The sequence below is a fragment of the Cibotium barometz genome, chromosome 12 (genome assembly GCF_041138505.1).
Source record: "Cibotium barometz isolate CiBa-2024 chromosome 12, ASM4113850v1, whole genome shotgun sequence".
Taxonomy (NCBI): Eukaryota; Viridiplantae; Streptophyta; class Polypodiopsida; order Cyatheales; family Cibotiaceae; genus Cibotium; species Cibotium barometz.
In genome coordinates, this window is record NC_141057.1 from 12,195,234 (window position 1) to 12,267,322 (window position 72,089).

Consider the following 72,089-nt stretch of genomic DNA (forward strand, 5'->3'; position numbering starts at 1 on the left):
AGAGCGAATGCATGTGAGAGGATATATGCGTCTATATGAGAGATTCACACATAGACACACACACACACACACATGCACACAAATACACACATGCATACACAAATACACATACATGCACACACACACACACACTTGCACACACATAAATGCATGCACACATGTACGTAGTCGCACACTTACATACACACATACATATGTATGCACATATGCATACAAGCAAAAACTTCGTGCCGCAACAATGTGCAGTATGATAAGTTGTGAATTAAACACACAACACACAAATGAATTAAATTTATATTTGTTGAAAAAACGATTTAAAAAATGACTTAGATGCTTTACTACAAAAGGGCCCGTCTTCATAAAAGGGCAGTCTATAAACACAACTCCAGACTCACGCTAGTAGAACTTCAAAACGCTAACTTAGGGTTGTTCTTATGGTTAGCAGTTAATTGAAGGCTTAATCTTGCGCGAAGCGCACGGGGAATAAGGGTTTCGAAGCTTGTCTGCAGGGGAATTAGTGTTTCTGAGCGTCTCAACGCCATAGGTTTTGGGCGTTTTGAGCTCTCCGCGATAAATTTTACTGCCAAATCAGGTAAATTCAGTTCCTTTTAGGGTTCAGTTTCTTTCAGTCTGTCGCAATAGTTCTCATGCAAGCAATAATTGCTGTTTCTTGCAGCGGTATACACCCTACGCTTCGGTGGAGAAGGGCTTTCAGAATGCCCTTGCATACAGACGACACCAAAACCATGGCCGACTCACCAGACAGTGCCCTTGGCAAACGAAAGAATCCAGAAAATGTGAATGGTTCTTGCACAGAGCCCTCCACGCCATCAGAGCCTAAGCGCATCAACAGTGCCCGCTCTTGCGTCCACGAAGTTGCAGTCCCGCCCGGGTATGTCTGCACTCAGGATGTGAAAGCCCATGGAACCATAGACAATCCAGTCTACAGAGGTCCTGGGGCAAAAACCTATCCATTTACCTTGGATCCATTCCAGGAAGTCTCCGTTGCATGCCTTGAGCGAAATGAATCGGTCCTGGTCTCAGCCCACACATCAGCAGGCAAAACTGCTGTGGCTGAGTACGCGATAGCAATGTCCTTTCGTGACCACCAGCGGGTTATCTACACGTCTCCACTCAAGGCTCTCAGCAATCAAAAGTACAGGGAACTTAGTCAGGAGTTCAGTGATGTTGGTCTCATGACGGGGGATGTTTCCATAGCTCCTAATGCGAGCTGTATAGTGATGACCACCGAAATTCTCAGAGGAATGCTTTACAGAGGCTCAGAGGTTTTGAAAGAAGTTGCATGGGTCATCTTTGATGAGATTCATTACATGAGAGACAGAGAAAGAGGCGTTGTTTGGGAAGAAAGTATCATCTTTCTGCCCCCAGCCATCAAAATGGTCTTCCTGTCTGCTACAATGTCCAATGCTACCGAGTTTGCAGAGTGGATCTGCGGCTTGCACAAGCAGCCGTGCCATGTTGTCTACACTGATTTTAGACCGACTCCTTTGCAACATTATGCTTTCCCTGTAGGAGGCTCTGGATTGTACTTGATTGTAGATGAGAAGGGGCAGTTTAGAGAAGATAGTTTCAACAAACTGGTCACATCGTTCGAAAAGGAATCTCTTCAGGAAGACGGTCTCTCCTCGCCAGTTGGGGGTGGGCGTGGAATGGGCAGAGGCGCTAGAGGTGGAAGAGGAGCAAAGGGAAGGGGTGCTGCTGGCGGTGGTGCTAATGGAGGGATGGATATCTATAAAATCGTGAAGGTGGGTTGTTTCTTGAGGCTTTCAAAGCATGACATTCTGCATAACCAGGCTGTCTTTATTTTGTTGGCTAAAGGTGCTTATCTTCGCTAATATCATTTTCAGAATGTTTCTGGATTGACTATTCTGTTGTATGTGGGTTCTTAGTCATTCATTTTGCTTACACCCACACACATGCGCGCCTGTGCTCCCACGCCCGCCCTCTTGCAGGCAGGCAGGTACATACATACTTACATACATGCATGCATGCATGCACATACATACATACATACATACATAAAAACATGCATAGGTAGGTAGGCATGTAAGCATGCATGGATGGATGGATGTGGAGAGAGAGAAGAAGAAAGAAAGAAAGTTATATTTATGTCTACAAAAAGACCAAAGGGTTTATGAGACCAAAGACCAAAAAATGAAGTAACCATATAATGGAAAAATAATCTAGCTAAAGGAACAAAAAGAGTCATATAAATGACAATGTTACAAATTAGTCTTGTAGTGGCTGAAGCATGCGGTGGGAGAAAAAAACTGCCCAAGTAGGAGGAAGGAAGGACTCAACATTCAAGTATAAGCCCTCTATTCACTGGTAAAGATAGATCAATGTGTAGCCTCTACATCTGTGACTTCATACAAGCTTCAAGCAACTCTCCTTCCACCTATGTGCGCTCCTTGTGGGGGTGAAGGCCACGGTATCCTCTAATGGAGGGGAAAGAGCCATTAGGTATCTTGATGGAATCCTGAAGGAAAACTCAAACTGTTCCACTCCAAAAACGAAAATCTACTAAGATCAGGTCACCCCCAAAGGACCACACCCTATAAAGTATGATGGCGAAGGATTAACCCAATAGCACAAAATATCCTATAGAAGTAAATCAAGCTTCCCCATTGGCAAATGCGGTTTGGTGGGGCAAGGAAGCACAAAATATCTTATAGAAGTAAACCAAGCTTCCCCATTGGCCTATGCTAGAAAACATAATGCTTGCCAATGTGTGCTTTGCCCCTGTGTTTGCTCCTTTTTACCCACAGATGCCTGAGAGGTGAAAGAAGGTGCCGCAATGAACAAGCGCTCCCATCGTGACCACAACTACCAAGCCCAAATGCCTATCTCAATCTCAAACGGCCATCTAATGGTCATGCTACTCCCTGGCCATCCTGGCCATGGATAGGAAGAAAAGGATTTCTTTTGCTACAAGGGCATAATAAAATACATGCTGATTTTGGAAGCAAAAGGGAAAAATATTTTAAAAAAAACTTTGAGATTTGTGCTTGAATCCCTTACCGTGACTTCCTCACCCTTTTTCAATTCATATTAGGATATACTCTATCACTTATAAAAACAAGGCAACTTGCAAAAAGTGTATATTGAACGGTGCCTCACTATCATTTACAGTCACCCTATGAGAGCCACCATCTCTCACTTACATGTGATTACAAAGTTTATTTCTAACAAGTGTCCCAAAAGGCTGCATCATACATACTAGAGTATCAAAGAGCCAGCACTTGGTGCAAGGTTCTTGGAAATGTGCTTGGAAACACGGGATAGGGAGGCGTGCCCCCTTGCAAGTCGGTCAGTGGTAGCTGTGGTCATGCAGAAAAAAGGGCCTGTAAAAGTGACTCTAGATACACATACTTTTGCACAATCTCCACTGGGGCATCTCTGTATATGAAAGAAAATAGTGAGGCAATTGCTTAAGATGTGTTGAAGACCATAACCTTGGTTTTGCCCAAATTGACCGTAAGGTCTCCCTCCTTGTCCAATGCATTTAAGTGTTTTCGTAAACCCTCGGCTCAATCTGAGATCAAGACAATGTCGCCAACATATAGCAATATGGGCACTACTGTCTGAGCCAATGGTGAACCTCTACCTCCGAAACTATCCACAAATACTGCGATCTCATCAATGTATAGGCCAAAGAGTGTAGGTGAGAGTGGGTAGCCTTGCTTAACCCCAATAGTGCTACGTATATCTCCCGAGGTCCCATCGAGTGCACGTACTCGGCCGAGCACTATCTCATATAGTGCCATCACAACCCATATCATCTCATGTGAGAACTGGAGCTCCTGCAAGCCTCCTATCAGACGGGATCGAGGGATGGAGTCAAAGGCTTTGCGGAAATCCACAAAGCAGCAATAAACATGTCTCTTTGAGGACCTCGCCTCCTCTATGATAGACTGTAAAGTAAAGTTATGGTCCAGTGTGGAGAAGTTTCTCTTGAAACCTGCTTGGCTTGATGCTCTATTTCCCATCGTCTTTGCCATAGAGCTCATCATGTCCTCTAGAACCGCCCCATAGATTTTGGCCGTTGTGTGACCAATCATGATAGTCCTATAGTTACTTGGGTCCGTGGGGTCTCCTGCTTTGTGGATGGGGACAATGGTGTTGGTAGTCCAGGAGGGTGGGAAGCCTTCATAGAATGCTCTGTTAAAAAGACTGGCACGAACGGGAGCCAATATGTGGTGCCCGTTGGGCAAAATGTTCTGCACGTAGATCCTCATGATCTTATGCTCTCCCATTATGCAACTTTTTAAGAGCCCTAGTGACATTGGGGGAATCAAAGAGACAAGATGTAGGCCGAGGGATGTGTGACATTTGTGGCATAGGCTGGTTTGGCACGTCATACAGCTGTCGTGCATAGGCTTCCCAAAGGCTAAGATCTGTGATAGGTGTAGGTGCTCTTTTTTCTTGAAGAATGCGCCAAGCTTTTGAGTTGTCCTTGCTCAAAAAGAGTTGGTATAACTCTTGTTCTCGTTTGGCGAGAAATGTCCGTTTCTTTTGGTGAGTGAATGTACGAAAGATGCGTTGCATCTTATGTGCTGAAATCAGTCCATGTTCCCTCTCGCGTAAGAGGCGAAGCTTGGTGGTTTTGGATTCTTCATCATACCATCCGTTCTGGGGTTGGGATCCCATTGGCAAACTTGCTGTGGAGCATGTGGTGTAGGGGAAACTGGTGTGGGCGGAGTCATGGATGATGGAGGAAAGTTGGGATGTAATGGTGGAGATACGGAGGGATAAGTGGAGAGCTGAAATGTGGCGGGAGAGGTGGTCCTCATAGATGTGGTCAAGATCATGATGGAAATGAATCCGGGTGAAGGTGGTGACAGGGGGTGTGGGTGTGGGCGTTAAGGTGGGGCATGAGACCGTGAAAGAAAGTAATGCATGGTCAGCTAGTATGGGGGGGGGAGGGATGGTGAAGTCTGGGATGTGTAGTATAAGAGCGAGAGACCCCGTGAGGTAATCTACCATTCTCGTGCCTCCCCCATGCGGAAAAAATGTAAGATGGACAGCCCATTATATATAACCAGCTCAATGGCTCATGCATAGCCCCCATCTCCTAGAAGTGTCTACCATATGATGTTGCATTCCCCATATCTTGGTTGGCTCTTTGGAGGCCCATCTCAGTGAGGATATGAGAGAGAGAGAGAGAGAGAGAGAGAGAGAGAGAGAGAGAGAGAGAGAGAGAGAGAGAGAGAGAGAGATTTTATTAACGTCTTCCAAAAGACCGAACTCGGCCTATGAGACAAATCAGTGTACCTGTGTGAGGTATCCTCTGTCATCCCAACAAAATGGAAAAGTAATGAACCAAAAAGCTGAATCTGGGTGTGCAATAAGTACAATGAGTGGGGGAGGGGATGGAGCTCTACTACTAGGAGAATGCAAAGCTATATGCATGGGGTATACAGTCATGATATGCAACCTAGCTAGCTCCATCCTGTACCATACTGGGGGTATAAAATGGTATACATCAATGAAGGGGGTGCCCACAGCTCCCTGAAGAACATGCCTGGGTCTGCTCTGAAGCGAGCCAGTCGCTCCGCACCCTCTCTGTGAAACTGAGCTCTGATCTCTGTCATCTCTCTCTCTGGTATAGGCGTGGTGTCCGAAAGCCAGGTGTCCTCTGTCTACTGTGGGCTCTGAGTGTGCTCTCTGGAGAGTAATTCCTTGCTGTGTAGGGGCTGGGAGGAGGGGGATGGATTTGTGAAAAAATGTAGTAATCTGTGCCTGTTGTCCCTGAAACGAGACCCAAGCAGGGGTCACCCCTTCCTGGACTCACTTCTCCAGTTAGCACTTTAATATACACTCTTAAAAGACAATAGCACAAGACAAAGTAGCAATAAAAAGTAATTAACAACTCTGAGCATAGATAGATGACACCACACTGAGGCCGGAACGGCCGGCCCCCCCCCAAGGATTGTTATTATTACTTGGGAGAATTTGTTACAAGTACACGGGCCCAAGGCCAGATTTCCAATAAGCAATGCACGATGAAAAAAAACAAAGTATCAAACCCAAACATGTTTGTTGATGCCGAGTCTGCAGTCACCAAGGGCTGCCCCGTCCATAGCACCTTCCAGAGTCACACTCTGCGTGCAATCCACCCGTCCCTGGCACTACGGATCACGCCGTGCCAGTCCTAGCGATGGGGCACCCTCACGGAGTTGACTCGGTGAATGGAAGAGGAGTCCAGACATAGGAGAGCAGGAGAATTCCTCATTCTTCGCGATGAAAATCTTCTGGAGCCACCGTACAGCCAGTAGGAAGAGTGAAACAACCTGGGCCACTTGTAGGAAATGCGTGTCCTAAATCCACGCGGATAACCCCACTGGTTTGACCTGCTGCTGCTGTACCTGCTGTACGACCAGAATCAGCAAATAATGATGGTACTGTACCTGCTGTACCTGTTGTACGACCAGAATCAGCAAATAATGATGGTACTGTACCTGCTGTACCTGTTGTACCTGCTGTACGACCAGAATCAGCAAATAATGATGGTACTGTACCTGCTGTACCTGCTGCACCTGCTGTACGACCAGAATCAGCAAATAATGATGGTACTGTACCTGCTGTACCTGCTGTAAGACCAGAATCAGCAAATAATGATGGTACTGTACCTGCTGTACCTGCTATACCTGCTGTACGACCAGAATCAGCAAATAATGAGTGCTCCAGCCTGTTTTCTCTAAATCCCAGCAAGCAGTTGTGTTTTCTTCCTCCAAAATGCAAGGGAGAGGGCTGGAAGTGAGGCGCCTTCCTCCCATGCAAAGGATTGGGTGTGGTAGGTGGGGTAGGTGGCCAACCCCCACCCCACATGCTATAAAAGGGTGCCCAGGCCAAAAGAAGGTGCCCACACTTATAAAGTGTCCACCTACTTTTAATGAAGTATGAAACCTGTAAGTTATAAGACTTATAACTTAAAACTCTTATTAAAATAAGGATTTCCCACCTGTTCACACGCCACAAAACCTGTCACAAGACAAGGCATTCCACGGCTCACGGGAGGGCGTCCCCGACCCCTGAGCTAGACACACATGTCAAGCATGCAAACGAAACCAGTTCACGCGAAAACATTTCAAAGGCAGGCAAACATGAGTGCACAATGCAACATTGTTAAAGGATAATCTCCGTTCATGTACTTGCACAATACTTGACATTTCTGGGCACAAACAGGCCCACCGGAAAGTCAATTCCAGGTACACACACAGTGTACAATCCACCCGTCCCTGGCACTACGAATCACGCCGTGCCAGTCCTAGCGGTGGTAATCCAGAAACATACACCGTGTGCAATCCACCCTTCCCTGGCACTACGAATCACGCCGTGCCAGTCCTAGCGATGGAGCACCACTACGGAGTATGCTCATCCAGAGCCCAAAGCTCACACAAGAAGATAAGAGGACCATTAGATAGCTCAATGGTGACATCTCCCCGTCTTCTAAACAGTTGTCCGCAACTGAAAAGCTTCCAAATAGTCATGGAGAAGCTGCGGATAATCTTGGAAGTAGTCCTCATCAACCCACTTAGCATCAATGGGGAGATAGTTCTTGAACTTCACCAAATAGCGTCTTACAAGCTTGCCTGCAGATAGCTTACGCTCTTTATGAAACACAATCTGCTCTGGTTGCAAAATCTCTTCCAACTCATCCACTTCTGGTGGATCCTCAATGATAGGAAGACTTGGTTCCGGACCCACATACTTTCGTAAGAGGCTAACATGGAAAGCATTATGTATCTTCCAATGGGATGGCAATGCTAAACGAAAAGCAACTTCATTGATCTGCTCAATGACCTTGAAAGGCCCATAATACCTGGATGAGAGCTTGGGAAACATCCCCTCCTTACCAGATCTCTTATGGAGTCTAGCTTTTTCGAATTTCAGCAATACCCAATCATTTACCTTGACATCCAAATGCTTTCTATGCTTGTCTGCAGCCTTCTTATGCTTCTCTTGAGAACGGGCTATGGCTGTCCGTACCTGTGCAAAGGCAACATCCAAGCCCCTGACAAAGTCATCAGCAGCAAAAATCTCATCCTTAGTACGTAGGATGGGAGGCAATACCACTTTGCCATAAACTATCTCAAAGGGAGCCTTCCCAGTAGAAGCATGCACCGTGTTATTGTATGCAAACTCCACAAGTGGCAAATACTTTTTCCACAAAGTCTTTTGATCAGCTACATAGCATTTGAGAAGGTCCAATACGGCTGAATTTGCTGCTTCACTTTGACCATTGGTTTGAGGATGAAAAGCGGATGAAAAATTCAGCTTTGTGCCCATATTGTCAAAAAGTGCTCTCCAGAAGAGACTGGTAGTTCGAGGATCACGGTCACCCACAATAGATTTAGGCATACCATGATGCTTGAATACCTGTGATAAGAAAACTTTTGCCATATGATCTGCCTTGATCGTTTTCTTGACCGGCAAGAAATGAGCTTGCTTGCTAAACCGGTCAACGATAGTCCATATAGCATCATTACCTTGCTGAGTGCGAGGCAAATCCATGATGAAATCCATAGCTATACTCTCCCATGGCTGCGAGGGAATAGGCAATGGTAGAAGCAATCCAGGAGACTTCTGACGATCAAACTTGACCTTTTGGCAAATGAGGCAAGCACGTACATAAGCCTCAATGTCCTTCCTCATCCCTGGCCAAAAGAAGTAGCGTTCAACCATATGAGTAGTAGGTAGAATACCTCTATGTCCTGCATACGGTGGAGCATGGCATTCTTCCAACACTTTTTGCCTCAAATCTGTGAGCACACAAAGGCAATTATCTTTAAGGAGATACCCATCTTTGATCACATATGATGCATGAGTATGACCAGCCACCAAATCAGCCCATAAATCTGAAAAATCAGCATCTATATGGTACTTATTTTGCATAGACGACAAGTCTCCATGAGAGGCAATTGAGATAGAAGCTACATACGGCCTTCGAGACAATGCATCGGCCACCACATTCTTCTTTCCCGGTGTATGCACAATCTGAAAATGAAACATAGAGAGGAAATTTGCCATCCGCATATGCTTCTCTGAGAGCTTAGTTTGTGTGAGAAAATACCGTAAGCTTTGGTTGTCGGTCTTCACCATAAACTCTGCACCCAGAAGATAGTGCTTCCAAATGGTCAATGCATGAATCACTGCCAATAGCTCCTTCTCATAGATCCCCAAAGAAAGCTCCGTATCACGCAAACGGCGGCTCTCAAATGCCACGGGGTGTCCTTCCTGGTTCAGGGCAGCACCTAAACAATCTCCACATGCATCACATTCCACAAAGAATGGCTTGTGCAAGTCAGGAATGATCAACACGGGCCCAGATATGATTGCATCCTTTAGTGAATAGAAAGCTTTGCTTTCCAATGAAGTCCACTGAAAGGGGACTTTCTTCTTTGTCAACTGATGAAGAGGGGCAGCAATCAAAGCAAAATGCCATATGAACCGTCTATAGTATGAGCATAACCCAAGAAAACTACGAACCTCATGCACTGACTTGAGTTCAGGCCAATTCTTGATAGCCTCAATCTTGGCGGGATCCATTCGTATGCCATCTTGAGAAACAATATGCCCAAGATAATGAATTTCGGAGAGGAAGAACTCACTCTTCTTAGCATTGATGTGAAGTCTATGCTTTCGGAGTTCTTCAAAGACTATGGCCAAATGCTTTCTGTGCTCTTCTTCACTCTTGGAATAAACCAAGATGTCATCGAAGAAAACTCCAGTGAACGATCGATGATCTCTAAAAATCCTGTCCATCATACGGTTAAAAGTGGCAGGAGCATTTGTAAGACCGAAAGGCATAACAAGATACTCGTACAAACCAAATGCTGTCCTGAAAGCGGTCTTATGCACATCCTCTGGTACTACCCGTACTTGATGATATCCACTCTTCAAATCAATTCGGCTGAAATATGCCGAGCCATCCAATCTATCCAAAATATCATCAATACGAGGAATAGGAAACCTATTCTTGATGGTTAGTTTATTTAGAGCCCGATAATCCACACACATACGATAAGAGAGATCCTTCTTCTGCACTAGAAGTACGGGAGAGCAATACGGTGAAGAGCTAGGGCGGATCAAACCTTTTTGCATGAGCTCATTGACTTGCTTCATGATCTCCTCCTGCTGTGATGCACTCACACGGTATGCCGGCCTATTTGGTGGAGAACTGCCAGGCACAAGGTCTATATGATGATCCTCCGGCCGTGGTGGTGGTAGCTCCCCTGGAAGTGAATCTGTAAAGCAATCTGCATATTGTTTCGAAAATTCCAGCCTATCACATGTGAGAGAATCAAGAGAATGATCAACATGGTCTATTCTATCACGAACAAAAATCATGTACGAGCAAAGACCCTTTCTCATGGCTTTATTTATTTGAATGTGGGATACAATAGGGATAGAATTCCCTTCCACACCGGCATCAATAACATGCTCTTTGCCCCTATGCATAAATGTGATCCGGTTGGTCTTGTAAGCCTTGCGAGGATCAAGACGGGAGTGCCAAGGCTTTCCAAGCAATACATCACACCCATTTAATGGTGCAATGAGGAAGTTCTCATGGTCCAAATATCCCTGAATATGCATGCGAAGCTTGCCAATAAGGGGTGTGACCTTGACTTTCTTGCCAACAAATGCACTTCCGGCCTCAATCTCCGGTCCCATGTCATCCACACTAATGCCCAATGCTGTAGCCATTTCCAATGATATGAAGTTGTCCGTGGCACAATCATCAAACATAAATAATGCGGGTTGATCTTTGAGCTGTCCCCATGCCTTGCATACCATCCTATCCAAAGCATCATGGGCTGTCCCCCCTTGTACATCGGGCACCATATGCACATTAACCTTGGTTTCCTTTGCATCCTCTTTGCCTGCTTTCTTTGGGCATTGCCGGACCATGTGATCTTTACTACCACAAGAAAAGCACTTACCGTCACGTATATATTGCACCCTTTGTTCCGGAGTAAGTCCATAGTTAGGCCTTTTGTTGGGACGCTTCTTCTCTGAGGTACTTTCAGCTTTTGGAGCTCCCTTAACTTCATTGGAGTCCCTTTTAGGTGGCTGTCCACCCTTATGCAGATTTGGGACAGCCTTGTCCTTCCCCTTTTGAGCATGTCCATCTCTATCATTTTGCTTCAGCTTTTGCTCCAATTGTTCGGTGGCCAAAGCAGCTGAAATGAGCTGTTGTAGAGTGTGGTTTGGGTACAACTCCAAGCCCGATTGATAAACCGGTTGGAGTCCCGATTCAAACTTTCTCTTGCGTTCCTCATCATTTACCTGCATAATAGGGGAAACTTCGAAGAGTGTTTTCCAAAACTTGGATACATAAGCATGAACTGACTCACCTTCATTCTGCTTAACCCAATCCCACTTCTTGCGGATGTTCTTCTTGGCATTAGGGGGTAAGAATTGGACATAGAATCTAGTTTTGAATTCAGCCCAAGTGTCCACGGGAGTGCCTGAGAGCTTTTCGGCAAGCCACCAATGAGCGGCCGTGCCCTTCAAGAACATGCTAGAATGCCTCACCTTGGACTTTTCTGAAAAATCCTCATCACTAAAAGCAATGTCAAATTGGGAAACAAATGACATAACCTTGGAAGCATCAAACTCACCATGATATGTCTCGAACTTGACGGATTTGTCCCCGGCTTTGAATTCCTTTTGCTTATGAACATGATGCTCATAATCCCCATGCGTCCTCTTGATTCCACGTTCATGTGGATCAGCCCTGGCATCCATAGATGCTCCTGCATACTTAGGTGGCATACGTGGACGTGAACCATGTGCTGTACCTGCATGCATGTGTGTAGCCCCACCACTTTCTCTTGCAGCATAAGCATGATCCGGAGAGGATGTGGAGATGGGAGCATGAAGAAATGGCTCTTCATGGGAGAGTTCAACAGGTAAAGTAGTAGTACGGGGATGTCGGTGCTCTCTAAGCCCATGAGAAACCTGCAATGATGAAGAATGAGGCTTGTAACGATCATCTCTAGAAGTAATGTTACCTTCATAGGCATGGCTATGCCTCCCATATAAGGTAGAATCACGTCGGGATGTAATGGAAGGCTCCTCTTTGTGGACAGCAGATTTCAGCTTTGGAGAGGCTATCCCAGGCATGTCCACCAATGGAGATCTCTTTATAACAAGCTCCCCATCCTGGCCCTGCAATACATCACCCTTTTCCACTAAGAATGAAAGAGCTAGCTCACGAGGTTTCAGCCCTGATCCACGAGCCAAAGCTTCAAAGTCTTGAAAGACGGTTGCCTCCTTTTTCTTTGCATCTAGCACTTGTTGAATGTGTGGGTCCTCACGTAGGCTGGCCAATTCCATCTCCCTGGCATGGAGAAGCTCTCGCATACGCTGAATTTCAGCATTGATGGCACTTGGCTCTTGCTCTTGCTCCTGCATTTTCTCCTTGCCACGGGACGGCTGTCCCAACCATACATGATCACGGGCATAAGGCATCCGTCCACTTGCTTGAGTTCCACTGGAGTGCCCCTTTGAATTTGGCACTTCCTTGCTACTTGCTTGGCTAGCCATAATAAGAGTAAAGTCACTAATGGAGAGTGGTCAGGAAGCCTTTGGATCGTCTCCCCATGTAGAAAAAGGAAGATCCGTGCTCTGATACCACTGAAACGAGACCCAAGCAGGGGTCACCCCTTCCTGGACTCACTTCTCCAGTTAGCACTTTAATATACACTCTTAAAAGACAATAGCACAAGACAAAGTAGCAATAAAAAGTAATTAACAACTCTGAGCATAGATAGATGACACCACACTGAGGCCGGAACGGCCGGCCCCCCCCCCAAGGATTGTTATTATTACTTGGGAGAATTTGTTACAAGTACACGGGCCCAAGGCCAGATTTCCAATAAGCAATGCACGATGAAAAAAAACAAAGTATCAAACCCAAACATGTTTGTTGATGCCGAGTCTGCAGTCACCAAGGGCTGCCCCGTCCATAGCACCTTCCAGAGTCACACTCTGCGTGCAATCCACCCGTCCCTGGCACTACGGATCACGCCGTGCCAGTCCTAGCGATGGGGCACCCTCACGGAGTTGACTCGGTGAATGGAAGAGGAGTCCAGACATAGGAGAGCAGGAGAATTCCTCATTCTTCGCGATGAAAATCTTCTGGAGCCACCGTACAGCCAGTAGGAAGAGTGAAACAACCTGGGCCACTTGTAGGAAATGCGTATGTCCTAAATCCACGCGGATAACCCCACTGGTTTGACCTGCTGTACCTGCTGTACGACCAAAATCAGCAAATAATGATGGTACTGTACCTGCTGTACCTGCTGTACGACCAGAATCAGCAAATAATGATGGTACTGTACCTGCTGCACCTGCTGTACGACCAGAATCAGCAAATAATGATGGTAATGTACCTGCTGTACCTGCTATACGACCAGAATCAGCAAATAATGATGGTACTGTACCTGCTGTACCTGCTGTACGACCAGAATCAGCAAATAATGAGTGCTCCAGCCTGTTTTCTCTAAATCCCAGCAAGCAGTTGTGTTTTCTTCCTCCAAAATGCAAGGGAGAGGGCTGGAAGTGAGGCGCCTTCCTCCCATGCAAAGGATTGGGTGTGGTAGGTGGGGTAGGTGGCCAACCCCCACCCCACATGCTATAAAAGGGTGCCCAGGCCAAAAGAAGGTGCCCACACTTATAAAGTGTCCACCTACTTTTAATGAAGTATGAAACCTGTAAGTTATAAGACTTATAACTTAAAACTCTTATTAAAATAAGGATTTCCCACCTGTTCACACGCCACAAAACCTGTCACAAGACAAGGCATTCCACGGCTCACGGGAGGGCGTCCCCGACCCCTGAGCTAGACACACATGTCAAGCATGCAAACGAAACCAGTTCACGCGAAAACATTTCAAAGGCAGGCAAACATGAGTGCACAATGCAACATTGTTAAAGGATAATCTCCGTTCATGTACTTGCACAATACTTGACATTTCCGGGCACAAACAGGCCCACCGGAAAGTCAATTCCAGGTACACACACAGTGTACAATCCACCCGTCCCTGGCACTACGAATCACGCCGTGCCAGTCCTAGCGGTGGTAATCCAGAAACATACACCGTGTGCAATCCACCCTTCCCTGGCACTACGAATCACGCCGTGCCAGTCCTAGCGATGGAGCACCACTACGGAGTATGCTCATCCAGAGCCCAAAGCTCACACAAGAAGATAAGAGGACCATTAGATAGCTCAATGGTGACAGCCCCCCCACCGGAGCTGTCTGAGCCTGTAATGATGTCTCTCTGAGACGCTGTATGTCTAGAATGAATCTCCCCAATATGCGCTGGTCTGCTGCCTCAAAGATCTGGTATAGGGAATGTGGCTCTCTGAATGAAATGGGATCTCTCTCTCTGATGGCTGTATATGCTCTGGATCTACATACATAATGCTACTCACTCTCCACCTCTTATCTGCACAATCTGCATACCCTCTCCTCTCGGGGGATCCGTGCTGCTCTGCCACTCTCGATCTCCAATCGATGTGATGAAACTCTAAGCTGACCAATAGCCACTTGGGAGCCGTGTGGTAAAAAGCCCTCCATGTATCTAGGCCTCTCTATAAATACATCATCAGTGATACTCATGAAGTGATCTCTGTAGTATAGCATCTTCGGTGGAAGAGGCTGTGTAGGCGATATCCATGTCTCTCGTGTATAGAGCTGCCATAGGTCCTGTCTCAATACTCTGTTCCTCTCACTATGAGAGAGACGGATATGTGGTGCATCCCTGTCATACTGGAATGGTGGTAGATGATCCATGTCTAGGCCATGCTGTGAGAACCAATGTGTGACCTGTGCATACCATGATCCTTTGTCTCCTGCCTCAGCCAGCTGTCTAGATGCCTCAAAAGCTCTGTATGGCAATGTGTCTTGTGGCATCTTTCTGAATCTGTCTAGCAGGCATAGTCTGGAATATGGCCTCTACCATCATAGGAGGTGCAGCAAACTCTGCTCGGATAATGTCATGAGCTACTGACGGTTTGCTGCGTATCATGTGTGCCATCATGAGGGCTGTGGTCTCTCTATCTGTGTCCACCAATGGGTAGCAAGGCGTGGCGCCCATATCGCTACTCCAAATGTGTCAAATAGCCACCCCTTCGTCTGGGGCTCCTGAAAATGCGCCTGGTGGCACTGTCTCTCTAGCATAGCCAATGCTGCATATCCCCGTGTCAATCTAGCTCTGGCTGCTGAACCCATGGTGAAGCACGTGGCTGCTGCAGAGAAGGTAACCCCTAGGTACATGTATGATGTCACCACCTCCACCTAGCATCCTGCTGTGCGAGAGTGAATGTCCGATGTATGAAAGACTATAACCTTGATTTTCCCAAGGTTCACAGTAAGACCCCTGTGTGGAGAAATCATCGAGTGCATGTAGATGCTGGTGTAGACCTCTTGGAGACTCAGACACTAATACGATATCATCAACATAAAGCATAATATGTACTGAGGTACCTGCTAGATCAACTCCATCTCTGCCTCCCCGTGTAATGAAGTCAGCCACCTCATCAATGTATAACCCAAATAGCGTGGGGGAAAGTGGGCATCCTTGCTTCACACCAATGGTGCTAGCAATAGTCTTGGACATACCTCCTGGGCATTTGACTCGCCCAAAAACGTGCTCATATAATGCATAGATGCCCCATGTCATATCTACTGGTATGCCAAGAGACTGCAGGCGCTGAAAGAGCCTCTCTCGTGGTACTGTGTCAAATGCCTTGCAGAAATCCACAAAGCAGGAATAGAGCTTTCTCTTCCTCACTCTGGCCTGATCAATCATACATCTCAAAGTGAATACATGGTCAGTGGTAGAGAAAGCTCTCCTGAATCCTGCCTGCCCTGATGAGCGTAAACCAGCTCGCTCAGCATATAAGCTAAGCTCTTGCTTCAACACTGCACCATAGAGTTTGGCCAACATGTGGCCAACCATAACCGTCCTGTAGTTGCTCGGATCGAGCATATCCCCTATTTTGTGGATCGGCACAATGGTGTGCATCGTCCACTCCGCAGGCAAACCCTCTGCTAGTGCCCTGTTAAACAGCGAAAGAATCTACTGCATATATGAGATGCTCACCCTGTAGGCCCATATGGTCGGCGGCCCGTCCATGCTGTAGGCGGCGGATAGCTTCCTTTACCATCGAGTGGGTAAAGAAGCTAGCTGTGGTAGGTCGAGGCTCCTGTGGCTGAGGTATAGGTGGTTGCTGTGGGGCGTGGTATAGGCCCTCTGCATATGTGTGCCATGTGTGTGGGTTTGCAATAGGTGTCGGTGTCCGGGGCTCTCTGAAGTGCCGCCATGAGATAGGGCTATCTCTACTCATGAAGAAATGGAAGATCTCTAGCTCCTGCATCTCTGCAAAGGCCTGCCTTTTGCGGCGAGTAAGTCTCCTCATCTCTCTCCTCGACTCCTGCTCTGTGATGGCTCCCAAGGCTCTCTATATGCGGAGCCGTGAGTATAGGGCTCTGCACTCGTCATCATACCATCTGTTCTGGGGCATAGTCCCAGATCTCACAGGCTCTCCTGAGTGGACACGATGTGGGAAGCTCTGTAATGTAGCCGTGTGTAAGAGTGATGGCAGCTGGCCTGTAATGGTATCCATAGGTGCCAGGGGATCCATGAGTAGGAGCCCATCCTCTACTCTGCCAGTGTATATGTCTGCCATGTCATGTGTGAAGTAGATGGTAGTGTGTGGCGTCGGTATGTGGGGGCTGGTGATACTGGTGATCCGGCTAGTGAAAATGCCAAGTATGTATGATCTGCCCCAATAGGACGAGGTGGAATGGAGAATGAGGTGACAAGCTGTGTTGCCTCCAAAGACCCCATAATGTAGTCTACCACTGTGCCTCCGGTCCGTGTATGACCCCCATGTGGGAAGCATGTCAGCCCTCCTAATCCCGGCCACTGTAGCATCCCGTTATAAATAACGAGACGATGCCTGGCTCCCAACTCTAGTAAGTGGTCCCCATAATGTCCTCTGTCTGGTCCAGTGTCCTTTGATGCCCGACTAGCCCCTATCTCCTCTGGATCCACAGGGTGGAGGATCTCCATGTCATCATAGTCATACACCTCACACTGTCTGCTCTGTGTGGGCATTGAAGTCACCCGTAAGAAATACTTCCCCTAGTGTAGAATAATGCATAATCTCCTCTGACAGACAAGTGTATGGCGAGGCTCTTGTCTCCTCTTCCTGTGGCATGTCCTTTGTAATGACATAGGAGGATCCTGATGGAGGAAAGTAACATAGGGCTATGTATATAACCCTGTCCTGTGAGAGCTGTAAGCTGATCCACATGTATCTGGCCTCTGGATCTTGTGCTACCACTCTCAGTCTCCCCTGTAGCTCTCGTCTGAATAGAACTGCTACTCCCCCCGACCCTCTCGAGGTACCCTGGCGTGTGGTCCTCCTGTATGCCGACTCCCACTGGAATCCTTCTACTCGAGGTAGCCCCCTCTCTGGGCTCTGATGTGTCTGTCAGAAGTATGATGTCTCTCCCCACCATAACATGCTCCAGTCGTCCAGGCTGCACCCATAGTGAATCATTACAGTTCCATACTGCCATGTGTATCTCTGTCAGTGGCCTGGTTTGTGTCCCATAGGCCCCAAACCGCTAATCCATGGGCTGGCCATCAATGATGACCCGACCATCTTGATAGAAGGCCTTCATGCCTTCTCTCCTCGCGTGTAAGACTCGTGGCATGCAAGCTCCCCTATGCTCTAGCTGCATCCTCGTGAGATCATCATCTAAGAAAATAGGAGCTCCCTCTAAGCCTTGTAGTATGACCCTCTTCCTCATGAAGGTGACCCTCTCCGTCTCTCCTGCAAACTGTAGGATGAGGGCTCGTTTGCGTGTTGAGTCTTTCCCGACTCTCCATGCTTTGGTGAAGGGGAGAGGGTCCTCTTCCTTGTAGCCTAGCTTCATGCATAGAAGCTGTCCATCTTTCTCGGGAGTGGAGTTGGGTGTCTCGGCTATACCTGTGACTCGAATGTTGAGGCGGCGGGCATGCCTCATCTTCTCCTCCTCAATGGTGGTGTGAATGATTTGATGTTCTTCCCTTTGAGTCTCCTCCCTCACTTCTTTACGGATGTTCTTCTTCACCACCTCAACCCATCCTGATTGCTTGGCTTCGAGTTTTCCCTCCATGTCCTTTGTGATCTCCTTGGAGATCTCTTCTTTGATGGCCGTGAGAGTGTTGTCATTGATCTCCCCTTCTTCGTTCTCGGTGTTCTTGACGGCTACTAGTTCCACTTTCAATGCACTCACCTCCTCCTTGAGTGCTGTGTTCTCTTGTTCAAGGTCCGTGACCCGTGCTTCGAGGGCCATGATGTGCCGGTGGAGTTTGTTCTCCACCTCATTGAGGTTGGATGGAATCGGATGTCTTCTTGTTCTCCTTGATTATTGCCTTCATTGTCGTCTCGAGGGCCTTGAGTTTCTCTTGGAGACTCGGGGCCATTCCTCGAGATTACTCTGCAGCCCTTCCCACAGGCAGGGAGGAGAGAGAGAGAGAGAGAGAGAGAGAGAGAGAGAGAGAGAGAGAGAGAGTGTTATGTTGCTGCCTTGGGGGCCTGAGCAAGGGTGCGTGGGCAAAAGGGGGGCATAGGACCTAGTGGACAGGCAAACGGGCCAGCATAGCGCCAGTGGGGCATCGAGGCGGAAGGGCTAGTGGGCGGCAGTAGCGAACAGAGAGGGCGGCGATGCACAGAGGAGGCGCGAAGCGAACAGGGAACAGAAGCGGGGAGCAGCGAAGAGAGAAAGAGAGAGAAAGAAAGAAAGAAAGATATATTAACGTCTACGAGAGGCCAAAGTCGGCCTATGAGACAAAAAATAATACAACTGTGTTCTTCCGGTCATCGGAAGAAAAGAAAAAGTGTGCATGTGTCTGGATACAACTGTGTGAGAGAGAGAGAGAGAGAGCAAAGTGGAAAGGTACGTAAGGTACGGTACGAATCAAGTACGTAAGATACACATTCAAGTACGGGTTGAGATTTTGAGGTACGTTAAATACGTAAGGTATGTAAAAACATAAAAAATATACTATATAGTGTATATATATATAGAAAAATGAATGAAAAATTGCAAACTTTAAATTTGAAAAACAATTCATTTTTGAACAACACCACAATTATCAAAATGAGAGTTATCAGTAAACAAAAGCATAAATAGGTTTCATGAAATGGAATCACTCAAACGTTCAGTACCCATGGCTCAAATGCCACGGGTTACATACTACAAGCAATCAATCAAAATTTCAAAGTTGAAAGACAGTTTACTATCTAGAGATTCCAAAAAATAATAGTTCTAGTCACTAGTGTCACTAGCACTGCACATTGCAGAGCGCTCAATGATCAATCCACTTCATCACCATCAGATGATGATGAAGATGAAGAGTCAAGATCTCCATCTGTCAACATGTTTCCTTTGCTATCATACTCTGGTGCAATGGTGGTGACCACAGCAGCTAGCAACGCATCATCATCATCTCGCTGTGAAGTTAGTAGTACCAAAAGTATGTGCATATCGTGCACACATAAGTTAAACAAGAAAGTGCATGTATCCTCACCTGCTTGGGTGTCCCCAACGTGTGGAGAGGGCTAAAAGCGGCGACGGTGGCCGGTTAAGGCCCAAAATGTTTTTAAAAACTGCCACGTATGGCCAATGAGGTGATAGCTCAAGTGGTGAAGGTGTTTGCCTAGGACCAAGAGGTCTTGGGTTCAAACCCCCCCTTAGTGCTTCCTTGGCGGCATTGCCTACGGGTGGATAAATAAGCGCCTACGGGCGGTAAAAAATTGGTAACTATGGGAGGATCTTGGGCCAAAGGCCAGTTGGGAAAAAAAATAAAATAAATTTTGCCACGTACGGATCCGTACCATATGGTACAGTACTGTACCATACACTAAAATGTACCTTATCATAAGGTATGTACGTACGGATGCAAGAGAGAGAGAGAGAGAGAGAGAGAGAGAGAGAGAGAGAGAGAGATTACAGGTTTCAAGGGTGTCTTTTTTTGTTTTGTGATTTTGAGGCTAACTATGCTCATGTTTGCCCTTATTTCAGATGATCAAGGAAAGGAAATTCCAGCCTGTCATTGTATTTAGCTTCAGTCGACGTGAATGTGAACAGTATGCCACATCTATGCCCAAAATGGATTTCAACTCCGAAGAGGAGAAAGGTGTGGTCAATGATGTGTTTACAAATGCGATACAATGTCTTAGTGAGGAGGATAGAGAGCTGCTTCCAATCAAATCGATTCTACCTCTTCTGGAAAGAGGAATAGCAATGCATCATTCGGGTCTCCTCCCCATTGTGAAAGAGGTGGTGGAGATTTTGTTTCAAGAAGGCTTGATCAAAGCACTATTTGCTACAGAAACGGTGGGGTCTTCTGGAATAGTGGTACTCTTCAATATTTTGTTTGTTATGAATATGAGATCGAATTGTCTGAGAAAATTATGCATGTACTGCAGTTTGCTATGGGCTTGAACATGCCTGCCAAGACTGTGGTATTCACTGCTGTTCGAAAATGGGATGGGGATAGTCATCGCTGGATGTCCTCGGGAGAGTATATTCAGGTTCAGCAGGCTTGGAATGTAGATTGCTTATGGATGTTTTGATCAGACTACGTAGTTTTGTCATGTTTGTAAAATTCTTGTGTTTTTTGCAGATGAGCGGAAGGGCTGGGCGTCGTGGTAAGGACGAACGGGGCATATCTATAATAATGATTGATGAACAGGTATTTATGACTTGTAGCATTGACAGCTTTTTCGAGGGAAACAGTCTAGGTTGTGATATAATGTATAAAAGGAGTATTCACGTTGGCAAGTGTTCTAGAAGTTGAAGCTGGATCTCGAACAAACAATTTGGTGTAACTATGCTTGATCCTGAAGGAGTGCTAAACCACTTCATATTTCACCACTCCAGTGAGAACTTTGGTCATTTGTGGGAAAATCGTCTGAGTTGATAGAAGCTGGACCCTAGGTACACGGATGTACAGGCCTGACATCTTGACAACATATGAATGAGGACGAGTGGGGCATATCTATAAAAATGATTGATGAACATGTATACGACGAGCGGGATATATTTATATAATGATTGATGAACAGGTTGCAGTATTGGCATCTTTTTCAATGAAAACAATCAACAACCTAGGTTGGGCAAGTGTTTGGTCACTAGTTTATGATGAAATGTATAAAACTATTCACATTGCAAGTGTTCTAGAAGTTGAAGCTGGATCTCGAACAAACAATTTGGCATGAGTATACTTGATCCCTGTGCTAAACCACCTCATATTTCACCACTCCAGTGAGAACTTTGGTCAGATGTGGGAAAATGGTTTGAGTTGATATAAGCCGGGCCCTAGGCACACGGTTAAGGTTCTCATGTTTCAAGACATCCTTGCCTCGGATGAAAGCAAACATACATGCTACTGGGGGTAACACAGAGCTACTTCCTGGAAGTGTAGGCAGTGTCAAAAAAGTGGAAGGTGCTGAAAGCATCAGCTTATCCATGTAAATTGGAATGAACGCATGAGTGTGTGCTCTGAATGCTATGGATGGAATTGAGACGGAATTTAAGGGATTAACTTGGACTGACCATCTGATATATGATGAGCAAATTCGACTTTACCTTGGGTTGACTAAGAGTTTGAAGAGCAGAAGGCGCAAAATGCATCAGCTCAACCAAGGAAAACGAGTGAAAGCTCGAGTCCTTACACCGAACACTATGGGTGGAAGCGAGACAGGAATTGAAGGATTAACTTGGACTGACTTTCTGAAATTTGACGAGCAGGGGGTTTACTAAGAGTATCAAAGTTGGAGGGAAGGGGTAGAGTGGGAGGACCCCACACAAAGCTCTAGACATGATTCAAGCAACTTATGAGAAAGAGTGTGTATCAATATAGGCAAGAATTCTTCAAGTTGATTGCTTGAGTCCCTCACTTGATTTGGAAAATGAAGAGCTGAGAATCCAATACGAAAACAAGTGTAAAAATCAAGAAAAAGAAAAGCAAGAGTATTTTTTTATTTTTTTTGTTGGAAAAACTCTATAAAAACATGCTTGGGTCACTTTTAAGAGGTTCTAGAGTTATCCAGTAGCCAAACACTTTGGGCATTGGAGTGGTGGTGCTTGGGCGAGGTACATAGATTGCTGGTTGAAGTGTTTATAAAGCCTTCGAAGTAATAGTTTAAATATTTAGACTTTGTAACTTGCTAACTAACATGGTTAGTGAACATGTTCTCAAGTTATGGGATATGGGAGCATTCAAGGAGTTTGTACTTAGCTGAACTTGTGTTCAGCAGATCATCATGAATCTGATAGTTAAACAGAGTGGGTAAATCAAACTCTAGGGTATATGCTTCATGCTTATGCTTCTAGAAGATAGGTTGAGTAGGAGGATTCCAGTGGCATAATATGTGTGTAATAGCGCAAAGCAGCATCCTTCGAGTTGAGTCCATTATGGATGTCAACCTAGAACTCTAGGGTATATGCTTCATGCTTATGCTTCTAGAAGATAGGTTGAGTAGGAGGATTCCAGTGGCATAATATGTGTGTAATAGCGCAAAGCAGCATCCTTCGAGTTGAGTCCATTATGGATGTCAACCTAGAACTCTTGTTCATTGGTTTATGTAACATTTAGGTGGTGTGGCTTTTGATTTTTTGAAAGAGCTTCAAGAATGTTTTAATCTGCTTAAGAAAATCTGTGTAACTGGAAGGGCAGATCTCAGATCTAGGAGCACTTGACCATTAACTTAATGGTTGGTATGATGATGAGTGCCGCACCACATGTGATCGTCTCAACCAAGAGGTAGCGACTTGTCAAATCCTCGAGCGTGATGCTCAAAGGATTATCTGCTCTCTCACTCGCCCGCAAGAAACGAGCATATGTGATAAAACAATACTTGGAGATATACTAACACTTCTTGAGCGGCAACTCTGAGGAGGCCTGGCATAGGTTGAGGGAATGATGCCCGCCCCAAAGGGGTTGACTTCTGGCCCCTGACATAACTTCTACTGATGACTATGATGATGAATGAGTGAATGACTGAGTGAGTGTATTACTTGAATGATGTGTGATGCTTATAAAGTTATATATATGTTGAGAGGGACTTGTCGGCCAGCTTAGGCTGTTGTCGGCCTGTTGCTGGATAAAGAATTTAGGAAATATCTTCTAAAATGTTGCGCTTATATTTAATGTTGCCCAAACCTGCTGCCATGCATGTTGTCACCTAGCCGCCTGCCTACTTGGATCCCTGTTGGCTGCCGACAGGACTCCAATGCTCTCCATGGTGATGGTGGTGGTGATGATGATGATGATGGTACTCTGCTGATTCTGATACTAATGCTGATGATACTGATGGTACTACTGCTGATGGTAATGTTGCTACTATTGATGATGCCCTAAATGCTGTCCTAATCAGGGATTGATGATGTTCATGTTGAGGTTTAGCCATGGCACGGGCGTGCACGTGACAAAGCATGTCATCTACTTACAAGACGACTATGAGAATATTGGCACCAATTTTCTTCACATACAAGGTGCTTTCAGCTAGACTATTCACATAACGCTAGGTGGTCAAATGAGCATGTATCTTATCATACCAAGCTCTTGGAGCTTGCTTCAAACCATACAATGCTCTGTAACTTGCATAGTTTAGGTTCCTTATCAAGAACCTCAAAACCAATGGGCTGATTTACATATACTTCCTCTTGCAATCCCCATCCAAAGATACAATCTTGATGTCCAATTGATGCACACTTTCCATCTTTTATGTGCAGCCAATACAGTCACTGAACTGATCGTAGTCATCTTGGAAGTAGGAGCAAAAGTCTCCTCATAATCTATTCCCTTTTTCTGAGAATAGCCTTTGGCCACAAGTCTTGCTTTGTACCTGTCAATGGTACCATCAGATTTTCTTTTGACTTTATACACCCACTTTGTTCCAATGACAGTCTTGCCCTCCGGCAAGTCCACAAGATCCCATATATTATTCTTCATGATACAAGAAATCTCTTCTTGGATGGCTTGCACCCAATGCTCATTCTCCTGTGCTTCTTCATAAGAAGAAGGCTCTTTTGAATCAAAGAGACCCCCCATAGCAAATGCAGACTCCCCATGCTGTATATTCAATGCATGGTTGGAATTCTTCGTATTAGTGGAGCTGAAATTTTCCTAACTTGCAAGGTTTTCAACAACCATCTAGGCACAGATTTGGCTCCTTATATGGCTGTTTGCTCTTCCCTAACATCATCTTCAACTTCTTCCATAGAAGGGGGCTGATTTGCTAGCTATTTCATATGTCTTACATCTTGTTCAACTTGAGGCATATTATCACCAGCCTGGATATTTCCCAGTGAAAGGTGGTGGTTGTGGCTATAGAAACTTCAGGTGGAAGTATTCTTTTGTTAGGCTGTGGTTCAATACTACAGATTGGCACTACATATGCTATCATGGATGAGTATCGTGGTCGTACTAGGTTTATACAGTTGCGGACAACTATTTATAAGGCGGAGGGAATGCCACCAATTGGTCCACCCTCATGTTTTTGACAGTGTCCATTGAGCCCGGACTTATTACACAAAGGATGTGAATGGGGGATTTTTCCAAGTTATGATGGGTTGCCAGACACTTTGGAACTCATATGGATCGTGGATTTGCTCATACATGGCTCTTACAGAGGATATGTGGATTTCAAACAAGACCTGGAAGAACTATGATTGGTCAAAAACTGATGTCCTAGGAGGGGTTGTCCTTTGTGGAGCGTGCACATGAGAGTACAGGGCCTGCTCTCCCTGTTTCTTCTCCCGCTTTTGGGCTGGTTGTTAGCAGCGTTGCACCTGTTTATCTTGTCTGCTGGGCGCCTGCTGGTTGTGCAAACAGCCGTACATAGCAACAGCTATTTTTCTCTCTTGCACTGGCCGTATAGGAGCTGGCTGTGCAGTCGCTTGCTTTCTACTTGCCGACAGAAGCTGGCCGTATAGCGGTTACTTCCCTTTGCTACTGCTGGCCACCTTCTAGATTGGCTGCCATACAAAGGACCAGACTCCTAAAATTTAGGAGAGTTGCTATTTTTGGCCCAACTTTGATGGAAATTCTGTTCGCGTCATTACATTTGTAATTGAGCAGATACCAAAGTGCCTATGACAGAATGTCTACTAGTTCGGATATTTTTAGAGGTAAAGATTATGGGAGAACCCATCTCTTAGATTGGGACATGTGGCAAGAAAGTGGATCAAAGTGAGACAAGTGGCCTCACACTTGTTAGAAAGTGGATCAAAGTGAGACAAGTGGCCTCACACTTGTCACTTCAGTTATTGTGTGGCTCTCCACTTGTCATTCTCTTGCCATTTTAGCTCATGGGAGGCCCAAATCTATAAATTGGAGTCCTTTCTCTTCATTAAGAGAGACTCTCTTGCTGCACACTAGCCTCTACCACTGCTACAAGTTGCCCTAATGATGGGTACTCTCTTTCTCTCTCTCTTGAAGGCTGCCCATGAAGAATGCCGGCTGTTGGAGACTGTTTTGGAGGCTTCCATCGCGAAGAAATACTTAAGGCATGGTTATTTAATCATTTTATTATGATTTCTAGCCATTGTACTTGTTGTACCAGTCCTTGTACTTTTTGTACTTGTTGTACTAGCCATTGTATTGGCTGTACCAACCCTTGTACCTGTTGTACCAGCCAATGATCTGGTTGTACCAACCTTTGTACCGACTGTACCAGACATTGTACTTGCTATACTAGCCACTGTGTACCAACCATTGTAGCTACTGTACCAACCATTGTACCTACTGTACCAGTATTTATACTTGTTGTATCTATTGTACCAACCATTGTACCGATTGTGCCAGCCACTGTACTTGTTGTACCGGCTGAATGGAGAGTTGTACTTGCTGTACCAGCTCTATTGCATGAAGATCCGTGGTTTTTGGGGAAGAATCAGTATCCACACGGAGGTATATGGATTATATTATTGGCTCGGCATTTTTACAGCCTGTGTTCCGGCTTGGTAGCCTCGTGTTGGGCTGTGTTATGGCATTTGTATATGGATAATCCGTCATCTCTCGTGGAGAGAGTAAGGCCCTCAAAGCTTGTACATGATATTATTCTCCTTGGGTAATAAAATACTCCAAGGGGGGGGGTCGGCCAATTCCGGCCTCTATGCGGTGTCACATGTGCAAGCTCCATTTTCAACATTTGTGGATGTTTTGTCCAGCTTTTATGTTTTATGCAAAGTGATGGATATGTGTTAAGGCTGTGGCCTGCTTTCCACATCGGCATGGTGCTAGTACAGTGGACTATGTTATGGCTCAGCCCAGTCTCATTCCCTCTTTTCAGGATTTTATGTTAGGCACTAGGCCGGTTGGAGTAGCAGTGGATCATGCTATCTTGTCCTTCACTCTCACATTTCAGTTCAGCACAGCTCCATTGGGACAGGTCTCCACACACACTCGTTATACCTTTACGAGGGAGACTGACATCGTGTACACGGATGAGATACACAGGCGCTTATGTGCCGAGGAGCTGGGATGGCCATTAGATGAGCTCACTCAGATATTGATAGAGATGCTTCATGTTGCAGCATCAGAGGCATATCCCCATAGTCAGCCTACACGGAGACGATCTGGGAACATGCCCCAGAACGGCTGGTATGATGAGAAGTGCAGAGAGATGAGGATCAGATTACAGAGAGAGGTGCTCATGGGTGTTACCACTCACAAACAGTCACGGATTACCTTCCGGCGCCTAGTGCGACGGAAGAAGAGGGCTTATCTTGCTCAATTAGAGAGGGATTTGTATCAGTTATTTATGAGTCAGGACTTAGGCGAGGCATGGAGACTATTCCATGAGCATTCACCATCACCAGCCATTACCTCCACAGAGATTTGGGGTGAGTATGCAGCATCCTTGTACCCAGCACCAGTACAACCACCCTTGCCAGACCCATCGGAGCCATGCCCAGAGACATGTGCTTTCTTTATTGCTAAGATGGTAAGGAAAGCTATTGACAGGATGAGGACTAGGAGAGCATATGATCATGATGGTTTGGTAGTAGAGCACTTTATTCTTGCCAGAGATATGCTTGCAGAGCTTATTGCTATGATGTTTAACCGAGCCATGTGTGAGGGGTTTTCCTGAGACTTGGAATATGTCCACGATTGTGCCTATCTTCAAGTCAGGGGATCCCATGCTTCCTGGAAATTATCGTACCATCATGATTGGTCACACATTGGCTAGATTATATGCATCTATTCTTGAGCAGGAGTTGAGTAGATGGGCATAGAGCGAGGGCATACGTGCATCAGGGCAAGCAGGGTTCAGGAGAGGTTTCTCCACTCTTGACCATATCTTGACACTCAGAGCTATTATTGAGGAGGGCAGATTATATGGCAGGAGGATTTATTGTTGCTTTGTGGATTTCTGCAAAGCTTTTGACACAGTATCGAGAGCCAAACTGATGCGCAGACTACAGGAGATGGGAATGCCCACATAGCTGATTTGGGGAATCATGGCTTTATACAGGACAGTTGTGGGGCAGGTACGTACTACTCAGGGTATATCTGAGATGGTTCACTCCACTATTGGGATGAAACAGGGCTGCCCCCTTTCTCCCACCTTATTTGGGATGTATGTGGATGAGGTTTCGGACTATGTAGAGCGGGAGGGTGACAGAGGAGCACAGCTAGCAGGGACATGGATTCCGCTGTTATTGTATGCTGATGATATTGTGTTGATCTTAGATTCTCCAGAGAGGATACAACGTCATTTGGATGCATTGCACACGTTTGCACAGGACAGTGGATTGTTTGTTAATCTTGGTAAAACCAAGGTGATGGTGTTTAACACCATAGCACAGTGGGTTAGGAGGTCAGCACCCACCTTTACATATGGTCAGGAGGTAGTGGAGTATACCGATGCATATACTTACCTTGGTAATGTTTTTAGTGACCCACTATTTTCCTTGAGGAGAGCAGCGGAGACCAGATTGACCAGAGCTTATGCAGCATTGGGGAGACTGGAGAGGATGTGTTTGCACGTTCAGTTTCAGGAACCTCGAACAAAGCTCTGGCTCTTTGACACTTTGGTCACTTCAGCCATGCTGTATGGAGTGGAGATATGGGGTCCCTCAGTGGATCACCACAGCCGAGCTGGTAGCACTGATGGATGGAGATGTATGGAGAGGCCCTTGGTTTCTATGATTTCCCGGATGATTAGGGCCAAGGCCTCCGTACCACATGATAAAATCCGTGCAGAGATGGCTGCCCCCCCCATTGGTAGTAGAGGCACTCACTCGATCAGTCTCCTTTATACATAGCACTTGGGCTCTCCCTAGAGAGAGAGATGAGCTACGAGGGTGTTTTCACTGCCTGTTCAGAGAGGGTTTCGGACCACTTTCCAGAGTCATGAGATACCAGGATCAGAGATGCCTCGGATTATGCTTGCTGGAGCTGCGTAGACATAGAGAGGGTCTCTTGAGAGGGAGGGGATCAGAGAGGGAGAGACACCTACAGAGGCAGATTACAGACTTCTTTCGACTAGAGATTGAGCAGTCAGGTCAGCAGGCATTGCAGCTAGTCCCAGAGTATAGCCACACCAAAGGTACACTGATTGATCGGGCTATAGAGCTGGGGCGGTCCAGGCGCCCCAAGATGAGAGGCCCATCTCGACACCAGCGGAGACTACAGCAGAGGATCAGGACCATACTAGCACGGTAGGATATCCGCCATCGACCAATGAGAGACATCTTTGGATAGTGATGTATATGATGCTTACCCTTGTTGCTGGAGTTTTCCTTCCCAGATGTTATCCATTAGGAGCTCCTAGTACCTTACTTTTTCTCATAGTGGTTGTTTCAGTTTCAGTTAGTTGTTTAGTTGTTTTAGCTTTTCTTACACAGACATTGTATCAGATCCACCAATTGTTGTAACCTTTTTGGTCTCATAGGTCATTTTGGCCTTTTGAAGACGTTAATATATCATTTCATTTCATTTCATCTCTCTCTCTCTCTCTCTCTCTCTCTCTCTCTCTCTCTCTCTCTCTCTCTTTCTCTCTCATTTTTGCGTTTTTTTGCTTTGCACTTGCTCTAGGTGTTTTCAGATCTTGTCTTCATCTCCGCTGCATATTCTGACAAGAAACATGTTGGGGGGGGGGGGCGGTGTTTGTGTTAGAAAGAATAGCTCCATCTTGGCATTGCAGCTTGTGAATATCATCTCTCCACTTGTGGGGGCCGGCAATCTCATAGAAATTCTTAGTGACACTATCTCCGGCGTGGGTTCAAAAGGAAGCTCTGGAATGGTATCTATACTCCACCCTCCTCTCCCTTATGGATTTGAGCTTTGTACGGCGGCAGCCAGTTGACTCTCAATCCTTGGAGAATTCTCTTGAAGTCGTTGGAGGAAGCAAGACCTCAGCGAATGCTCCTCTCTTGCTCACGGAATCCCGCCAATTTGGTATTTACTGCCTCTTGCAATAAATTGTTGGTCTTGCCAAGGCCCGCATACAAGGTGCCTGTGGGCAGAACTTGAGAGAAAATCTAGTCCCTCCCATTTGTGCTCTATCCTGCTGTAGAACTTAGGGTCATGTATGAGGCTGTCCGGAATCCTAGTGCTCAAGTGCTTGTCCTGCCTCTAGGGGTCCTCCAAGGACAAAATAACTGGAGCAGGATAAGAGAAAGTAGTGCCCGCCAAGATACCAATCATGCCCCCATGACCGCAAGCCCACGCATCCACATTGAATCTATCAAGTCAAGAAAGATTGGGGACGGTGCTCCTCCTGTCAGATTGCAAGAAGCATAGACTCTCAAGGTTGCATCCAAACTTTGGTAAGTGCCAAGGGTCTTGTGCCAAGATCTACTCCTCCCAAGCAGAGTACTCTGAGCTAGAAACTGTGGCCATGCCTTCTCCAAGTCTATCCTCTGTTGACTCTATCATGTTAAAGTCCCCACCCATGCACCAAAAGTTGACTTGAGGAAGGGATTGATGAACTGTACACCAGAAGGTGGCTTTGCCTGCAGCGATGTTTGGGGCATAAACATTGAGGAAGCCCACATAGGCCTTGCCAATCCTAAAGGTAACCCACTAAGCCTGCCTGGTGTCTATGACGCATGAGCCAACTACTGCTGGCAAGAGCTGCCCACTGCCACAAATATAAACTCCCCTTGCGTTCCGGAGGGGCCAAAAGAGGGAGACCAGAAATTGTGACTCTTGCTTGGTAAAATCTTCCCATAGTGATGGGTACACCCCTCGGAAAGATGGTGTTACATGCACTGAGCTTGATTGTGATAACACACAACAGGGCCTTCTTTATACCCTTATGTGGTGAGCATCTTTAGCATCAACTTTAGAGAGTAGAGAGAGAAGAGAATGAGAATGTAGAAGACGACACAATATGGGGTCCCAATACCCACTGAAGGGCCTCCCCCTGCAAGCAAGCAGGAGTATTTGCTTTTATTATTCTTTCAAGAAATGCTTTACAATGCTGAGTACAAGTGATACAAGGATGAGGAAGACCGTACGTCGGCTGAGTATCCACCTAGTCTGAGGCTGATCTACCACTGCTGGTCATGATTAGTCAGCTTGCAGAATATCTCCACGATTGCGTTAATGAGTGGTAGGCCTGCTAAGATTGCCCACGACTGCATAATGTCCAGTTGGCCTAGTCGGTTGCTGGTTGGCTGGTCACCTAAGCCACAAGGGCTGGCCGACTGCATGGCCAAAGCCAAAAGGGCTAGCCGACTACAAGGCAAAGGCATAGATGCCCTTTGCAAGGCTAGCCCAAGTGGGCTGCCTTGGGGTTGGCCTTAGGGCTGGCCCCCTTCTAATGCAATGGTCCTAGACATGCCTACACATCTAATGCTAAGGTTGACAACTACATGCTTTTGGATGATGCTTTCTCCAAGTGGGTTAAGAGGACTGACATCTGATTGACTTCTAAGGCTCAGAGACTGACCTACGTAGCTCGCGCCTGACTGTCCCTGGACTGAGGACTCACAATGGGGTCACGGTGTACGACAAATAATGCCAGTGTGTTACTGTGTACCCCAGTGCAGGGTGCACGTGATAGATGGTGCTCCTGGAGGAAAAGAATATCAATGGGTCTCCCTACTGTTGCTTTATGGAGCTTTCCTCTAAGGACGCAGCGCCTTTGAAAACAATGAGGCCCCCCCAAACCCTGAATGTTCCATGAGGCAATCCGCATATCAATCTCTGTGGGAGGTGGAGCTATCGGAATTGACCTCCACTCGAAGAGTCTTGGGTGTAAGTTTCGACGGGGAGTAGTCACAATCAGTCCTAGGATGAAGGTGCGCCAGGTGGGCGCGGATCGTGTCCTCCATGTGTCGCCACTCTGTCCAAGCTCGAGAGTAAGCATACTCGAACTCCACCTGTTGCAATGGAGGTACCTGTAGGAGGGGTACTGCAAATGAGATATGAGCACAAAGAGCAACACCTCCATGCTGGAGGACACCACCTCCCCGTCCTGATCTCTATGACTTGAGCTTCCCAGCTCCATTTTGAGTCAAGTGCTATGGATGGGTAAACACGTCGGTGATGCACAGATCATGTAGATGATGTGAAAGCTCCACTGCTTGCCCCTGGATGGCGGTAGACATCGACTCCGAATTCCAATCGGGCCCCAGGGCTGCACTCAGGGGAAAGGAGAAGATCATTGTGCCACTCTCTGGCGTGGATGGCCTGGAGTGATGGAACACCACACAGATTCGAATGGGAGCCACAGTCTCCTCGAAAATATCAGTTCCTTCCACAGGGAGACATCGGAAGAAACTGTAATCCACAAGCTGCTCTAGGACCCTAGGAGGGGCACCTGGTGACTGTGGCGGGAGAGCCGTCACCGGGGAGTCTACCGACTCCGAGAAGCGATGAATCAAGCGGTAGATTGGACTCGTTAGCTGCTTCTGCTCTGGGTCAAGTGCAGCTGAAGGGCGGCGAGAATGCTTAGGAGAGGCGGAGGGAGGGGGAGTGCAGGCTCTGAAGAGGACGGGGTAGGGGGGTTGCTGTGGGGAGAGTCGGAGACGAGGGTTGGGGATGTGGAGGGGGTGGGGGAGGCGGCGGAGGGGGACGAGGAATCTTGGAAGAGGGAGAGGGAAGTGGCGAGGAGGAATCCTCCAGAGGGGGCGGTGTGGGGAGGGGCTTGCCGAAGCTCGGTGGGACCAACTGGCCTCACTGGAATTTGAGAACTTGAAGAGAAATCTTGGCGGGGTGATGGCCTCCAAACCGGAGGGGTCGGAGGAGGGATCCTTGAAGTGACTTGGTGGGGGGGGGCGCCGCGAGGGGGGGGGGGGGGGGGACATCATCGTCAGGTGGTTGCTGCGATAAATGTTTGAAACAGTTCTCTGACAGAACCGTATCCTCCTATGCTCTGCCAGCTTGGCGCGCACGGTGGCGCCACTTAGCTTTGGAAGTCCGCTTACGGCTTTGGTGCGGGCCAACGGTCTGCCATTCCTTAGCAACAGTGTCGTCCATGGCTGGATCCTGGTGCTCTGTTGCCTGAGGGCTTGTATCCCTCCCAGCTCCCTGAGGAGGATTTGAGCTGGGACCCGGGGGGGGACCGCTGGAGGCGGTCCTGGACTGGCGACGAGGCGAGATGTTCCATTTGCCTGCATATGAAGCATCAAAGTACTCTAGTCTCTCTAGAGTGGGGTCTCCCCGGAGGCAAGGAAGAGATATGACGTGCGGCACTGTCTCCAGAGAGGCTACATAGATGCGAAGAGATGGAATCCCGGCTGCCCGAGTGAGGGCTGAAGTGGCAGTGGGGGGGGATTCCATGACTCTCCCTAATCACCGAGAGACGAAGAAGGTATTCCTTCCTAAGGCCTGGGAAGTAGACTGTCAAGGGAAAGCCAGAAACGCCAGCCAGTAGGTCGGATGCTGGGTGTAATCCACAGTTAAGCCATGAAACCTCTCATATGTGCACCATGCCAAATCTAAACTAAATTCCTCATTGTAACCCCCTATGAAATATAACGGGTCAATAAAATGTTGTTCCACGTACATGTATAGATAGTTCGTCAAATTAGTGGATTTAAAAATGGGATTAAAATAGACAAGGATAAACAAACAAAGTTAAACCTTGAACAATGAAGGGCCCCTAAAATCCACCTGTATAGCAGGCCGTTGGGAGACGGGGCCCCTCGAGGATTAGGGATTTTCACCCCTAATTGCTGATTAGGAGCTTTCACTCCTTTAAGCTGTTGCCTCCAGCATGAGGGTGTGAGACTCACATGTCTCAACATAAAGTTGCATTTTGATTCATTGTTCATGGTTTGATTTTTAATTTATATGTATTTAAACTAAAGAAATGTGAACTCTTATATGTATACATTTTGATCTCTATTAGGGCATGGGGCTGTTACTTGAAAGAAGCATGGAACTTGCCCAAGTAAAAAAGTGATCCAAAGTAATAGCTGTTGCATAAAATGCTGGTAGCTAGAAGTGAGACGGAAATTATAATCTACTATGAGGCTGTGGACTTAACATCTAACATTTGATGAGAAAAGGAAGGGGCAATGGCCTTTGAAGCTTTTTGATCGAGTCATGTTCATACGATGTTTTGTACGAAAATATCAAATCCAATCTACATGTGAATTATTGCCTAGTTTCTTATGACCTATTGTTCAACTTGAGGCTTTGACAAATCGAAATTATGATGAGCCCAACTCTATGCTTCATTGAAGGGGTAGATGGCTGAGAATGCAAACCATGGCCTAGTATTGACTTCTTTGAAAAGCTTAGTTTGTTGATTATGGATAAATGCACTCATTTAGCAGCCCCCATACCAATAGAACTGGAGCTATTGAGACATGGCTCCTAGGAGTGCCCTATTCTTGCACTAGCGTCTCTGAAAACTTGCCTAAGCCTCAACTTGCATTGCTTGATCGCTAATTCAAAGTACACAAATCTAACCATAGAGATTTAATCTACAAACCTAAAGTGGGGGTATTCAAGGATATTTGGTTGAAGTGCAAAGGTGCTTTATGGTCTGAACTTGGACCTTGGCTGGCCATTTTGCTCATATCTAAACCTGTCATGGTAACTTTATGGTCTGAACTTGGGACCTTTGCTGGCCACTTTGCTCGTATCTAAACCTATAAAAGGAACAATCTTCAATGACGATTGATATGCTGATGTGCCGAATAAATTATTTGGGGATATGATGCTCTTGCATGTGTTAGGAGAACTGAGTATCACAGGTCTTTTGTGTGTGCTCAATATGTATTGTTGCATTCTCTTTTATGTGTTTGGGGTTAGTGCTAGACCGTAGGTGAACACCAAGCAGTTTGGTCCATGTTTTCATGAGCCACGGTTGGGCCAGCTCATTATCAAGTGGTAGGAATAAAAGCTTCTAGAGCATACGAACTGGTTTCTAGAGGAATAGCAAAGTTAAAGATTTTATCTTTTCAAATAGATGCAAGGTTGTTTTAGTGTAGCAGTTTTCTTTGGTAATGCTTATTATGTTAAATGTCTATTGGGATGCAGATGGATATGAATACTTGTAAAGAGCTGGTTTTAGGGAAGCCTGCTCCATTAGTCAGCACATTCAGGCTAAGCTACTACACATTGTTGAATCTGATGAGTCGTGCAGAAGGCCAGTTTGATGCGGAGTATGTGATAAAAAATTCTTTTCACCAATTTCAGCACGATAAGGTATTCTTTCAGTTTGGAGTTTATTTGAAGCAATTTTAATGTTTTAAGATAAACTTCAGTGCCAGAGTTCCTCCCAGAAACTTGCTGATATGGGATGCAGGCTTTACCGGAGGTAGAAGACAAGGTCTCAAAACTTGAGCAAGAAGCAGCTACCCTTGATGCAGTAGGAGAGGTAGGCATTGTTCATACCATGTAGTTTGATGTTGATGTTGTGGCTACATTGTTTCCAGTAATGCTGTTACATGGAACAAAGTTGAAATGCTTTGATGACAACAGGACTCCATAGCAGAATACCACAGGTTAAGGCTTCGGATTGTGCAGCTGGAGAAGCAGATGATGTCTGAGATTCTGAGACCAGAGCGCATATTAATCTTCTTAGCTCCTGGCAGGCTGGTATACAATGCTTTGCATACTTACATTACATTGGAGAGAGAGAGAGAGAGAAAGAAAGAAAGAAAGAAAATTATATTAACGTCTTCGAAAGACTACTAGGGTTACAAAGTATCCATGGGTTACAATGATCTTGGTAAATAACATAAATGAAAAAGAACCTAAATCTAACTGCATACAAGTAAGTAGCGGCTAACTGAGGTATGGCCTGTACAACTAGAGAGACTGAGGCTCATGGGGTGGTGGCATCCTGGGGAGTGACCTAGCCTCCTCAACAACTATGTAGAGAGTGGAGACCTAGCTGCCTCAACAACTATGTAGAGCTCCTCAATATCCACCTGTCGTGGGAAAGTATTGCGGTGTCTCTGGAGTATCTGAGACTGATGAGGGGAGTGTGCTCTCCGTCTCACCGGTCTCGGTCATTTGGCCCTTTGCATCTGGAATGCTTTCTCGATGGATACACATGGGAACCTGACTGTGGGCAGTTGGGCTGTGGAAGGTACCACCTAACCTGTCTGGTAGATGAGGCCCCCTCTGTGGTCTTCCTTTATCGTTTAAGACTGCTCTCCTGACAGGGGTTAAAGAGGTCTGGGAGATAGAGGTGTGGGGGGCATCGTGTCCATGCCTTTGTGATGCATGCATCAAGCTATCTCTGTGTCAGCGAAGCTCCATGAGGTATAGTCCAAGACATCGTAATCTATGACCCGGGTAAGTGGCCCAATGCATCGCCAGATAAGGCAATCACATCTCCCTCTGATCTCATAATATACAGGGCATCTGCAAATGTAATGCTCTTTTGTCTCCACCTCTGGTGAGCACAACTGACAGATCCTCTCCTCTCTATCAATCCTGACAGCTCTCCCAGTCTCCACCTGGAAGCGATGTGAGGAAACCGTTATTTGGCCTATAGCTATCCTCTTTGCATGTGACATATGCCTGAGCACATACTGCGGTTTCTGGATGAAGGCATCTTCTGTGAGGTGGAGAAAATGATCCCGGTAAAACTGCATTTTGGTGCCACAGCTGCTGAGGAGCCACCCATGTGGTGTGTACCTCCATCGGGGTTTTAACTCTGCACGGCATCAATGTTTCTGCTGTGTAGTCTTCATCTGCAGCAGACTTTGGTATTCATTTGGCAGATCAAGCCGCTGGATAAGGAATGGGAATGCATGCTGGATCACAAGTCTCATGAGATCAGTGTGAATGAGGTGGTTAATATCCGAATGGGTGATTGGGAGGAACGGGTAGTCAAGACTGTAATCGAAAGAGAGAGAGGGGGGGACAATATGTTAGAAACCACCGTGTGACCTTAGCATACCGAGATTTTCCATTTGCAGTGTCTGCTAACCATCGGGAGGACTCAAGTGCTAGCCTCGGGAGCTTGTCTGTCCTCAATGTGCACACTTGCTGAATGTAGGTAACTGTCTGAAAAAGGGCATCCACCACTAGGGGAGTAGCTGCAAACTCTGCCAGGACAATAGAATGGGGAACTGATGGTTTACATCTAATCATTCGTGAGTGCATTATTACCTGAAGCCTCTCAACTCTCCTCCAGCCATCCCCTCCTAGATCGGGTCCCCAAAAGGCTGGGCCATTCATCGCTGCTGGAGTCACTAAAGTGTCAAAGAGCTAGCTCTTCGTGCTGGGTTCCTGGAAATGAGCCTGGAAACACAGTCTCTCCAACCTAGCCAGTGTTGTATACCCTCTGGTTTGTCTGACATCTACAGCTGGCATCATCCTGTAAAGTGTCCCTGTGAAGGTGACCCCATTATACACATAGGAACTCACAATCTCCACCTTGACTCCAGCATATAGGAAACTCATGCCTTTGATCCCCACAGGTGAAGTGTTAAACACCATGACCTTGGTTTTCCCAAGGTTAACTGTCAAATCCCACTGCTCACAAAAGGCCTATAGCGCATCCGGTGTCTTTGGAGGCCTTCCCTGGATTCTGAAATCAACACAATGTCATCAGCATATAACAATATGGGCACCAAACTATTAAGAAGCACAAGCCCTGCCCCTCCAAATCTATCAATGAAGTCCGAGATCTCATCTATGTAGAAGCCAAACAGTGTCGGTGAGAGTGGGCATCCCTGTTTCACACCAATATCATTGGTGATCAGATCAGATAATCCACCAGAGAGAGAGAAAGAAAGAAAGAAAGAAGAAAGTTATATTAACGTCTATGGAAGACCCCAAGGGCCTATGAGACCAAAAGTAATACAATGGTACCATGGATATAGTGAGCCATGGAAAACTGAAAGAAAAAGTAAATTGAAAACATCTGACAGTACATGTGATCAACAGATGATCGTGTGTAGAGAGAGAAAGAAAGATATATTAACGTCTACAAGAGACCAAAGTGGTCTATGAGACAAAAGTACCAATACATCCAAAACTCAAAGAAACTAAATGTCCCGAGTAGAAAATGAAAAGCATAAACTGAAAAACAACTAGCTATAACATGTGGCCAAAGAGGAACTAGTGGCCTGATACAACTGCCAGAAAAAGGCATATCTGATAAAAGTGTGAAATTGGAAAAATGGTAGGCTATGGGAAGCAGCTGAGATAGACTCATCCCATAATGTCTTGCATGTGTCGATCCAGCATAGACAGGCTGAAGCGTTGAGGTTTTGCCAGTATCGCTTGTATCCTCTGATAATGTCTCGGCTGGGGCCGCGGCCGCGGCCCAGCGGGTCGTGGACGCCGTGCTCTACATACCTCTCCAGCTCTATCTAGGGTGACTCCTTGAGGTGGCTGTGTGGGCCCAATTGACTCGTGGTCAACGGTGCGGGGGATCGCTATTGCTCTGAAGAATTTGGTAAGGGTGTGCTGGCCTGTGTCTCTTACATGTCCCCCCTGTCTGGAGCATAGGATGTGGTCTCGGTGTTAGCGCAGCTCGAGGAGAAAAAACCCAAGGCAACGTTGGTGTGAGTAGTCCATCACTCTGGACAATGGCCCAAATCCATCTCGGAAGTGGCAATGAAAGCGTCCCCGGATCTCGTAGTACACTTGGCACCAACATATGTAGTGCTCCTCAGTCTCTAGCTCCAACTGATAGAGTTGGCAAATCCGATCCTCAAGGGCAAGGGAGACGGCTCCATATCGACCGGTCTCTATCCTTAGCTGATGTGAAGACGATGGATCTAGCCAATAGCACATTTGACTCCATGAGAGAGGTGAATGTCCATGTACCTCGAGCGCACAACAAAACCATCAGGGGATAAGTGGAGAAGATGCTCTCGGTAGAAAGTCATCTTCGTCCCTAGTGGCTTGGCCGGTGTGATCCATGTGCGTGCTATGTGTAGCTGAATGATATCCATCCTGATGATCTTGTTGAGCTCATTCTAGCTCATGTCATGACCTTGTGAATTTGCGCAGCATAAGTGTGAGCATGGTGGTCGGTGAGCAAGATGTTTAAGGTTCATACTTGGGGCAAGGGTTTTATTTAAACAACCTCATGTGTGGAGGGGACAAGGGGACAAAGGTTTAAAACCTTTAAAATCAAGAGAACCCTTTTTAGGAGTCGGGGCCCTTTTGGGGAGCCTCCACGTTATTTTTGGAGGTCTCTTTTCTTTGGGAAAAAATGATTGGAGTTACAGGTGCCGCGGGGGGGGGGGGATGTGGTTGGGGGGCGCTTTTGGAGCTCTCACACTTTTGAAAAGACAGGTCGACTGCAGCAGTTCTTACACTTTCTCTCTCTTCTGTTTATAGGCGGGCAGGACTGTACGAAGGCTGGACTGTACGCTGGTTGGGCAGGCAGTGCACAGGGGCTGCACAGCAGACGTTTTCCTCCTTGTAACTGGCCGGCTACAGCTGCACGTTTTCCTTCTCTCTCTAGGCGGCTGGTTGGACTGCAGAGAAGTACAGCTTTGGACTGCACGTGGCCAGGACTGCTGGCCGACAGGACTGTTTCTCTCTCTGGTGGAGGGTGGCAAGTTGCAGGAGAAACAGTGACGAGAGGTGTTGCTGGACAGAGACAGCCGACTATTGTTTCTCTCTCTCTATCTCTTTTTACAGGCTTGTGGGCGGTGTCAGACGCACACGGGTTCAAACTCCTCTTTCTTCCGGCTCGTGGGTTGTTCGGGAGTGTCTCTCTTGGTCCCTTGTGAGAGGAGGGATTTGCAGCCTAAGAGGGCAGAAACATGAGTAAATTTAACATGCTTTTGGGAAGAGTTTATAGGCTGATGTATGGCTGGTTTTTGGCTATGTGCATGGGCCAGTTAGATGCGTAATTCAAGGCCTCATGGATGTACTATCTTGGCTGATTAGAGGTGAATAACAGTGTGGTGTTTTGGGGCACAGGGCTGTGTGAAACCTCTATGCTAAGAGGTCCAGAGGACTGGCAGTGTGGACATGCATATGTATGAGCCATGAATGGTCATGATGTATTCAATTAAACTCTTCTATTGAATTGAATAAAGAAATACCGAAAGGGGCACCAAGCTTTGGGGCCAACATGTGTCGTTGTCCTTTTTGTGTAGGAGCACTCTAGCTCCCTTTTTATCTGTTTTATTTGCTGGATTACAACTGTGTTTGGGTGACTGCTAGTCTACCGCACTTTGGTTTCTACCAGAGGCCGGTTTCAGCTCAACCCAAGAAGGGGGAGTCCAGGCTGTACTGTAACGGTGGAAGGTGGTCCATATGCATACCATGTAGGTGTAACCATGTGCTAGTCTGGGCATACCAGCACTCCGTGTCGTCGGGGAGCTGTCTGGACGACTCTAGCGCGAGTCTAGAGTATCTGTGCTCCTCCCTCGTGGTGCTGTGTCTAAGGCCTTGTGGAAATCCACAAAGCAACAATATACTCTCCTCCCTTGAGCTCTTTCCTCCTCGATGATGGCCCGAAGCGTGAAGATCCTCCTCAACCCCGCCTGTCCATGTGCCCGATGCTGATGTGTGTCTGCCCATTTGCTCAACTCATGCTCTAGTACCGATCCATAGAGCTTGGCTGGTAGGTGGCAAACCATGATGGTCCTATAGTTACTCGGAACTGTAGGATCACTCACATTCAGGATCGGTACTATAGTAGGGAAACTTTCGCAAAGGGCCCGATTGAACAGGTGGGCTAAGAGTGGCGTGAGCACATCCCTCGCATGCGAAAGGTGCTCTGCCACTAATCCATCATGATCCTGGGCTTGACCATTTTGCAACTTGTCAATGGCGTCGCGGATCATGCTGACGGAGAAGAAGGTGGAGGAGGTGAGTCGGCTCTCTGGTGGTCGGGGGGGAGGTGGCTGTCCAGGTATCTGGTAGAGCGAGGTAGTATAAGCATGCCATGTCTCCGGTGATGTAGTAGGTGTCTTGCTGTCGTGTCCCAAGAAAAGATGGTACAACTCATGCTCCAACTTGGCCAGGTAGGCTCGCTTCCTCCTCCGCACGAGGTGGTGAAAGATCGCGTGCGCCTGGCGATGTGTAGAGATCCCTTGTGCTTCCTCTCAGATGAGGCAGGCACGGGTTTCTCGGCATCATCATTGTACCAGCCTTTCTATGGGACATTCTTGCTCGGAGGTGTGACGAATGGCCGAGTGTGAGGGAAGTACATGGCAGTTGACGTGTGGAGTGTCGAGGCAAACTGTGTCGTGAAGTCCTCCAGTGGTACATGTGGGTCCATGTCCTGCAGAGCACTGTACAAGTGGTTGGCGTAGCCGGACTCTCTCTCTGGTGAAGTGGTATCGGGGGTGTCTCTGGGGGGCGCTCGGTGGTGGCATCGGATCAAAGCGGCATGCAATGCTGAAGGAAAGGTATGCATGATCGGCAGTTGTCACCACTTCTTTGGCAGATGTCTGAAATGATGTCATGATTGAATACATGTGGAAGGGCTCCATGGAAGGATTGGTATCCTGGTGTGAGTTCTTGACATGATTTATGAACTCATGGAAGGGTGGTAACCCTGGTGAGTGACTCTGGACTCATGGAAGGGTGGTTACCTTGGTGAGTACTTTTTGGTCCTGTGTGGACGGTGCCTGTGAACGGGCTAGCTGGATGTACAAGATGTAAGTTGGAAGATTTCATCCACTATGTTTGTGCACCAGCATATGTATGTGAGTTGCACATGCATGGATGACTTGTTTTTGATGCCTGGACATTGCTTGGTATTTTGCGTGTGAATGTCCACGGGCACCGGGGATGCGTGGACAACCCGTGGATACGCGTGTGCACACCTGTTTGGGACTCATATGGTTTCCTTATGTGTTTTGCAGGTGGTAAGTGTGCACACTTAACCCAATTTATTCATTATTTCATGTTACTAAGGTTTATTGGGTGCAGGGTTCACATTCACTTAAAGTGTGAGCGGACACGCTTATAATTTTATAAGTGAGTTCACATCAGGTTGGACTATTTTTAATGAACCAAGGCCAAATATGAGAGATGGGCACCGGGCACTCCCAAAAAGCTCCACGAGTTGCTATTCTGGGTGTGGGAGGGCCAAAGTGGGCAAGCCCTGACTTGTAGAGCACTCAACTGGAAATCGTGGGCTGTTAGGAGCTGTCTGGAGAGGAAAAACAGCAAGTTTACCCATATGCATGAGCTACAGGTGGAATACATGCGAAGTACAAGGGTCCCAGGGCTGGCTGGCTGCTATTTCTCTCTCTACAGGGCAGGTCGACTTCATCTACGGGGGCTACAGGCTGATCGATTTGGCTCCAGGAGCTTGTGCATGGTTGTTGGGACTGTTTTTGGGCTTCTCTGCTAAGAATAGGGCTTGGACGGAGTGAGCAGAGCCTCTACAGGAGCTGGCCGACTGTAATAAGGGCCATTAGTAGCTGTTTTTACAGGTTTGCAGAAGGTTTCTCGCAACGAAACTTGAGCAAACATGTCCCTAGACAAGTATCAGGCCTGCGGATGTGATCTGGTGGAAGCTGTGGGTGGCTAGTGAGCCAAAACCATGGCTGGTTACTGTTTTGCAGGTTTGGGACAGCACTTTGTTAGAGGGTTGGTGACCGCTCTATCAAAGTACAGGAGTGGTTGGTGATCACTCTACCCTGGTTGGTGACCGAGGGTGTTCTATAGGAGCGGTTGGTGATCACTCAACCTTGGTTGGTGACCGAGGGTGTTGCAACAGGAGTGGTTGGTGACCGCTCGACCTTGGTTGGTGACCGAGGAGTTGCAGGTAATGTGTTTACCTATGTTTCCACAGTTGGATAAATCTGGTGTTGGTTGGATGAGTGTGTACTCTCCGGGCACCCGCATCTTGTACATATAAATACTTCTGTTGGTAATAAAGATACCTCAGGGGGGGGCTGGCCCAACTTCAGATCCTAGTGTTGTGTCATGTGCAAGTTGGTTTATGTTTGCAGGATGTATATGCTCATGTAATGTTTCACAATGATGGTAATCATGTAAATGCTAGGAATGGTTGATGTATGTATGCTGTTTTGGTAGTGAATTGGTTCCATATACATGTGCCCATGTGTGACATCAGCTATAGCGATGGGGCGAGGTGAGACTGTATGTCTGGTATGAGAGAGAATGGTCCCAGCAAGTAGTCCATTGTACTTGCACCGGGTCTTTGTCGTGGAGCGCGCTCTTGGCCGCTTGTTGTGTGCATGCTTATGTGAAAAGCATGTGAAGGCACGTGAACCTGGCCATCGAGCAAGGCCATTGAGTATGGCCAATCCGTGTGCTCCTCCTAGCTCTCCATAATCTGAATCCTCCATGTCCTTGGAAGTCCTATCAAGTCCCAACTCCTCTGGTGCTAGATCTCTGTACATGGGCTCATCACTCTCAAAAAGGGCACTTGATGCTGTTTCGTACGCGCGTTGAAGTACATCTCCAATGCTAGAATAGTGCATGACATCCTCATAAAGTGGGAGGTATGGTGACTCGCCCTCTGCATGGGTGGCGTAGGTGGAGCCTTTGGGCACGAAGTAGCATATGGCAACATAAATATCACGTGGCCGATCAGTATGTATGCGGATCCACATGAAACGGGTCTCCTCATCTCTCCTCATGACCTGTATGACATGCTGTAGCTCCTCCCTGTAAAGGACAGCAACCCCTCTAGATCCTCTAGTACCTCCACGTGACCTTGCCTGAGGGCGGAAAGTTGACTCCCACCTATAGCCTCTGACCTTTGGTAAGTGGTGCGTGGGGCCTGGTGTGTCTTTGTATAAAGTATAATGTCTCTGCCTCTTAAAGTCTCGTCAAACATTCCCACATCTGTCCTCATCGCCCCATTGCAGTCATAGTTGCAAACATTCTCGAATGCAAGGCTTTGCAAACGTTTGCAAACGTTTGCAAACGTTTGCAGTTTGCATCCCTTTGCAAACTTTGCCTGCAATTTTTTTAACACTTACAAATTCAGCCAATTTTGGGCAGTTTTAACAGAACGACTCTTCTGGCGTACACTTCCGCTCCCTATGCGCTGTCGACCAGCACTACACGCCTAAGCTCTCCGCTCCCTTGTGCGTCTCTACTCACCCACGGCGAGGCCCAGCCGCCCAAGGGGCTTCCGACCCGCGAGCTTCCGACTCCCGAGCTTCTCTCTACTACCGGGTGCAGGACTTCCTGCCTTCAAGCCTTCGAGATCAACAAGGAGAAAGATGATGAGAGACTTGTTTCTCTACAAGAGACTCGTGAGTCTATGGAGGATGAGGAAGAAGAGGACACGCATGCAGTTGGTACTGAGCAAGTTGAAGCTGATATTGTTGAGACAGATGAGGATGCTACTTCATCTTCTTCCTCTGAAGAGGAAGATGATGAATGATCACGATTCACCATGTAAATGACCTCTCACACACGGGCACTTTTTCCCTTGGCTGGACAAGGGTTTTTTCCCGTGTGAGCACACTTCACTTTTAGTGTGTTGGGCTCTTTGCCTTGGGACTACAGTCTACTACTCTGACTTATGTACTTCACTCTTTATGCGATAATATGAGTATTGAGTACATTTCCAGCACTCTTGAGTCTTGAGTCTTAAGTTCTAAATTCTAACATCTTTTAAGTTTCAAGCTTTCAAGTTTTTCATTGTGTTTTCAAGCATTGACTTTGAACATTCTATTTATGCCCAAAAAAATAATTTTTTTTCCCGCCACGAATGCGAATGCATCCACCCTCGATGCATTCTTTTGCAAACTCGGCATTCTCGAATGCGAATGCACGAATGCAAAGAATGCTTGCAACTATGATTGCAGTTCCACACTGCAAATCTCAAGTGTAGGCATATGCTCACTTATGGTAGTGCTACATGTGAACCGGGCTTAACCAAGGGCACTTTTTCCGCTGTGGTTTTCCCCTTGGATATCAAGTGTGAAAGGACACTCTATCCATATAACTTTTGTACTTCTATATTATATGGATGTGACTCACATGCAAGGGTTGACGTGCATTTTGTGATCACCACACAGAGATCAAAGCTCAGTTTCACAGAGAGGGTGCGGAGCGACTGGCTCGCTTCAGAGCACACCCAGGCATGTTCTTCAGGGAGCTGTGGACACCCCCTTCATTGATGTATACCATTTTATACCCCCAGTATGGTACAGGATGGAGCTAGCTAGGTTGCATATCATGATTGTATACTCCACGCATATAGCTTTGCATTCTCCTAGTAGTAGAGCTCCACCCCCTTCACCACTCATTGTACTTATTGCACACCCAGATTCAGCTTTTTAGTTCAGTACTTTTTCATTTTGTTGGGATGACAGAGGATACCCCATACAGGTACTCCGATTTGTCTCATAGGCCGAGTTCGGTCTTTTGGAAGACGTTAATAAAATCTTTCTTTCTTTCTCTCTCTCTCTCTCTCTCTCTCTCTCTCTCTCTCTCTCTCTCTCTCTTTGTGTGAGCTACTTCTTCCTGCATCTAACCCTAATCTGCAGGAAGCATTGCTGTGTGTGAGTGTGTAAGTCCTCCAACACGTGGTATCAGAGCTGTGCTGTAGCCCTCTGGAGGTTCAGTTCCTAGCGCCTAGCTTCCGGCGACCTCCTCCATTCAGTCGCTGCACAGCCCGTCCGTTCGTTGAACGCGGGTTCCATCCATCGCCCCCGATCTCTGGCTCTCTTCTCTGCGTCCTCTGCTCCGCCCGGTGGGCGGCCCTCAGCCCGTTTCTGCCTCCTGGAGCGGTGGCGCTAGTGCGTGGAGCTCCGCCTCTGCCTAGCCACCGGCGGGTGGTGCTGGCACGACAGTAGGCGGCCACCGACGGGGCTTAGCCACGTTTGTGATTTATGTGGCACGCGTCAGAAACTCCAATTTTTTTGAGCCTTATTTTCTCGTTGCCGTCCCAGCTCCGTCCACGCCACCGTTGCCATCCCAACTCCATTCATGCCTCTGGTGCCCAGTCGTCCGCTTTTCGTCCAGCCCGGCGTCCCCGCGACCTACACCATCTGGGTTCCGCCACCTACGTTTGAGCCTGACCGCCCATCCACGTCGCCATCACCTGCAGCTTCTTCAGGGTCCTGCCACCTCCAACCCTCTCACAACAGCAACAACACACGTGCGGTCCTGCCTTCAGTTGCAATAGCAACCCTGCAACTCTGCTTGCCCTCTGTACCTAGTCATTTCAAGCAGGTCACTTGCAAGTATTTTTATTTCCAAAAAAAAAACAAAACAAAATTTGTTGCAGATATTCTGGTGCAGGTTCAGAGAATTTTGGGGGTTTGGCAAAAGTCCCCTCTGCATGGAAAATTGCAGGAAGCGCCATATGTAGGCTTCTCAATTTGATGCATAATTGCCAAAAATTGAACATGCTACTTTGGTTGGAATTTGGGAGTTTTTCAAATTAAGTTCAAAATCAACAAATTAAGCCTCTTCTAGTTGCAAAAATTTGGGGCTTTTGTGAAAATTGGGCAATTGACTGCACCTTGAAGCAATTACAGTGCATAAAAATTGGGGCTTTTCAGTTTGGAGCATGTAATTGGGGATTACAGCGGTGATTTGTCACATATGTATACACAATGCTATCTTTCCCTTTTCTCTTGCCGCTCTAATCTCTGGCATAACTTCCTTCATATGTGCAAGCTGTGAAAGAGTAAGATCATCACCAAGAAAAATGCCTGTATTCTTTAAAGTGGGTCGTCTCTTCAAGAACTCCTTCTTCGCCTCAATAGAGGGGAAGCAAAGTATGAGAGCTCTTTCCTTTGATGTTTCCCCGTTGCCTCCGCTTTTTTTGCCCACTCTCCAAGCTTTTGCGTGTGCCGGACTGTCAATCCCCATCAACACCATAAGCTCTTTCACCTCCTCTTCAACTTTATCCCCGTCTTTAAGGCACATGCAAAGCACGTGTACGTCTTCGTTGTTCCTCTTCCAAAGTCATGTTAATGATTGTAGGTGTAGGGGTTGTTATCTCCTTACCTTTACCCTTCTTGGCGACCTCTATCCACTTCTCCTCTTCATCCATCTTCTTTTGCGTCTTGGTGATGACTTCCACCCATGAGGAAGTCTTTGCTTCATGTTGCTTCTCTTCTTCCTTAATTGCCCGTACTTGTTCTTTGATAACCTTCAGCTCTTCTATCATTGATGGCTGAATTTCACCTTCTTCAAGTCCACCATTTGCCTTGGCCTTTGCAAGCTCCCTCTGAAGAGCTGAAATTACGCCTTTGAGCGTGTTGACTTCCCCGTGAAGGTCTTTGACTTCCGCTAAGAGGTCCTCCTTCTCCTCTTTCCACCGCTTACCCTCATTGAATACCATTTGGAGAAAGTTGGCTTTCTCCTTCCACCATCCCTCCATCTCTGCCTTCCATTCCTTCATTTCCTTTTCCACATTTGTTATCCTCTTGTTTGTGACCATAAAGGTCGCCTTCATCGGGTTGCGCAATGGAAGAAGCGAGAGAGAGAGAGAGTTATGCTGCTGCCTTGGGGGCCTGAGCAAGAGGGGGCGGCGAACAGCAGGCGGGAGGGGGAAGCGAAGCAGGCGGCGCTAAGAGAGAGAGAGAGAGGGGGGAGAGAGAGGGGGGGGGGGGGGGCGGCGCAGGCAGGCAGCGGGAGGGGAGAGCGAAGAGGGCAGCGGGAGGGGTGGGCGCAGGCAGGCAGCGGGAGGGGAGAGCGAAGAGCGGTGGGCGCAGCGGGAGGGGTGGGCGCAGCGGGAGGGGAGAGCGAAGGGGGCAGCGGGAGGGGGGGGCGCAGGCAGGTAGCGAAGGGGGCAGCGGGAGGGGTGGGCGCAGCGGGAGGGAAGAGCGAAGGGGGCAGCGGAAGGGGTGGGCGCAGGCAGGCAGCGGGAGGGGAGAGCGAAGAGCGAAGGGGGCAGCGGGTGGGCGCAGCGGGAGGGGAGAGCGAAGGGGGCAGCGGGAGGGGGGGTGGGCGCAGCGGGAGGGGAGAGCGAAGAGGGCAGCGGGAGGGGTGGGCGCAGGCAGGCAGCGGGAGGGGAGAGCGAAGCGCGAAGGGGGCAGCGGGAGGGGTGGGCGCAGCGGGAGGGGAGAGCAAAGGGGGCAGCGGGAGGGGGGGGGCGCAGGCAGGTAGCGAAGAGAGAGAGAGAGAGAGAGAGAGAGAGAGAGAGAGAGAGAGAGAGAGAAAACTAGATAACATTAATAAAGGTCTGCTTTGCAGGTAAAGGTCAGAGATGGAGCAGATGATTGGGGATGGGGGGTGGTTGTGAATGTTGTGAAGAAGCAACCAGGTGGCCAGAGTACCCTACCTTCATCCATTTTGATGAGCCCAAGGCCGGGCTTTTACTTGGTGGATACGCTGCTTAACTGTTCATCTGGTGTAGTACAAGATGGCCCTTGTCAGAAGCCAAGGCCATGTCTCAAAGGGGAGAAGGGTGAAATGCATGTGGTCAGTGTCAACACCATCTGCCTCTTTACTGACAGCAGTGATGCTTTCTCTCTCTACCAGTCATGGAAATGTTAATGCAAAATTTCTTATTTTACAAGGTACCTGTGCAAATGTCCTTAATTTGTGGAGTGAGTGCTCTAAGAGTAGCTGTTCCACAAGATTTGCGACCGGCGGAGGCTCGTCAAAGTGTTCTCATGGCAATCCAAGAGTTAGAGAGACGGTTTCCTCAGGGTCTACCGAAGCTGGATCCCATAGAGGTTGTATCCTGACCGTATATTCATAAACCTGATGATGGTAGCTAATATTTTCTGTAGATGCGAGCAAGAAAGCATAGTTACGTGTTTGATTGGTCAAGGCATTGATTGTGATCCCCCATGCACAATTGCAAACATGTGGCTTGACTTTGTATACTGGTGCTGATGCCAGTTGACGTCACAACCATAGACAAAATGTTCAGTTACTCAGGCCATAATCACCTAACTGTCAAAGCTGCTGAGCTATTATGGTCTAACCAGTACGGGGGACCTACTTTGGTTGTTGTTTGTGTTGTACCTTGTTGATGTATAGAGACTCCTTTAATTTATAGTGAAGTATTTGGTAGGTTTTTGATTAAATTTATATTTGTAATTTCAGGACATGAAAATTGATGACCCAGACTTTCTGAAGATAGTCAAACAAATAGAAGAGGAGGAGCAGAAGCTGCTTGCACACCCGCTTTTCAAGGTTCGCACCCACTGTGTCTCTCTAAGCCCAGCAGATCTTGATGAAGACTTCATGGGGCAGTGATATTTATGGTCTGTGTGGCTGCAGTCTGATCAGGAGACTGATTATTATTCTCTTTATCAAAAGAGGGCACAGCTTACAGCAGAGGCTCAGCGCTTAAAACTGACCATGCGAGATTCTCAGGTGCCAGGCTTACCCAGTTTCTCTTTTTCTCAGTGTGGTCTTATGGCAATGAGTAATGAAGCGTCTTGATGAATTGTTGGCACAGCTACACAAGTTTAGGGAAGAGCTTCGGAACCGTTCGAGAGTGCTGAAACGGCTTGGTCATATCAATGCTGACGGTGTGGTACAATTGAAGGGCCGTGCTGCATGTCTCATTGACACTGCAGATGAACTTCTTGTCACCGAGCTGATGTTCAATGGTATTGTGCACACCTGCAAAGCATTTGGACTTGATTTTCATGTTATTCTCTACCTGCCTGCCTATACCTCTTGCTTGTGCTTTCTCATCGAGCAGGTTTGTTCAATGAGCTAGATCACCATCAACTTGTAGCTCTCTCGAGTTGCTTTCTTCTATTTTCATGTTATTCTCTACCTGCCTATACCTCTTGCTTGTGCTTTCTCATCGAGCAGGTTTGTTCAATGAGCTAGATCACCATCAACTTGTAGCTCTCTCGAGTTGCTTTCTTCCATTGGAGAAGTCCAATGAACAGGTGCACTTGAAAAACGAGCTTGCCATGCCTCTGCGCGGGATGCAAGAGACTGCCAGAAAGATTGCAGAGGTATGTAGAAACACTCAGCATGATGTACAGGAGATCTCTCTTCCGATTTATTGGGAACTTGGGGGGTTTACAGACATACCCCCTGCTCTTTGCAGGGGCCCATCTGGACTACCCATCTCCATGGGCAGTTGATCTCTCTGCCCAAGCCTAGCCTATTGGATGGGTGGGGCTTTGTTGTCTGTAAAGAGTCCTAACTCCATGCTGCTTAAAAATATATCCTGACGCAACACTTGGTTGTCAAAGATCCAACGGGAATGCAAACTTGACGTTGACACGGAAGAATATGTGCAAAATTTCCGGCCCTTTTTAATGGATGTGATCTACAGTTGGTCCAAGGTTGGTTCTGGCCTGCACACGATTAGTGTTGGTGCCCTTGTTTGGTTTATTTTAGTTTTTATTTTTGGCTAAAAACCATCATCTTTCAACTTCTCGCCATGTAATTCCATATTTTGTTCAAGATATGGTTTGTTTACGTGCTGCCTGTGTCTTGTCATCAGGGTGCGACATTTGCAGAGATCTGCACATTAACCGACATTTTCGAAGGCAGCATCATTCGTGTGGCTAGAAGGCTGGAAGAGTTTTTGAACCAGGTTTTACTCAGCCTTTTTGGGTGGCCTTTTCTTCCTGTTCATTCATTGTTAGTGCCAGTACTTGGCTTATCAGCTCCAAGTTCTAACTGTTTCTGTTGTACTCAAGTTGCGTGAGGCTTCCCGTGCTATTGGGGACTCTAGATTAGAGGAGAAATTTGCAGCCAGCAGTGAGAGCATACGACGGGGGATCATCTTTGCGAACTCTTTGTACCTGTAGTGTCCTGTTTTTTGTATGGTCACAGGTTTCCGCCCTTATAACGGACCGTATAATGGACTGCTGAAATCCTGGTGCACATAGGAGACTGAGCAATCTGTTGCATCATACATCAACAATGAGGGATGCATATGTCATGCTGGAGACGGTAATTTCTCTTTTTCCTTTTGTTTTTTTTGCACCTATGGTTGTTAATAAAAAAAAATTTCCATTTTTAAGAGCTGTGTCGTATGGTAGGAACAGGATCCTTCATTGTCATGAACTTGCTGGATGTTCCTTAACCTTGCGTCTATGTTTGCCGGAATGTCTCCATGTTGAGAAGTGTAGTGGGTGGTTATGAGGTTTTACAGTTCATAAGTCACAGCCTTAAAGCATAATGATGCAGCTAAGACGAAACTGTGCAATTTGACCAAACTGGTGGTCTTGTAAAATGTTTCTTGCTGTATCAATGTCAAATTAAAGAGTTTTTTTTTGGGCAACTTTGCTGTTATTTAGATAGTCTGCTGGTTGCATGTAGGCTACAAAAGCAAGGAGCTTTCTTTGTTTAAATTGGGCATTCAAACCACAAAAGATATTAGAGGCCTTCTTGAATTGCATAGTCTTGCAAGGCAATGGTACGTTTGAAATAGAAACGCATGTTGATATCCTTCTTTAATGTATGCCTCTTAAGTGTGTGGAAATAATTTGTCAGGGCACACATGTTTGTTTGAGGAGATCTCTAATGTTATACCACAAACTAGTAATAATGTAGTAACACAATCTGCTTTTGAGAGAGAAAGAAAGAACGATGTTATTAATGTCTGCAAAAGACCTGAAGGGTCTAAGTAAACTGGATGTCAAGACAACATGAGAGAGAGATCGAAAGAGAGAAATATATATGACGTCTTCATTCACCCAGAGGGTATATGAGACCAAAAAGGCAGTACAATATATCCATGATGAATACTGAACCTTGGAAAAGAAAAAACTGCATGAAACTAGCTACATAAGCTAAAGTATTCATGTGATGATGCTACATGATGACAATGTGTGGTCATACAATGATACCGTCTTCCTCCATAATAGAATGCATAGCGTGCTGCCCTACCTGCCTCAATCTCAAGCTGGTGTGATGACACTCTGATCTGGCCAATCGCCATTCGGGCACTCTGAGGCATGTACACATCCATGTATCCAGGTCTTTGTATGAATCCATCCGCTGAGATACGCATAAACTGATCTCTGTAGTATAGCATCTTCGGCGGTAGAGGCTGACTGGGTGTAATCCAAGTCTCTTGAGTGTATCGTTGCCATAAATCCTGCCGAAGGACTCTGTTCCTCTCACTGTGAGAGAGCTGGATGTGTGGTGCATGTTTATCATACTGGAAAGGTGGCAGGTGATCTATGTGGAGACCATGCTGAGTGAGCCACTGTATCATCTGTGAATACCATGATCTCCTATCTCCACTCTCTGTGAGCTGCCTGGACGCCTCAAAAGCTCTATGTGAGAGTCGATCTGATGGCATATCTCTGATCCTCTGTATGAAGCAGATCGTCCGGAAGAGGGCCTCTACTAGCATAGGAGGTGCAGCAAACTCTGTCCGGAAAATGTCATGTGGGCGGAGGGTTTGGTGTGGATCATCCGTGAGAGCATGAGAATCTGAGGCCTCTCTATTTGAGACCATGTGGAGGTGGCGAGCCCAGGTGCCCATACTGCTGCAGCATACATCAAAGCAGGGGTGACTAGCATGTCAAACAACCACCCCTTCGTGCGGGGCTCTTGGAACTGTGCCTGGTGACATTGCCTCTCTTGCATGGCCAGAGCTGCATACCCTCGTGTGAGTCTATCCCTGGCTGCCTGTGCCATAGTAAATCTTCCTGGCGGAGTCGAAAATGTAATCCCCAGGTACACATATGAGTCTACCACCTCTATTTGTCCTTTTGCTAGTGTGAAGATGGCCTGTTCTCGAACCGGCCTTGAGGTGTAGAAAATCATGGCCTTGGTTTTCCCAAGGTTCACTGTAAGCCCCCTCTGTGTGCAGAAGTCGTCGAGTGCATGGAGACGGTGCTGTAGTCCCATCCGTCACTCCTCAGAGACCAGAATAATATCATCTGCATATAGCATGATGTGGACTGTGGTACCTGAGATGTCTACCCCGTCCCCACCACCGTGACCAATGAAGTCAGCCACCTCATCGATGTATAGCCCAAATAGTGTAGGAGAGAGTGGGCATCCTTGCTTCACACCTATGGTGCTAACAATAACATCAGATAGCCCCCCAGGGCATCGTATGCGCCCGAGGACCTGCTCATATAAAGCATAGATAAACCAAACCATCTCTGATGGGATCCCCAATGACTGTAGACGCTGGAAGAGTCTCTCTCGTGGCACCGTGTCAAATGCTTTGTGGAAATCCACAAAGCAACAGTATAATCTCTTCTCCCGCGCCCTAGCCTGGTCAATCAGACATCTCAGAGTGAATATATGGTCAATAGTGGAGAAAGCTCGTCGGAATCCAGCCTGCCCTGGTGTCATGTGCACAATGTGTATCTACCGTGTGCTACACGCACGCAAGACTAGTTTCGAGGCTTGGGGAAGCTTGGAACTAGGCAGGCTGATTGGCGAGCTGAGTTAGGGATAAACTAACGGGCGGGCACCCAAGTATGGACGGGCGGGCGCCCAAAGTGTGGACGCTCGATGACCGGCCAAGAGCCTATAAAAGGGTGGCCAAGGTTAGTTATTGGGATATAGAGAATCTTGCGAGTTTGTGAGAGCTCTATGGTCTTGGAGCCTGGATCTAGTGCAGACGTGCACCTGCTTTACATAGCCGAGGCCGGCAGTAATCTCGAGGCCCGCGAGGGCAGCTTCGTGGCGGTATGGGACGTCGCGAGGAGGAGATTGGTCGGTACGTCAACCTAGTTAGCTCAGCTCGTGGCTCGGTGGGGACAACCAAGATTGTGGGCTCGCCCACGGCTGTCATGGTTGGGAGGTCAGTTAGGCCTGCACCCCCTTGTTTGTTTGTTCGTTTGTTTGCAGGATTCGAGTCTCGAACCAAGATCGATCACGAGGAGATCCGCGGGGATTTGACAGTGGTATCAAAGCATACCTCGTGAACGAGCAAGTCGGTAGGTAGAGAAGATGAGGTCGAAGAAAGGTATGTGTTAAAAAGCTTGCTGTTTTTTCTGTGCATACTGCTGTTTTCAGAATAGTATGTGTTTTTTCTTCATCAAAGAGACCCATGTTGATGGGGATGGTAGATGGTAGGGTCGTTTGCTTTGCTAAGAAGAGGAGAGAGTCGCTTGTGTGGTCGTACGCATGAGCAAGTCGGGAGAGAAATCAGAAAAAAGCACGTTGCTTTTTGGCGCAAGAGAGAGAGCGAGAGAAGTGCTGGATTGCAGATTCAGGTTGGTGAGTGGGCATGTTGACCGAGTGCTGCTGGACACGTGTGGTTGGCCGGGAGCTGCGGGTGGTTGAGGGCGCAAGTGTATGGGCGGCCAGGGCCAGTCGGTTGGCAGGCGCCTAGGCCTGCACCTATGCCAGGCTGCCAGGCTTGCGTGGCCAGCCCAGGCAGCACCTATGCCAGGCGGCCAGGCTTGCGTAGCCAGCCCAGGCGGTGCCTAGGCCAGGCGGGTAGGCACCCAGGGCAAGCCGGCAGGCGCGCTGACACGGGCGTCGACAACACTTCAGGCGCCGGCTTGGCACACGCAGGCGCTGACACAGGCGCCGACAGCACTTTAGGCGTCGGCTTCAGTTGGTGACGACAGCATGGTTGACGGCAGCTTCAAACGCCGACGAGCTAATCCAGGAGGAGAAAAAAAAAACGAGCAAAGCACACGTTTTTTTTAAGCTTTCGTTTTTTTTTGAGGTTAATTTTTTTTAAAAAAGTTTAAAAGTCATCTCCTCCAAGGTTTAAAAGTGTTTATTTTTTTAAAGAACCTAGAATATATATATATATATATATATATATATATATATATATATATATATATATATAAACACAAAAGCAAAGCAAAAGCTAAGCCTAGCTTTTGGAGGTTTTTTTGGCTTTTGGGGCTATTTTGTAAACCCCTTAAGTGGGCTTCTTGCCACACATCCCTCAAGGTTTCAAGCTCTCAAGCTCCCTCGCACTCTTGTTGTGCAAAGATCGAATTCTCTCTCCACGTACCCTCTTCACGATGTCGACCCAAGAATCGGAGTTGGAGCCCCTTGTGGAACGCGAAGTGGGCTTCTTGCCACACATTTCTCAAGTTTTCAAGTTCTCAAGCTCTCAAGTTCCCTCGCACTCTTGTTGTGCAAAGATCGAATTTTCTCTCCACGTACCCTCTTCACGATGTCGACCCAAGAATCGGAGTTGGAGCCCCTTGTGGAACGCGAAGGCTTGCCGGCTATCGAAGGTACCGATGCCGATCTTTTTGACGATTTTGTGTCAAAATCAAATTTCCAAGAGTTCAAAGTAGCTCTCAAAGCTTCTTCATCGGAACGTCAAGCACAAATCGCAGCCCAGATGCAAGCTTTACAGAACTCCATCGCTCTCTTGACCACTACCCTCTCTACTTTCTCGGGTATGGATACCTTGGCTTCAGCTTTAGGCCCCAACATTACTCCGGAACTGTTCGGGGGCGAGCAAAAGCAGCGCACCAAGGAGATCGTGGACACATGGCTACATAAGTGGCAAGTTCACTTTCAGTTTCATCCATATGATGATGGAAAGAAGATCCAGTTAGCAGCAGGTTTCCTTTCCGGCAAAGCTTTGCTTTGGTGGAAGGAACTCAACCCTAAGCCAACGACACGGGCACAATTTAAAGACGTCTTCGAGAAAGAATTTCTCAAGAAAGAGGATGATTATGATGTTGTTGCCCGGTTTTCAGCTTTGACCATGACCTCGCAGCACCTCACTTATGAGGTCTACCTCCAGAAGTTTCGTGACTTGTAGATGAAAGCTACAATAATGGATCCCACTACTCTTTTGGGGTTTTTCGTAGCTGGTTTACCAGACTCGTACCGATTACAGGGTAAAAATAACAAATATAAAACGTTGGACGAGGGTCTCTTCCAAGTCGAAACCCATTACCGAGAAGGGGAACAAGCATAAAAGAAAGTTCTCCGCACCTATGGCTAACACGACAGAAGGGAAGTCTTCGGACCAACCTTCGAAGAGTTCCAGTTCAATACCAACGAAGAAGAAACGACTCCTTAGGGCTTTAAAGCTCAAGAAGGAAGGACGTTGTTTTATCTGCGAAGAAAAAGGACACATGCGTAACGAGTGCCCGAAGCAAAAGGGTACCAAGTCAAACGTAGGACCCAAGCCAAAGACAGCTAACCAGTTGTCTTTGACAGGTACGTCAATTACTGTACTTTCTCGCCCTAGTACTTGTTCTGATTGTCTGTTCGATTCTAAAGTATTTGGCTTGCATGATCTTCTCCGAGTTTATGGAGAAATGAATGGCCATAAAATTCACATTCTTTTAGACCCTGGTAGTTCGCATAACTTTGTTAACTACAATTTTGTGCAGAAATTGAGTCTTGATACAACACTCAGCGACCATACCTATGAGGTACGTCTACCTGCGGGAAGGCAAGTTTGGGATCGCAAGGTGGAGATGCTTCCAATCCAAATTCAGGACTACAAAGATACTCTGGAATGCTATGTTATGCATCTAGAAAATGTAGACTTGTTATTAGGGATTGAGTGGTTTAAGACTCTTCAAGTCCAGATAGATTGGTCTAGTCATATTTTTTCTTTTCAGCATAGGGACATCCAGTATAGTATTTTAGGTGATTGTATTCATCCCTCTCAGGGACCTCTTGTAAATACAGTTGATTTTGGAAATATAATGGATTCTTCTTTGTATACTACTTTCCATTGTGTATTGATTCCACTTTCTTTCTTTCTCATCCCTTCCATGGATGTAAATGAATTAAGTGTGTTTGAAAGCAAAGAATTACAGAAGATGCTTGATTCGTTTCAAGATGTATTTCCTAAGAAACTGCCATCGGGTTTACCACCTGAACGGGCAATAGATCATCGTATTGACTTGATCCCTGGTGCTGATCCTTTCTGTATTCCACCTTACAGGATGAGCCAAGTTGAGGAAGATGAGTTGGCTAAATAACTCGAAGATTATTTGAGGATGGACCAGATCCGTCCAAGTAAATCACCTTGGGGTGCACCTGTGTTGCTTAGGAGAAAGAAGGACAACACCTGGAGAATGTGTATAGATTACAAGATATTGAATAAGCTGACCATTAAGAACCATTATCCTCTCCCTAGATCAGATGACCTGATTGACCGGTTAGCAGGAGCGAAATATTTCACGAAGATGGATTTACGTAATGGCTATCACCAGATACGTATTCATGAAAGGCATGTCGAAAGAACCGCCTTTTAGACTAGGTATGGCATTACGAGTTTCTCGTATTACCTTTTGGGTTAACCAATGCTCCAGCCACTTTCCAGCACATGATGAACGATCTTTTTCGTGAATATTTGGGAAAATTTGTGGTGGTGTTCCTGGATGATATTTTGATATATAGTCGTACTCTTGAGGATCATGTCAGACACCTCACGATTGTCTTATCTATTTTGAGACAGAATCGATTATATGCTAAGTTAAGTAAATGTGAGTTCTTTATGATTGACATCATTTACTTGGGACACAAGATCACTAGAGATGGATTGAGCATTGACTATGACCGAGTTCAGAAGGTTCTCGTCTGGCCTATACCGCGAGTAGTGAAACAACTTTGTTCTTTTCTCGGTTTTGTTGTTTTTCTTTGAAAATCTGTACGGGAGTACTCTCAGCTCACACTACCGATGACCGACTTATTGAAAGGTCGTGGACGTAAGTCAAATCAGTCTATCACTCGGAATAACGATTTGGATATGGCCTTCAGACTTTTGAAAGATAAAGTCAAGAAAGCACCTAGCTGAGCATTGCCTGATCCTAGTCGGCCTTATGTTCTTGAAACTGATGCCAGTGACTATGCTATCGGGGCTGCTTTATTTCAAGATGGTAGACCGGTTGCTTTTGAAAGTAAAAAGCTAGACGACACTCAATCTCGTTGGCCAACCCTTGAGAAGGAGCTTTATGCTGTGATTCATGGTCTCAAGGTTTGGAGACATTATTTATATGGCTCCAAGTTTGTGGTATTGACTGATTATCAGTCAATCAAGTATGTGTGTGATGCGGATGATTTGAGAGGTAGGAAAGCTCGTTGGGCAGAGTTAATGCAAGATTTTGATTTTGAGATCCTTTATTGGAAAGGTTCCATGAATAGAATTGCAGATGCGCTTAGTCGAATTTGAGAGGTGAATACTTTGTTGTTCACCGAGATTTCTACTGACTTATTTCAGTCATTGAGAGGGCTTTGCAGGATTGATAGTTATTTTGGTCCATTTTGGCAGAAGATCCAGGACGGGAGCTCATTGATTGACCAAGACTCGATGACTGAGTAGTCTACTATTCAGGCTGCAGGAGGCCAGTGGATGATTCGGAATGGTTTACTATTCTGTAATGACAAAATTTGTGTACCACAGATCCCGGACATTAGGTCCAAGATTCTTAAGGAGTGTCACGACGCCCCTTCTGCTGGACACCCTGGGGTACACAGGACACTATCATTAGTGAAACACACTTTTTATTGGTTGAAGATGAAAGGGTATGTAGAAGATTATGTTCTCAAGTGTCAAATTTGTCAGGCAAATAAAGCTGAACGCTTTAGACAGGCTGGGTTGTTGCATCCTTTGCAAATCCCAGATAATAAATGGGAAAGTATTTCCATGGATTTTATTACCGGATTGCCAAGAACACATCAAGGCCACGATTCTATTTGGGTTGTGGTAGATCGCTTGACAAAGATGGCTAGATTTTTACCGACCCGAAAGACTATTACAGCTACGCAATTAGCACGGCAGTTTATCGAGCAATTGTTTAGACTGTACGGGTTACCGCAGGACATAGTCAGTGATAGGGACTCTTAAGTTTACGAGTGATTTTTGGAAACTTGTTTTTGAGAAGTTGGAAACAACTTTGAATTTGAGTTCCTCAGATCATCCTCAATCTGATGGCCAGACTGAAAGAGTAAATCAGATTTTGGAGAATATGCTTCGAGCATATGTATCCAAAAGACAGAGTTCATGGGAGGATTATCTTCCTATGTTAGAATTTGCATATAACAGTACTAAGCATACGACTACAGGGTTTAGTCCTTTCATGCTTATGTATGGTTTTCAACCTAGATCACCTGTTACAGTAGGATTCTCAGGACTTCAGCATGATGCAGCCCGTAATTTTTTACAAGATATGCAAGAAATGTTACAAGTTGCGAAGGAATCTATTAGAAGTGCTCAAGATCGAGATAGGTTTTATTCTAATAGACATCGTCCACCCAGAGAGTTCTCTGAAGGAACGATGGTGTATTTGCGAGTTCCGAAAGATTCCGAGACTTTACGGACAGGTAGATCTCCGAAATTTTCCCCTAGATACTGTGGACCATTTCGTGTTACACGACGAATTGGTTCAGTTGCATATGAATTTGATTTGCCTTCTCATGTGAAAGTTCATCCTGTATTTCATGTCAGTAGACTTAAGGAAGTACTGGGTGGAGCAGATCAGTTAGTTACTCCTCGAGAAATTATAGATGTCGAGGACATAACATTTGTTCCGCACGAACCTCAAAAGATTCTTGGATTTGGTGAACGAAGATCGCGTAATACGCTTATGACGGAATACAAGATCAAGTGAAAGGATCGTGTTGAGGAGGATGCTACATGGGAGACATTGACTACTCTTCAGAGAGATTACCCTGGCTTTTTAGTGAGCTCAGGAGTGAGCTCTTAGAGGAAGGGGAGTATGTCATGTGTGCAGTGTGTATCTACAGTGTGCTACACGCACGCAAGACTAGTTTCGAGGCTTGGGAAAGCTTGGAACTAGGCAGGCTGATTGGCGAGCTGAGTTAGGGATAAACTAATGGGCAGGCACCCAAGTATGGACGGGCGAGCGCCCAAGTGTGGACGCTCGATGACCGGCCAAGAGCCTATAAAAGGGTGGCCAAGGTTAGTTATTGGGATATAGAGAATCTCGCGAGTTTGTGAGAGCTCTATGGTCTTGGAGCCTGGATCTAGTGCAGACGTACACCTGCTTTACGTGGCCGAGGCCGGCAGCAATCTCGAGGCCCGTGAGGGCAGCTTCGTGGTGGTATGGGACGTCGCGAGGAGGAGATTGGTCGGTACGTCAACCTAGTTAGCTCAGCTCGTGGCTCGGTGGGAACAGCCAAGATTGTGGGCTCGCCCACGGCTGTCATGGTTGGGAGGTGAGTCAGGCCTGCGCCGCCTTGTTTGTTTGTTCGTTTGTTTGCAGGATTCGAGTCTCGAACCAAGATCGATCACGAGGAGATCCGTGGGGATTTGACACCTGGTGCTCGAAGTCCCTCCTCCTCTGCATGTGAGCTCAACTCTGCCTCGAGCATTGCGCCATAAAGTTTGACCAATGTATGACCAATCATGATAGTCTTGTAGTTGCTCGGGTCTAGCATGTCTCCCGCTTTGTGGAGAGGCACGATGGTGTGCATAGTCGACTTAGTTGGTAGGCCCTCCACTAGTGCCCTATTAAAGAGGTGAGCAACAAAGGGTCCCAGTGTGTCAGTTGCATAAATAAGATGCTCACTTTGTATACCTGTGTGGTCAGCTGATCTCCCATGCTGTAACCGGCAGATAGCTCTTTCTACCATGGAGGCGGTAAAGAAAGTAGAGGTGGTAAGGCGGGACTCCTGCGGCTGTGGTATGGGCGGTTGCTGAGGGATATGGTAGAGGCTCTTTGCATATGTGTGCCATGTGTGTGGATCCTCAATCGGGGTACGAGGGCGAGGTTCTCTCATCCTTCGCCATGCAGTGGCTGCATCTCTGCTCATGAGTAGGTGGTATATATCCTAGTATTGTGCCTCCTCATATGGACGCCTCTTACGGCGTGTGAGGGTCCTCATCTATCGGCTCGCCTGTCTCTGTGTAATGGTCCCGAGTGCTCTCTGGGCATGGAGGTGTCTATATAGCTCTCTGCACTCATCATCATACCACCGATTCTGGGGCATGCTCCTAGATCTATCTGTGTGTGCAATGTGTGTATGATGGGGGAAGCTGCGGGTGGCGGCCGTTTGTAGTAGAGATGACAGCTGGGTGGTGAGTGTGTCTAGAGGTGACAGGGGATCCATTTGGAGTAGCCTGTCATATACATGATGCTCATATATGTCTGCCAAGTCATGGGTGAAGTAGAAAGTTGTATGCGATGCTTGTGTGGGTTGTGTGGGTGCTGGTGTGGAGCTCGCCAGTGACAGTAAGAGGTACGTGTGATCCGCACCAATAGGACAGGGGGGGATGGTGAAAGATGTCACTACCTGTGTGGTCTCCATGGACCCCATGGTGTAGTCCACTGTGCTACCCCCCCCCCCCCCCCCCCCCCCGCGATCGTGGAAAGCATGTCAGTGCTCCTGAATCCTGCCACTATCTCATCCCATTATAAATAACGAGATGGTGTCGGCCTCCCAGCTCAAGTAAGTGATGACCATATCTGGTGTTATCCGGCCCCATGTCCTCTGACACCCTGCAATTAACGAGAAGCATTTAAGCATATTTCACTGCATTTGTACCGTCGGATGTACGAGACTAGACATTAGCAAGTGAGTGGCATCATGGACAATCAAGATGAGACGCTCAATGGGGAAGGGTTTCACAACTGGGTTACACAAATGAAGCAGCACAAGATGTTATGGAAATTAATTAAGAAGAATGCACCTGCTTAACATAAAATTGTAAAATATGGATTGTATTAGCCTTGTATGAGCTTCAAACATATTCACTTTGCATTTGGGATATTAACAAGAAGCATTTAAGCATTTTATCGCATTTATACCGTCGGATGTACGAGACTAGACATTAGCAAGTGAGTGGCATCATGGTAAAACAAGTTGAGATGCTCAATGGGAAAAGGTTTTCCAACTGGGCTACACAAATGAAGTATCTTCTCATGCACAAGATGTTATAAAAATTAATTAAGAAGAATGCACCCGCTTATCTTACTGATGATTAGGATGAAAGATATGAACAAGCACCATCATTAATTGCATTGCAGTTGGGCACCAATCTTATCCATCACATTGACTTTAACAAAACAAGCACGGGATGAGTTAAATCAAATATTTGGTTCTAAGGCCAGGAATCAAGAAATCCATTTGAAATTGAATTTTATGGATTAGAGGTGCAATTTCATGAGTCACTACCACAATTTCTAAGCAAATTGAAAAGCATCATGACCCAGATAGATAGCATTGATGCAAAGATAGATGAAAAGCATGCACTTGCCATACTTCTAAAGAGCATACCTAGAATATAGTGCACTAATTTGACCACTCTAAAGAATTTACATGAACCTACATTTAACCGTTGCATTTTCTCTCTACTTGAAGAAGAGAAGCGGTTTAAGAATGGAACGCATGGAATCACAAAAGTGTGACCACTCTAAAGAATTTACCTGAACCTACATTTGAGGGTTACATTTCATCTCTACTTCAAGAAGAGAAGCAGTTTAAGGATGGAACACATGGAATCACAAAAGTGAAAGAGCACTCTACACCAATAAGGGCATAAAACAATGCTACCACTCTGCGAAAGAAAAGGGCATTACCAAAGTGAATGCCGACAAAAAAACAATACAAAGAGTGGACACTGCAAAAATTGGGCCACAAAGAAGAGGACTGCATATTCAAGCAGCACGAAGCAAACCACATGGATGTTGCACCAAGCATCGAGAAAAAAATCACCTCTTTTAAGCAAACTGTCCATATCACTATCCTAAACTATGTATAAAAAGATCACCAAATGAGTAGATCTATCTTTTTTCTTTTTTGTAAAATTGCCTGACCACACCTAGTAGCATGTTGCACTAGGGGTGGGGGATATAACGTGTGTACTCACACTTTACCACCTTGAGTATCCTAACCATCAAGGAACCAAGGAGGGGTGTTGATAACGTGGTGGCTTGTGCACACGCTAGATGGTAGGGTATGAGATGAGATAGCTTAGCATCAAGCCGTCTAGTGTGTGCCTTTTGCACACATTAGACGGTAGGGAGTGAGTATGAGATGAGACAGCTTAGCATCAAGCAATGTGGCATCTTCTACATTGTCCCATAAAGCATGTGAAAGCCAATCCCCAAGGATGTACTGAACTCCTATATAAGGAGCTCATTTCAAGCAATGAAGCAATACATTTATCTCAAGTTTCTCGAACTGTCCAAGCTAATCTATCTTGGAGTCTAATTAACTTGAGTGTAATTTAGTTAGCCCACACACTCTCATTTAGCATGATAAATGCTTCACTCACAATTCTATTAGAGCTTCATCATCACCATAGCCATAGCTTCACCATTTATTTTATAAATTATAAGGGGACTAACTTGTATACATGGCCAAGTGTTAAAACACACTTAAATTATGGCCCGTTAGTCCCAAGGTTGATAAGTGACATATCTCTTATATAATGCTTAATCTCATAATACTCGAAGTACATTCATAGGAGATTTATCCTAGCTTTCTACCATGCATTCTTGGAGCGCAAATCACCATAATTTATGAAGTATTACATCAAAACGTTATGAGCACCATAAGTATTCCATCAGATCATGAGCACCCGTCCAAGTTGCAGATTTGGGCATCGTTTCATTATAGCTTAATCCGGCATCCTTTTAATGTATAAATATTTTCTTTTTTGTCGAATATTAGTGGCTACATGTGTTAATCCCAGATAGGTTAACATAACCCCTTCCTGATGTTCATTGTAATCTAGTAGAAGCAATGTAGGATAGTAGCTTCTTGGTCACCCAACGCAAGAAACGGGAGTTCTATGCTCGGAAAGAGGATGAGTTATACTGACTTTTCTTAGGGCTGAACTACAAAGAGGCATGGAGGAAACTCCGTGAACGTTGCCCTCCTACACCTATCACCTGGCCAGACACATGGCACTCCTATGCACGCTCCCTCTATCATATCCCCCATCAGCCACCCCTACCCCCACCACCAAACCCCCGCCCCACCACCTCCACCTTCTTCACAAGGGCATGGTCTTAAATGCCATTTATAGACTACGCAATGGGCGAGCCCAAGATCATAAGGGACTCATTGCCGAGTACGTCTCGCATGCCCATGATACCCTAGCGCCCCTACTAGCCTACATGTTCAATAGAGCCCTTTGTGAAGGATTTCCACCCTCTTTGTCCACCAACACCATCACCCCCATCCTCAAAGCCAGGGATCTAGTTGATCCTAATAACTACAGGACGATGATGAATTGCAAAACTCTATGGATCAGTGCTAGAGGCGGAGCTCAGTTCATTTGCAGAGAGCCAGGGATGCAGAGCCTCAGGACAGGCTAGCTTTCGGAGGAGCTACTCTACCCTTGACCACATCTTCACCCTTCGTGCCATCATCGAGGAGGGTAGAGCATGACACTAGAAGATTTACTGCTGCTTTGTGGATTTCCGCAAAGCTTTTGATATTGTACCCCGAGCCCGCCTCTTACACCGTCTACAAGAGATCGGAGTCCCATCTGACATGGTTTGCAACATCATCGCCCTCTGTGAGTCCGTCACCGGACAAGTGAGAGCCCCAGGAGGTACATCACAGGAGATCTCCAGCACTATTGGGGTAAAACAGGGCTGCCCTCTATCACCCACTCTTTTCGGCCTCTACATTGATCAGATCTCGAGCTTCATTGATGGATTAGGTGGGGTTGGTCCCATGAAGGGCTTCACAGACAGTTGGATGCCTTACATGACTTTTGCACTTAGTGGGACCTCTCTGTTAACCTTGGTAAAACCAAGGTAATGGTCTTCAATACCTCTCGCCCCGTCACATCCAGATTGAGCTTCACATATAGAGGGGATCCTGTGGAGATTGTTTCATCCTGTGTCTACCTTGGTGTCACTTTTAGTGGCCCACGCTTTACCATGCTTCCCGCACCACATGCCAGAGTGACGCGGGGATATGCAGCCTTGAGCTTACTTGAGCGACAGTGCTTCCAGGCACATTTCCAGGAGCCCAGGATGAAGGGCTGGCTTTTTGACACCCTCGTTACACGAGCCTTGATGTATGGAGCAGCTTTCTAGGGGCCAGATTTAACCGATGAGGATTGGCAGCGAGTTGAGAGCCCCAAGTAATGATGTTCTCCCATATGATCCACAGCAAACCATCACTCCCACACCAGATTATCCAGGCAGAGTTCGCTGCAACCCAGTGGAGGCACTCTTCCAGACAGTCACATACCTCCATCGCACCAGTCACATGGATCCCCATAGGTACCCGAGGCTTGCCCTGGAGTCCTCCAGATAGCTAGCACTTGAGGGGCACTCTGGAGTATGGTATGCACTAGTTTCCACTTGGTTCTCAATATATGGGCTCTGCATGGACCGCCTACCCCCCTTCAGTACAATTTGGACTCCCCTTTTTTCTGGCTGTCTCACGAGGATACCAACCGGGTTATCTGGTCAGATCTTCTTAGCCTCTACACACATTGCACATGGATCACGCCCCCGGAGCTCCCCACAAAGATGCACTTTTACAGAGACCACTTCCTCACACTCATTGAGGATGGATTCATCCAGCAACCGGGCTACTTGAGTGTTCACATGTCCCATGCCATGCGGATTACGATTGGCCAGATACGGGTTTCTTCCCACGGCCTCAGAGTGGAGACAGGTAGAGCTGAGCGCATCTTCAGAGCTGGGAAGCTCGTACGGACACCCAGAGAGGAGAGGATATGCCGACTATGCCACATAGAGGTTGAGATGGAGGAGCATTACATATGAGATCTGCGGGAGGTTTCACTGTCTATTTCGTGATGAGGGATTCAGTCCACTCTCTAGGATCATTGACTTCCAGGACCAGCGTTGCCAGGGCCTCTTCTTGCTTGAGCTCCGCAGACACAGGGACACCACCTTGAGACACAGGCCCCAGCCACCCCGCCCCCTCCCTCCGTAGCCAACCATCACCGGTTTCTTCTGGACCCAGGAGGTGGAGGACACCGACATATTGGATCTTGTGGACCCTCCACGAGGTGCTCTGGACCTACCTCGCCCGAGAGAAGTTACCTCGGACCAAGCCTCTGCACTCCAACATGCCCAACGAACTCGACCCCCCCCCCATCGGCCCTCATCAGCTCCAGAGCAGATCCAGGACATGCTCCACCGCCATCGAGCTACCTTTCCACGCGACATAGCTGAGGGAGACCTCTCGGCCATACTCATCAGCCCCATGCTTGACATTTTGGAGTGTGGTATACCACCTACTCAGAGCTGATGATGCTCCCATGTTTTTCTGTTCTTAGTATTCCATGTGACGAGTTTCCATGGACAGTTTTGTATCACCCCAGTGAGAGAGCTATATTTATGTTTTCTTTCTATTTTATTTTCCATTCCATGATGAGATATGCCATGGAAATTATTGTATCACTTTGGTCTCATAGGCCCATTGGGTCTTTAGTAGCACTTAATATTTCTTTCTTTCTTTCTTTCTACTAACTCACACTAGTCACCCCTGCTTTGATGTATGCTCCAGCAGTATGGGCACCTCGGGTCGCCACCTCCACATGGTCTCAGATAGAGAGGCCTCATATTTTCATGCTCTCACGGATGATCCGCAGCAAACCCTCCGTCCCACATGACATTGTCCAAACGGAGTTTGCTGCACCTCCTATGCTAGTAGAGGCCCTCTTCCACACGACCTGCTTGATACAGAGGATCAGAGATATGCCATCAGATCGACTCTCACATAAAGCTTTTGAGGCATCCAGGCAACTCGCAGAGAGGGGAGATAGGAGATCGTGGTATTCACAAATGATACAGTGGCTCACTCAGCATGGTCTCGACATAGATCACCTGCCACCTTTCTAGTATGATATACATGCACCACACATCCAGCTCTCTCACAGTGAGAGGACGGAGTCCTTCGGCAGGAATTTATGGCAGCGATACACTCAAGAGACTTGGATTACACCCAGTCAGCCTCTACCGCCGAAGATGCTATACTACAGAGATCAGTTTATGCGTATCTCAGCGGATGGATTCATACAGAGACCTGGATACATGGATGTGTACATGCCTCACAGTGCCCGAGTGGCGATTGGCCAGCTCAGAGTGTCATCACACCAGCTTCAGATTGAAGCAGGTAGGGCAGCATGGATCCCCAGAGCAGAGAGGATATGGAGTGAGGAACATTATGTATGCAGATGCAGACTATGCCAGGAGGAGGTTGAGAGTGAGGAACATTATGAATGCAGATGTAGACTATGCCAGGAGGAGGTTGAGAGTGAGGAACATTATGCATGCAGATGGAGAGCATATAGTGTCATTAGAGAGAGATACACCACCATCTTTAGTGGACATCCCTCACTCCGCCAGATCATGGAGTCTGCAACAGACAAGCGCAGATTTGGCTAGTTCTTGTTAGAGACACAACGCCACATAGAGACACTGATATGGACTCATACCACAGGGAGAGGTGGGCGACAGCTCCAGCTCACTGATTTCTTCCAGAGATCTATCCCAGTGCCTACCCTAACACAGGAGGGGGTTACACTTCAGTGCGCTGCAGACCTCCGAGCCAGACGGAGACCGAGAGTACCAGGCTACCATACTCCCAGACATCAGAGGGAGACCACAGAGATACGGGCTCAACATCAACACCATATCCAGGAGCGGCTAGCTCACTTACCCTCACACCCAGAGATCATGCTCTGAGGTATTTTTGCCTCGCCATCGCCTATATATCACATATTACACCCCCATTACGGTACTGGTTGGAGCTAGACAAATCTGCATTGCATTCTTGTATACCCTACGCATATAGGTTGCATACTGAGCCTCTAGCAGTAGTGCTCCATCCATCACGCCCCCTTACTAGCTCAGTACTTTCATACTTTATTTCATGTTCATTTTGTCCTTTTTTTTTCTAGACATCCAGAAGACATTGACAGTTGTACATTGATTTGTCTCATAGGTCGAGTTCGGCCTCTAGACGTTAATACAGCTCTTTTTTTTTTCGTGAAATGGTGTTTTATATTATATATAAAAAAGTACATCAGCCACATGGCTCACACAAAACCTATGGCCCCCCCAAAAAAAAAACCCACAAAAGATCCTCTAAAGGATCATGACCATGCAAACCTGTACACTAATAAGAAAGCCTCCTAGCCAAATAAGCATCCCAGATAAAAGCATCAAAGATGAGCCAGTCGAGCTGCCGTAGACCATAACGAAATAACATCTGCATCCAGTAGCTGAGCTGAGAGAAGAGAAGAAAACTGCCAAAGCAGCAAACCACGGATACGTCGAATGTGCCCATGTATTCCAGACAAGGAATCAAAGATGAACCCATTCCGTGTAGTCCAAATATGCCAAAGTCATGTCCATCTAAGGAAATGGAATATCACAAGGTGACTGTCCGAAGTATAACTTGAGGACAAATCCCAAATATCCACTGATGAGCTGAAACAATAGACCTCTCTACTGCCTCCCAAACGCGAGAGACAAAAGACCAAATCTGACGGACCACTGGACAACTCATGAACATATGCATAACTGTTTCAATGCATGTCGTGCAGCAGAAGAAGCAAGAGGCCAATGTAATTTTACAACAGGGGCTGAGCTGATCCCGTGTAGGTAACCCTCCCACCAACATCCTCCAAATGAAAACCTTACCTTGGTAAGGGAGTTTCAACTGCCAACCACGCATAAGAGTTTTCTGCCACCATGATTTAGACTTTTGCAATCCCCACACCTTATTGGCCTTGGCTGAAACCCAATCTTTCTCTGATATGAGCTTATGATAGACCTGGTTCGCTGAAAGTGATATCAAGTCACCAGATTTACATAGTGCCCAATCAAGCCAAGGCTGATCTGCAGATGGCCGAGGCAATGGAGTAAAAGGCTCAACTGCATGCATGATGTCAACCCATAGTAGCTGAAATGTCCGAGGAACCCTAAAGTGCTGCCGAATACGACGAAACGAATATGGCCTATCACGACCAGGTATCACAGCATCTCGGATTCTAACCAAGCCTAACCTGACCATGCGGTTGAGTCGTATGCGTGAAGCATCTCTGTCTGGCCAAACAATGACACGAGACTCCACAAATGTTTCGAACTACAAAGAGTTCAAAAGTAGTCTTTCATGACACCGAGCCAATAGTAGAACTTCATGCCAAGAAAGGAGAATATGCGATAAAATGTGAGATGAGCGAATACGGACAGGATGAGCCGGATTCACAATGTCCCACCATGAAGCCTGCACACGTGTCCGTCCATGTGATAATCCCTCCAACTCAATCAAGTCACGAGCCATGAATACCCAAGGCTGCTCCTGCAAACACATATCCTGAAAAAGCGCCCACCTACGCGCCACCATATGCAAGCGGACATCCAGTAAAGCAGCCCCACCCATTCTTTTGGGCGTCATAATGTGATTCCAAGCTATCCATGTTTCACCCATAATATTTCCTTGCCTCTTCCACAGCATAAACCGAATGGGAGCAACCAAACGGAGAAGAGATTTGTGCGTCCAAGGTAGCAAAGGCAAAAAATAGGAAATAATTGAAGAGCTTCAGGGAAGAGCTTCAGGAAAACCAAGGAAAGGATTGTTCGGTCACAAACCTTCATGACAAGTTCGGAGATTGGGCCAGGCAAGAAGGATTAAATCCAAGAGAAATGGCCATTGCCTTCTTGTTAGAAGAGGGTTATCAGCTATCTCGTACTTCATTAGGAGTAGTTATTGAAGAACCAAAAGATAAGCAGGATTCACTCATCAAGTTTCAAGCTCCCGCCAACTATCAGGTGCGCATTGAGGTGAATCAACCAGCAAATGTTTCAAAGAAGAAGAAGAAGAGAACTTTCATGAGTACTGGAGACTCTCAGGAAGTAGATGCTTTTGAAGGCACATGAGTATCCAAGGGAAAAGCAAAGAGAACAAGAGACAAGTCAGTTTTTCGAAAGGCTATGCAAAAGAAGATGATTACTCGACTTTCTCCTTCCCTGCAACCATTCCAAGCTGGCAGTGAAGAGGACTATAAAGGACCCCCATATTTTCCTCAAGAAGGGCTTGGTAGCTCTTGAGAGCTTGTCTACATGGGTTTATATAAAACCCAAGATATTGTATCCTTTTAAAAAAATTCAGCTTCATCTAGTAGTCTAGAAAGTAGCTTAACTTTTAGTTTTGGATAAACAACTGGTGTGACCACTCAAATAATGAATAATATCTTTGGTGTGACCACTCAAATAATGAATAATATCTTTGGGTATTTTCCTTGTTGCATGTTTATGCTAGATTAATGTTATCACAAGGGCTTAAAGCCAAGTATTATAGTATTATTCAAGATGCTATCCATCGTTTTATGGGAAGAATGTTGTATCCAAATGTATCAAGGATTCTCTATATGGCCATGTGGAGCTGTTTTATAGTGTGGATTTATTTTGAATCAGTTACCTTTCTCATATCTTGGTTATATCTACAATATTTGTTCCCGTGCATAGTGGCTTGGGTGTATGGTCGTGCGACTGGATATTGACCTAAGAGTTCCACTCAAGCAAGGCTTATGTGAGACTAGGTACTACTCCGAGAGACTCCACAGCCAACGTTATCCTTAACTGATATGATCAGTAACTATGGCATGTGACTTGAGCCTAGCTCTTTCTCGACAGAGTGTGATAGATGTCCACCTGCGAGTTAACTGGTATATACTCATTGTTTATGGCTGGATGGCCTTCATTTGAGGACTCTAGTATGACTAGATAACGGATAACGTTGTTGCATGAGAACAACCTTCCTTTTCCGCAAGGTAGCTATCACACTTGCGGTCAACTATTTAAAAAGCCCTGCAAGATGTAACCAGACTAGGCATGTTCCTATGTGAAAGGACTCTGGGAATTTTTGAGTGCCCAAAAGTAGTACAAGTATTGAGAACGGGCAATTTCCATTACATTTGCATGTGAAAATCATGGATACATGTGAATGCATTAGAGGAATTTCGCTAGAGAATGACGTGTTTTTGTGTCCGGCCTACTTGGATGCATAAATGGACAAGTAGCGCCGAGGACACCTGGCACTACATGCTACCTATCCCCAGTAGAGTGCTCTTGTTTGTTGACTAAGTTGAGGCATTTTACAGGGTTCAAAATGTGTGAAAAGAGGCTATGAAGGGGACTTTTTTTTTAAAGGCCCATTTATAAGCTATAGAGTTCACATTCACTTAAATATGAGTGCACACTATTATAAAGGCTGGGCAATACTTGTGTTAGGGGCACTCTATTAGGCAACAAGACTCGTGGAGAAGAGGAAATAAAATAGTACTGCCAGATGTCGTCAAAAGAAATGAAATTTCCATATTTTCGTGCCACCCTAAACCCACAAGGCAACTTGACAGGGCATCCTAGCACTAGAAGAAACCTGCACGACTCCTCTCGGTGGCTTACGCTACGTGACTTTCTTTCGTTTCTCAAGAATCCAACAGAAGCGTCGGTTGTTGCTCCGTCTATTGTGGCTGATCGTACCAGTCTATGCTTGCTGCTCGATTGCTCGTGGTTGCCCGATTGTTGTACCAATTGTCTCGACTGTGCCCGATGGCCAGCTGTTTGTTGACGTGGTAAGGCCAAGGAATCACCAAGCAAGACTTAACAAAGCTGCAACACAAGCCTGCTGCACCTGGATAGACCTTACCTGACTGTGTACTATCCCAGCCACCTAGAGCCGTACGATTGTGTATCTGCTGGATATACTATACCTGTTGTACGAGCTTCATAGCTTTGACACCTTCTTGAGAGAGCCTTAGCCCCAGCCACCCCGCCCCCTCCCTCGCCAGCCAACCATCACCACTTTCTTCAAGACCCAAGAGGTGGAGAACACCGACATATTGGATCTTGTGGACCCTCCACGAGCTGCTCTCGACCTACCTCGCCCGAGAGAAGTTACCTCGCACCGAGCATCTGCACTCCAGCATGCCCAACGCCCTCGGCCCCCCCATCAGCCACAATCACCTCATCAACTCCAAATCCAGGACATGCACCACCACCATCGAGTTACCTTTCCACGTGACATAGCTGAGGGAGACCTCTCGGCCATACTGATTAGCCCCATGCTTGATATTTTGGAGAGTGGTATACCATCTACTCAAAGCTGATGTTGCTCTCATGTTTCTATGTTCTTAGTATTCCATGATGAGTTTCCATGGACAGTTTTGTATCACCCGAGTGAGATAGCTATGTTTATGTTTTATTTTCCATTCTATGATGAGATATGCTATGGACATTATTGTATCACTTTGGTCTCATAGGCCCACTGGGTCTTTAGTAGCACCCCCATTATGGTACTGGTTGGAGCTAGACAAATCTGCATTGCATTCTTGTATACCCTACGCATATAGGTTGCATACTGAGCCTCTAGCAATAGTGCTCCATCCATCACACCCCCCCACTAGCTCAATACTTTCATACTTTATTTCATGTTCATTTTGTCCTTTTTTTTTCTAGACATCCAGAAGACATTGACAGTTGTACATCGATTTGTCTCATAGGTCGAGTTCGGCCTCAAGTAGACGTTAATACAGCTTTCTTTCTTTCTCTCTCTCTCTCTCTCCCTCGCTACTCCCTGCCTGTGGGAAGCGCTGCATACTAATCTTGAGGAATGACTCCGAGTCTCCAAGAGAAGCTCCAAGCCCTCGAGACGCAATGAAGGCACTAATCAAGGAGAACAAGGAGACATACGATTCCAACCTCAATGAGGTGGAGAACAAATTACACCGGCACATCACGGCCCTCGAAGCACGGGTCACGGACCTTGAACAAGAGAAGACGGCACTCAAGAAGCAGGTGAGTGCATTGAAAGTGGAACTGGTAGCCATCAAGAACACCGAGAAGGAAGAAGGGGAGATCAATGACAACACTC

At 46.7% G+C, this 72,089-nt stretch overlaps 1 protein-coding gene across 4 annotated transcripts; it reads left to right on the forward strand.

The window, feature by feature from the left end:
- The first annotated feature begins 366 nt into the window (after positions 1 to 366).
- On the forward strand, positions 367 to 50,613 carry HEN2 (RNA helicase, ATP-dependent, SK12/DOB1 protein). 4 transcript variants are annotated; one of them, XM_086806057.1, is made up of 18 exons: positions 367 to 592; positions 677 to 1,766; positions 20,120 to 20,434; positions 20,527 to 20,631; positions 20,724 to 20,792; positions 34,554 to 34,721; positions 34,822 to 34,893; positions 34,998 to 35,114; positions 47,598 to 47,825; positions 47,924 to 48,082; positions 48,459 to 48,548; positions 48,636 to 48,731; positions 48,817 to 48,970; positions 49,182 to 49,330; positions 49,574 to 49,666; positions 49,828 to 49,920; positions 50,027 to 50,282; positions 50,372 to 50,613. In XM_086806057.1, exons 2-17 carry the CDS (start codon positions 717 to 719, stop codon positions 50,135 to 50,137), a joined length of 3,069 nt encoding a protein of 1,022 aa, XP_086662183.1. In that variant the 5' UTR covers positions 367 to 592; positions 677 to 716; the 3' UTR covers positions 50,138 to 50,282; positions 50,372 to 50,613. The 4 variants fall into 4 exon arrangements, with proteins under 4 accessions (XP_086662183.1, XP_086662182.1, XP_086662181.1 ...); XM_086806056.1 differs by having other exon boundaries at positions 373 to 592; positions 50,378 to 50,613; XM_086806055.1 differs by having other exon boundaries at positions 373 to 592; positions 49,828 to 50,282.
- The last annotated feature ends 21,476 nt before the right edge of the window (positions 50,614 to 72,089 follow it).

Bases quoted from the DNA above. Each gene is read 5' to 3' on its own strand.
- HEN2 (XM_086806055.1), top strand. From the start codon at position 717: ATGCCCTTGCATACAGACGACACCAAAACCATGGCCGACTCACCAGAC. The intron at 20,435-20,526 runs GTGGGGTCTTCT...CATGTACTGCAG, and splicing joins CACTATTTGCTACAGAAACG to TTTGCTATGGGCTTGAACAT. The intron at 49,331-49,573 runs GTATGTAGAAAC...TGGTTGTCAAAG, and splicing joins CTGCCAGAAAGATTGCAGAG to ATCCAACGGGAATGCAAACT.